The following is a 72,089-nucleotide window of genomic DNA, read 5'->3' as shown; positions in this document are numbered from 1 at the left end:
GCATTGCGGGAGATCAATGCAGATAAGAATGTTATTATAGCTGCCGCTGACAAGGGAAATGTTACTGTTTTAATGAATACTGAGAATTAGCACAACAAGATCAGTGATCTCCTAGAACCCAGCACATACAAGAAGTTGATCCCACAACGAATGTGCTGAATGCCACCAATCGTCTGATAAAACAGTCTTCCATTCCTACAGAAGTTAAAAAGTATCTTTGTAAAACGGAGGCTTATCCTCCGAGATTATATGGATTACCAAAGATACATAAGCCTGATGTTCCTTTGAGACCGATAGTCAGCACAATTGGAGCTCCTACCCAAGAACTAGCCAGACACCTTGCCTCTTTGTTACGACCTCACATAGGCAAAACTGAGAGTCATATTAAAAACTCTCTACACTTCATTGAGAAACTGAGGGAAATTACTGTCGGTCCGAATGACATCCTTGTCAGTTTTGATAAAGTGTCTTTTTTCACTATGGTTCCAGTTGATGAAGCTCTCTCTCATATAGCCGATACGTTCCCTACTGATATAGTGGCCTTGTTCCAACACTATCCTCGACCTATTTTCAGTACAATGGTGAATTTTATGGATTGATGGGATAGCCATGGGAAGCCCCCTAATCCCCGCAATTGCGAATTTATTCATGGAATATTTTGAACATGAAGCACTGCAGTCGGCCACAAAAAGCCCCTCGAAGTAGTATCGGTATGTGGATGATACCTTTGTAATATGGAGTCATGGGGAAGAGGACTTGAATGATTTCCTGACGCACTTAAGTAGCATCAACCCAAAGATCAAATTTACCATGGAAAAAGAGAATAATGGGCAACTTAACGTTTTGGATGTATCAGTTATCAAACGGCCGGATGGGCCCTTAGGCCACAAGGTCTACAGGAAAGGTACCTCCACAAGAACACAAACCACCACCCTACGCAAAAGAGGGGGGTCATAAAAACACTAGAGGATAGGGCCAATAATATTTGTGAACCAGGCTACTTTCAAGAAGAACTAAATCAATTACGAATGGCTTTTGCGAAAAATGGTTATACGAAAAACGAGATTAACCCAGCACTTCACCCAATTAGAAAAATGCCTAAAAATAGGAGACAGCAACAACCATCAGCTGGAAAAGTATTTCTTCCCTTCATCCATAACATCACGGATCGCATTGGGAAAGTACTAGCCAAGTTTCAGGTGGAGAGTATTTTCAGACCTACTAAGAAAATTAGTGAATGCCTAAGATCAACAAAAGATGCTCGTCACCCCCTAGCCACCCCAGGGATATATAAAATTCCGGGTAGCTGTGGCAGGGTTTACATAGGAACTACAAAAAGGAGCATCAATACACGTTTGACGTAGCACAAAAGAAACGGTCGCTTGGGACATATCGACAAATCGGCAGTAGCGGAACATGTTTTTTAGGATGGAAATCACGAAACAAAATTCGGTGAGACAAGCGTGCTAGCGAGGACATCGCAGTATTATACACGTATGTACAGAGAGGCATCGGTTGGTAGGACAAGTTTTGAGGCATCAAGGGATCACAAATTCAGCATTGGAGGGCAGCGTGGAGGGTAAAAATCGTAGAGGGAGTCCAAGAGACGAATACACTAAGCAGATTCAGAAGGATGTAGGTTGCAGTAGGTACTGGGAGATGAAGCAGCTTGCACAGGATAGAGTAGCATGGAGAGCTGCATCAAACCAGTCTCAGGACTGAAGACAACAACAACAACAACATAGAGAGGCAATTGAAATCCACAAACATCAATACAATTTTAATCGTAAAGAAGAAGGATTAAAATTGGACAAAATATGGCGGTCGACGTTGCATCAATCACGTGACAATCGATTGCCTGCGATCGAGAGAACAGACGATAGCCAGAGATAGCTACACATCGATGCCACGTGACGTGCCGTGGCGCCCTCTACGATCTCCATATAAGCGGCGGCCCCAGCTCCTAGCAGCCAGTCGTCGACTCACCTTGGAAGATGTTCTCCGTAGTTGAGAATGAAACGTCAGGGAGAAGAAGTTCTACAGATCGACCACGGCAATTTAGCCCGGAAGTGTTTACTGATGAAGACGCCGGCCGTGAAAGCCTACATGGGATGATCCGTATTCTCTATTTCCGAAACTAGTAAATCTGCCATACAAGATGTGTTATTGTTGTTGTGGTCTTCAGGGCGAAGACTGGTTTGATGCAGGTCCACCCGCTAATCTGACCTGACTGTGGCTGCGTAAGCATTGCAGTTTATTTGCAGAAGAAACGGCTCTCTGCAGTCGAACCTCTGCCTTCCTCTACAGTTTTTTCCCACCCTACCACCTGCTTCCTTTACAGTTCCGACGATTGCTTCATGTCTCGGGATGGGTCCTACCAACCAGCAGAAGATACCATTGTATCCCAATACAAGATGTAAAATTAATGTTTTGGTTGTTACGAGAGCTCGGACGTCAGCAACGCAATTAGGAGCATCACTTTCACATTAAAAATTCGAGTTAATAAGGATATTAGACTCTAATAACGAAAGAGAAGGTGGATTCTTAGAATAAAAATTTGGAATCAAAAATGTTTGGGTTTAGCCTTGTAAGAATCCATTCAATTAGGTTCGTTTTCACTCGCATCACAATGTGAGCATGTGTTCAATGGGTTCAAACAGCTCTGAGCACTATGAGACTTAACTTCTGAGGTCATCAGTCCCCTAGAACTTAGAACTACTTAAACCTAACTAACCTAAGGACATCCCACACATCCATGCCCGAGGCAGGATTCGAACCTGCGACCGTAGCGGTCGCGCGGTTCCAGACTGTAGCGCCTAGAACCAATTGGCCACACCGGCCGGCTGAGCATGTGTAAATGATACACACTGTCTGAGGATCTATTAGAGGACAGTAATATGGAGCGTGCCCATCCTTTGCCTTTTTACTACTTGAACTCTGCTGAGAACACTTTCAGTGATGTACCTTAATGTCTGTGTACGAATGGACGCGCATTCTTCATCAAGAGAAGTAACCAGATAAGGCAGCTGTGTTCGGCAGTGGGGCTGAAGCGAAGTAGACGCTCCAGCTTACACAAAACAAGTGTTCCATTGGGTTCAGGTGGGCAGTCAGACCATTTGAAGAATCTTACTGTACATAAGTCATTGCCCCACGCATGCTGGTTTATGACACATAGCACCGTCATGCGAAGGAAACGGTCACGGACTCCGAGGTGTTCCCCTGTTGTACGCAGTGCACAGTGCTGTAAAATGTGTTCATATCCTTCCCAAATTAGAGTTTTCTTAAGAGCAGGTAGGAGAAATCCCGCTAACCACAGAAAATACTTCATACCATACCACCACCTCATTTGTAATTCACTGTTGGCAGGTTATGTTCTCCAGACAAAAGCCGAACCAAAACCCATCCATCGTACTGCCACAGGGTAAAGGACGATTCATCAATTACTCGTTTCAGCCCTCCACTGCGCAGCGTTGTTCCTATTTACACACACATCAAAAAAGGTTTTTGCATCACCCTGCTTCCCTCCTGAAGGTAGACGTTGACTGTGGATATTGTATCACAGACACAGTCCATTTGACTGTTCAGAGATGTCACTAAACCCGCCCAAAGATGTAAACAACCATGCATGAGCAGCGCCTATAGACGGAGAGAGTAAGCCGATCTTTTCCAGTCATTCCACCAGGAAGGCGGTACACAGCTCGTGTTTTCTGTAGTTCAAACAGGTCTAGACGCTCAATACCGCGCTTCGATAGCATCCGCATTTTTAATTTGTGCCAGAAAGGGCTATCAACAAGGGAAGTGTCCATGTGTCTCGGGGTGAACCAAAGCGATGTTGTTCGGACGTGGCGGGGATACAGAGAGACAGGAACTGTCGGTGACATGCCTCGCTCAAGTCGTCCAATGGCTACTACTGCAGTGGATGACCGCTACCTACGGATTATGGCTCAGAGGAAATCCTGCCAGTAATCCTACCATGTTGAATAGTGCTTTTCTTGCAGCCACAGGACGTCGCGCTACGACTCAAACTGGGCGCAATAGGCTCCATGACGTACAACTTTACTATCGATGATGTCGGCAGCTCGTGGTCGTGCGGTAGCGTTCTCGCTTCCCGCGCCCGGGTTGCCGGGTTCGATTCCCGGCGGGGTCCTGGATTTCTCTGCCTCGTGATGACTGAGTGTTGTGTGATGCCCTTAGGTTAGTTAGGTTTAAGTAGTTCTAAGTTCTAGGGGACTGATGACCATAGATGTTAAGTCCCGTAGTGCTCAGAGCCATTTGAACCATTACTTTCGATGTCCATGGCGAGGTCCATCTTTGAAACCACGACACCATGCAGCGCGGTACAGATGGGCCAAAAACATACTGAGGACCGCTCAGAATTGGCATCACGTTCTCTTCACCAATGAGTGTCGCATTGCTTTCAACCAGACAATCGTCGGAGACGTGTTTGGAGGTAACCCCGTCAGGCTTTAGACACACTGTCCAGCGAGTTCAGCAAGGTGGAGGTTCCCTGTTGTTTTAGGGTGGCATTATGTGGGGCCGACGTACGCCGCTGGTGGTCCTGGAAGGCACCGTAACGGCTATACGATACGGGAATGCCATCCTCCAACCGATAGTGCAACCATATCGGCAGCATATTCGCGAGGCATTCGTCTTCATGGACGGCAATTCGTGCCACCATAATGCACATTTTGTGAATGACTTCCTTCAGAATAACGTCATTGCTCGACTAGAGTGGCAGGCATGTTCTCCAGACATGAATCCTATCGAACCTAGATTGGAAAGGGCTGTTTATGGACGACGCGACCCACCAACCACTCTGACGGACCTACGCCGAATCACCGTTGAGGGTCTGGACCAACAGTGTCTTGATGAACTTGTGGATAGTATGCCACGACGAATGCAGGCATGAATCAATGCACGTTCTACTGGATATTAGAGGTACTGATGTGTGCAGCAACCTTTACGACCACCTCTGAAGGTCTCGCTGTATGGTGGTACAACATGCAATGTGTGGTTTCCATGAGAAATAAAAATGGCGGAAAAATAGTTTATGTTGATCTTTATTCCAATTTCCTGTACAGGTTCTGGAACTCTCGGAACCGAGGCGATGCAAAACTTTTTTTGATGTGTGTACAAACTCAGGCATATCTACAGATATGTGCAGCTTGCGAGTAGCCGCTCGTAGATTGCACCTCAGCCTTTCTAACTCCCTAGGCAGTCATAGTGCTAGCTGCACTGCTGGTAGCATTCTAGAACTCAAAAGCGAGTCCTTTAGCTTATTTCATGCTGTTTTTTACAACCACTCTATGCAATGCTCAATTGTCCGTGCCCGTCAGTTCGTAAGGTCTGTCTGGTCTCCTTTTTGCTGTGGTTGTTTCTTCGCGTTTTCATTTCTCAGTCACGTCACCAACAGTCAGTTTATGCGGCTTTAGTCGCATTGGTATCCTCCAGAATGATTTGTTACTCAGCTAACACACAATGACGTATCCACGTTCCAGCCACAGTGTTTTCGTGATCGACTAGTTCTACCGTCACTGCTTCTCTACCAACTACAGAAAACGTCATCTTTTGTACTGGCACATCCGCTTCTCATGACATCTAGTAGTCAGTTCCACATTTCATAGTGTGCCCTGATACTTTTGATCGGATCGTGTCCCTTACAAATAATGCATCTTCGTCTGATCCTCTCTGATGTCCATTATTGTAGCGTTTAGAGGCACTTGCAAAAAGGGAACTTCATAATGTTAACAGCTAGCTTTATAGAGTTCATTCATTTCTCAGCAACCATCACTGCACACAATGTCAGCTAATGTCAACACTGCTGAAAGGGGTCATTGACTTTCTCTTGTGTATAATTTCGTGGTGGTATCCAGTTCTGTAGAGCGCCTTTTTTGCCCATGTTTTTTCATATTTTTCCACCCCAAAGGAGAAGATCTCGCTGGGAACCGCGTGTTTTATTTTCATTGTGTCTGATACTACATCTACATCTACATCTACATCCATACTCCGCAAGCCACCTGACGGTGTGTGGCGGAGGGTACCCTGAGTACCTCTATCGGTTCTCCCTGCTATTCCAGTCTCGTATTGTTCGTGGAAAGAAGGATTGTCTGTATGCGTCTGTGTGGGCTCTAATCTCTCTGATTTTATCCTCACGGTCTCTTCGCGAGATATACGTAGGAGGGAGCAATATACTGCTTACCTCTTCGGTGAAGGTATGTTCTCGAAACTTTAACAAAAGCCCGTACCGAGCTACTGAGCGTCTCTCGTGGAGAATCCTCCACTGGAGTTTATCTATCATCTCCGTAACGCTTTCGCAATTACTAAATGATCCTGTAACGAAGCGCGCTGCTCTCCGTTGGATCTTCTCTATCTCTTCTATCAACCCTACCTGGTGCGGATCCCACACTGCTGAGCAGTATTCAAGCAGTGGGCGAACAATCATACTGTAACCTACTGCCTTTGTTTTCGGATTGCATTTCCTTAGGATTCTTCCAATGAATCTCAGTCTGGCATCTGCTTTACCGACGATCAACTTTATATGATCATTCCATTTTAAATCACTCCCAATGAGTACTCCCAGATAATTTATGGAATTAACTGCTTCCAGTTGCTGACCTGCTATTTTGTAGCTAAATGATAAAGCATCTATCTTTCTATGTATTCGCAGCACATTACACTTGTCTACATTGAGATTGAATTGCCATTCCCTGCACCATACGTCAATTCGCTGCAGATCCTCATGCATTTCAGTACAATTTTCCATTGTTACAACCTCTCGATACACCAGAGTATCATCTGCAAAAAGCCTCAGTGAACTTCCGATGTCCTCCACCTGGTCATTTATGTATATTGTGAACAGCAACGGTCCTATGACACTCCCCTGCGGCACACCTAAAATCACTCTCCTTTCGGAAGACTTCTCTCCATTGAGAATGACATGCTGCGTTCTGTTATATAGGAACTCTTCAATCCAATCACACAATTGGTCTGATAGTCAATATGCTCTTACTTTGTTCTTTAAACGACTGTGGGGAACTGTATCGAACGCCTTGCGGAAGTCAAGAAACACGGCATCTACCTGTGAACCCGTGTCTATGGCCCTCTGAGTCTCGTGGACGAATAGCGCGAGCTGGGTTTCACACGACCGTCTTTTCCGAAAGCCTTGCTGATTCCTACAGAGTAGATTTCTAGTCTCCAGAAAAGTCGTTATACTCGAACATAATACTATAAAGCTACTTGTTCGTCGAGCAGCTTTATATTTATAAACTTAACTTTTGGGGGTTCATTTTTAGATGAAGAAATCGGAGAATTCTTCACACTTCACATTATTTATTTACAGGCGTCACTTGTACAGCCTCTCCAGCCGAAATCATCACAAACAACTGACTGACTCTGACCTCGCATCATCTCTGCTTATATAGAATTTTAACAATCACTCACAAAATATTGCATTATTAATTCTGAAGAATTTCAAAGTTACAATTAAAATGTACAAAATGTTTGCGAACAGACATTACATCCGAATAAGGAAAAATTAACAATATTAATTGACGTAATTTTTGTAGTGTCATCACTAGGTTTAAATATTAAAAATCGATATGGTTCTAATTACAATAATGTCTTTTGTGAATTTTGAGTTATTTAATTAATTACAGTTCGGTTTCAGATACTAACATTTAATGACATCACAAATTCTGCTTTCTATCAGACTGTATACAAGGAAGTTACAAATACGCCCTGAAATACGAAAAATCTGAACATTGTGTGATGCAAACAATTGGAGAGTTAATCAAAATGTGTTTACAAAGTACATTAATTTCAAAATAGGATGTAAAATGAATAACAAGTACGAATACATTGCTTGGTAATCACTTAAAAAGCTGTTTCTCAAGATAATGAAGCTTTTTCTATACTAATACATTTCTTGTTCCAAATGATCGTAATTAGTGGCTCTGACCACTTATACCAATACTTCTACAGTATCTTATTATCCGTTACTTTACATTTCTTAGCTCACCCTGCTGATGAATCATTTAATTTGGCATTTATTATGTAATTCCGTTAATGACAACAATGACGACAATAAAAGTCTTTTCACAACGAATACAGAATATTACTAGTAAATGCGACAGACTAATATATAAATACACATAGGTACACATACAAATCCTTAGGGCACTGAATTGTCCAATAACTACACAGTTACATATCAAAAAACAGTTGGTATCAGTCATTTCAGTTAACCCACGGGTCGGGCTGTATTGTTATACACCCCCCCAGCCACTCTTACAAGTGTAACTTGTATGAATGGCTGCTAAATACCCTCCAAAATAGAATTTCTTTTTTCTTAGCTGTTACTCCAGTCACTGGTGCATGTTGCATATCTTAATGAATTGGCAGCTCACAATCATCCGTCCCAATGCGCTGTCCATCTTGTGTCTGCAGCCCCTCTGCTTCTGGCAATCTCTACACTGCAATAGCACAGTCCACTATTAGTTTTTCAGTTTCTTAATTTTTTATTTTTTTTTTCAGGTCAGGTAAGGATCTTTGATACAGTTCTCTAGGTAGGAACAGGGATGAACTCATTTCGCAAGGTACTCGTGCAGGTTACAATTAAGGTCACATCAGGTATAAATGTATCAAAATCATTAACATACTATCCTACACTATTAGTATATTTATAGACAAAATCACACAAAATTAAGCATCTCTAAACTGTAAGGATTTAGCTATATACAACTTAAAGTTAATGAACAAAAATGAATTATTTATGTATCCTTTCTTTTTGATTAATATTTCAGCATAATACACTATACAGCATATTAAATGTCCCAGATATCCTTTAGCTCTTTATCATATCAAACACAAACTCACTGATTGTTCATTAGCATACCACCTTGTAATGACAAACTTACTCATTTTTCACAGTACAACTTGTCCATTTAGTAACACGTGTACATCCTTAACATTGTCCATTTGTATATCTCATTGGCAAACTAATAAAATCATGACCAAGCCTATAATCTTCAAAGAACCACCCACAAATCAAATACATACTCTACAGACCATAACCACAATGACCTCCATTATCTTATATCCCCTTGGATTCTATTCTGTAATGAAAATGCTAACAGTAATTTATTTACAATATTACATAACATAGAGTACACACACATATGGATCTGGAAAAGTTTTACACCACATATTAATCAGGAATTATAGTAATAACTATTGCCTGAAATGCTTAAAGAATTATTAGTCATTAGTCAAGGGAGGATTCAAATTTTATACACAGTTAAATTTATTTATTTATTTTCAAACAATGTCACTCAATAATCATATGACATACAAAAAAAACTTATACTAAAAGAATGGCTAGTATTTTCAGTGAGAGATAACTTCGTTATAGGTTTATAGATGAGTAAAAGATGTAGCATCCGAAAACGAAAAGAAGAAAATAGAATGCTACATAGCTCGGAGACCTAGTGCTCGGCACGCACTTGATACAGGATGTATCCTCCTGAGGGCTTTTACATTATCTTATTTTTTCTTGGTATTTGACACTTGTTTATAAGGTTTCAGTTCAGTTATGTTACGTAAACCAAATAGTCTTCCTGACTTTGGGTACACTAATCTATATGCATTTGGGTGTGGCATAGACTGAATTTTGAATGGGCCAATATAGATGTCAAAGAATTTCTTTAATTCATTGCTTATCGCTTTGGATTTTTCATGTGTTTTCACCAGGACCAGATCATCAATTTTAAAATTTGTAGGTTTCAACTTCTTGTCATGTTTGTTTTTTCTTAGTTTCCCCTGTTGTTCCATTACTTTCTTGACTATTTCTTCTCTTTCCTGTGGACTCATAGCTTTACATGCTGGGAATTCAATTAATTCGTTGATCAGATTTGGCGGTTTCTTATGATACAGTATTTCATATGGGCAGAACCCAGTAGACGAATGTTGTAAGCTGTTCAGTATGTCTTCAAAGCTGTCTACGTACTCTATCCAACTCACATGATTTTTGTTGCAATAAGTTCTAAATAATCTCCCTATTTCTCTCATGTAACGTTCAGCCGGATTGCTGGATGGGTGATACGCAGAGATCAGAATATGGTTTATGTTCTCATCCTCCACAAATGTTTTCCAAATTTTAGAAGTAAATTGTGCTCCATTGTCAGAGAGCATGCTCTTTGGTTTTCCCACCTTTGTGAAATAGTCTCTTCTAATTTTCAAAATGATGTTCTTACTTGTTGCTTTCTTCAATGGATATAGTTTAATGAATTTTGAAAAAAGATCCACCATGACAAATATGTAACAAAATCCTCCTTTAGCCTTAGGCAATGATCCATAAAGGTCAACTGCTACAAGTTGTAGTTGTTCCTTTGGCAAGATGTTTTGCATATATCCTCTGCAAGTTTGATTGCTAACTTTTACTCTCTGACACCTGTCACATGTAGATATTTGCTTTCTCACTCTCCTAGCAATGTTGTAGAAGTACACATTTTCTTGAATCTTTTGGATACATTTCAGTGTCCCACAATGCCCGAAACTTTCATGTACATACTTTATCAACACTTCAATATACTGTTCTGGCCAACACAATCTCCAAGTGTCACTGTCTGCACTGTATCTTCTGAATAGTATACCCTTATGCACTTTATAATACTGCTCTACTTTCTCATATCCTCTTTTACCTAGATAACTTTTAACTAACTTCCAGTTGGAATCATGGTTTTGATATCTACGGATGTCATTACAAATTTTCCTGATTTCATTCTCATCTTTCACCCCTTTTAGATACATAATCCGAAACTCCCTTTCACACTCATCACTGTTATTTTCACCTTCTCCTCCCATTGGCAACCTTGATAGAGCATCTGCGATTTGATTTTCTTCACCTTTTATATATTTTACTGTATAGTCGAACTGCTGGAGGAATAGTGCCCACCTGGTTATCCTGCTGTGATGCAAAGTACACTCTTGTATGTAGATCAAAGCCTTATGGTCTGTGTATACTACCACTTGATGTCCTAATAGGTAATTCTTGAACTTGATGAAAGCCCAATAGACTGCTAACAATTCTTTTTCGGTGACAGTGTATGACTTCTCATGTTTCTGTAAAGTTCTACTGGCAAAAGCTATTGACCTGTGCTCCGTCACACCATCTACAATCTTTTCTTGGAACAAATGAGCTCCCAGTCCATAGTCACTGCTGTCGGTCATGATACAAAATGGTTCCGTAAGGTCAGGTCTGTATAACATTTTACTGTTGCATATCTGTTTCTTGATGTTGTCGAATGCTTCCTGGCAATCCTTGTCCCATACCCAAATGGTGTTCTTCTTCTTCAACAAGTTGTTCAAACACGGTACATTTAAAGCTTGATTGCTGACAAACTTCCGGTAGTAGCCACAAATTCCATAGAATGATTTAAGTTGTTTCTTAGTCTTGGGTGCAGGAAATTTTGCAATGGCTTCAAGTTTTTCTTCATCAGGTAAGATTCCTTCTTCTGATATGGTATGGCCTAAAAATTTGAGCTGTTTAACTCCGAATTTGCACTTCTCTAGTTTTAATGACATGCCTCCCTGTCTTAATTTGTAACACACTTCACCCAACAAATGTATATGTTCTTCCCAACTTTTTCCTGTTACAAGTATGTCATCAACATAAAGGATTAGTTTTCTTAACAGTTCTTTTCCTAGAACAAAATCCAATGCTCGAATAAATTCTGCAATTGATACATTAAGGCCAAATGGTACAACACAATAGCAATAACATCTTCCTCTATATAAAAACGCAGTATATTTTCTAGACTGAATCTCTAATGGTATCTGATGGAAACCAGCTGTTAAGTCTAAGCTAGACATGTACTTCATATGTTCAAACTTATGTAATAACTCATCTATATTTTCAGGGTGATCAGTTTCCCTCTCAAGGTATTTGTTTAAATGTCTTGAATCGAGCACAAGTCTTACTCCACCATCACGTTTGGAAACCACCACCAACGGGTTATTGTATGCACTATTACATCTTTCAATTACTCTCCACTCTTCCATCTTTTGTAGTTCTTCCTCCACAGCTTTTCTTTTTGAAATGGGTACTCCATAGGGTTTGATGAAAAATGGTTCGTGAGGTTTTAGTTTAAGTCTACATTCATAGTTCTTCACTTTCCCAGGTTTCTCACTAAACACATCTTTGTATTCCCACAACAAACTGCCTAGTTGATCTGTCTGTTCTTCATTTAAATTACCAGCTTCTTTTAGTTTGGTGGCCACTAATTCAGCATACTTGTCTTCACTGCAGTCTTCTTCATTGTCTTCCTTGTTAATGTCGATCTTCTCATCTGTACAAATCACTCTTCTAATCTGAAAATTATTCTCTAGGCAATTTTGGATAATTAGTTCAGTCACATGTGTTCCATCTGCCTTTGGCTTGGTGAGCTTTAACTTTTTGTTATTCCAGTCAAAATCTGCATTTACTCCTTGTATCCAATTCATTCCAAACAAAATATTCTCATTGAGATCAGGTACTACAAAGCATCCTTGGTTATACTGTACATCATTAATAGTGAAAGATATTAAGGCTTGCCTGTTTACAACTTTGCTGTGCCTACCAGTTGCTCCCTTAATTTTGATTCCAATAACAGGATATTCTTCAAAGTCATCACTATGTCTTATCTGGTCTCTAAATTTTTCAGAAATAGCACAGACAGGACTACCCGTGTCTAAGAGGCAAAGTCCTTCATAATTTGCAACTTTTATACGTATATACGGGCAACCTAAAACTTTTTCCTTCTTACTGTCCTCATTTTCATCCAACAGATCTTCTTCAATATCTCTAAAGTCCAAGTAATTTGTACCATTTTTGCCTGTACAATTTCTCTTACTTGTCTGAATTTTACTTAATGCTATATCAGATGATTGCTTGATGTCACGTCTGTCCTTAACACACTGTCTGTTTTTCCCGGAACTGATCCCACTGTAAGCCTGTTGATTGGTTCTACCTTGCCAGTTGGAATGCAATTCTTCACAAATAATCTTGATGACCCTTTTTATTCTGTCACTGTCACTATAATCCTTGTAAGTATCCCATAACATTTCTAGCATCTCATCTACATTATGATGGCTCTCTGCATATTCCTTATCTGATGATACCTTCCCAGTTTTCATTGGCACAATCTGATCTTCATATTCTTCACAAATACTACTGATATCATCTTCTTCACTACTAATTAAATCTTCTTTAACCTCCAAATACACCATGTCATCTAATTCTTCCTCACATTCATCATTACTTCCAACACTTTCACTATCAATATTACTACATATGTTATCATCTCCAACACTGAACACTTCTACAACATCTTTACTATGACCATCAGAATTGTTGACATGTACACTAGTACAGGTATCATCACTTAAGTGCTTAACAGGGATAGGTTCTTCTTTCATTAATTTACTTAATCCAAACTCATCAAGATTACTATCAGAACCAACATTTTCCTTGCAAACTTCATTACCACACTGATTATATAGACTTGAAATAGTTTCTTCCTCTAACGGAACTTCCTCAACATTCTTACAGATGCTATTACTTCTATCTACAACACTTTCATTCATACATTTCCAGAGTTTACTGTTAAACTGCAATTTGCCAATTTGATGCACTCGTCTTACATTAGTACTGTCACTTCCACTCCAACATCTTCGATTATTCTGTCTTCTGTAATTATTTTCGGTGTCTCTAGACCAGTGGTGTTTAGCCTGATTTCGGTACACATTTCTTGCCCCAAACTGACAGGCTCCCAATGAGGCATCTGTCAGTTTAAATTGCCTCGTCCTGATTGGTGATTATCAAATTGTCTGTTATTATTTTCCCAAGGTCTCTCCCTGCTATTGTGCCCTCTGTTTCCATCCCCATTACTATGGTTGATCCATCTGTTATCACTATTATTACTCCTGCCTTGATTCCTGCTTTGGTTCCACTCCCCCAGTTGGTTGATTGCCAAATCTGCCATTGTTTAACCTCTCATTTCTCTCAAAAGCTCTATCCAACTTATCTACATACCTCAAGAACTGATCTACAGAATCATCTGGTCCATAAATCAACTCCCACTGTACTCTTTTTGGTAGTCTTCTTTTTAATGCATCTATTTGTATTAGTTCATCAAAAGGTTTGTCGAGGTGTACTAATTTCCTCAACTGACTTTCACAAAAACACTTCAAGCTACCATCACTTTCCCTATACATTCGACCATTCAAAAACTCACTTTTAATCCTAGCTTGCTCAGAATCTGACCAGAACTTATTTAAAAACTTTCTTTCAAATTCATTATATGACATGGTAGAATTAACATTCTGATTTGCCCACGAGATTGCTTCTCCGTCCAAAAATCGTTTAACAAATTTAATTTTTACATTATCTGTCATGTCATTACTAAAATTATCCTGACAATGCTGTAAAAAATCAACTGGATGCAATTTCCCATCTCCTGGAAAGCATTTTAAAGGTATGCCACCCCATACACAATTAAAATTGCTAACAAAATTTCTTTGGGCTACACCTTCTTGTAACTCTACAACTTTCTTACTTAAACCTACAACATTATTTTTACACAAATCTATTTTTTCATCACACTTTAGATCTACATTACTTATTTGATTGGAAATTTCTGCAAATTTTAACTCTGAATTCTTTTTATTGGATTCAAGCTTTTCTTCTAAGATTCTCCTAGTCTGAACAACCTCTACTTTCAGTTTTGAATTTTCTACTTCTACATGCTTATCTAGTTTTTTGAACCTTTCCTCATTTTTGGACAACTCTTGTGTGAAATTAGTTTCTAATACATCAACCCGTTCTTCCACTGCTCATACACGAGTATTGAGTTCACCCTGCCCTGTCTCGACAGTCATTTTTAGTGCTGCCAAACCATCCTGGATTTCCCTTATCTTACTAGTATCCTGCCTAATCTGTCCCATCTGTTTCTTCGCTTCTTTCATATGTTGCATTAATAACATTAACAGATCGTCTCCGCCTACTCTTCCCTGTGCAATTGGAGTACTTGTGGCGACATTTTCACTGGAACCCTCTCCACCAAAACCTCGATCTACACTTAGTTCACTGATACTCGATCCTAGGTCCGAAGTGTTTTCAATTGATTCACCGCCTACACACTTTTTATCAGCCATAGTAAAATCTTTTCCTCACAAAAACAAAAAAAACACAAATTAATTAAAAAAAACTGTTACTCATCTGAATTCCAGCGGTGCAGTCCGAGAATTTGGTCCATTATCATCAGATCAGTTGTTATGATTTACGATCTCCCCATGCAGGTGATGATTTTCTTTGTATTTCTTATCCACACCAACTCTTCTCATGCAGCAACATCCACTCGTTCTGTGCGTCCATAAACACAAAAATTTCTTCACAATTTATGTTTAGTATTCGTCTTGCGGTCACCTGAAACAATTACTTTTTAAAAACAGTTCCGATTTCAATCATCAAATCCCAGCTCCTTCACCACTTATAAAGCTACTTGTTCGTCGAGCAGCTTTATATTTATAAACTTAACTTTTGGGGGTTCATTTTTAGATGAAGAAATCGGAGAATTCTTCACACTTCACATTATTTATTTACAGGCGTCACTTGTACAGCCTCTCCAGCCGAAATCATCACAAACAACTGACTGACTCTGACCTCGCATCATCTCTGCTTATATAGAATTTTAACAATCACTCACAAAATATTGCATTATTAATTCTGAAGAATTTCAAAGTTACAATTAAAATGTACAAAATGTTTGCGAACAGACATTACATCCGAATAAGGAAAAATTAACAATATTAATTGACGTAATTTTTGTAGTGTCATCACTAGGTTTAAATATTAAAAATCGATATGGTTCTAATTACAATAATGTCTTTTGTGAATTTTGAGTTATTTAATTAATTACAGTTCGGTTTCAGATACTAACATTTAATGACATCACAAATTCTGCTTTCTATCAGACTGTATACAAGGAAGTTACAAATACGCCCTGAAATACGAAAAATCTGAACATTGTGTGATGCAAACAATTGGAGAGTTAATCAAAATGTGTTTACAAAGTACATTAATTTCAAAATAGGATGTAAAATGAATAACAAGTACGAATACATTGCTTGGTAATCACTTAAAAAGCTGTTTCTCAAGATAATGAAGCTTTTTCTATACTAATACATTTCTTGTTCCAAATGATCGTAATTAGTGGCTCTGACCACTTATACCAATACTTCTACAGTATCTTATTATCCGTTACTTTACATTTCTTAGCTCACCCTGCTGATGAATCATTTAATTTGGCATTTATTATGTAATTCCGTTAATGACAACAATGACGACAATAAAAGTCTTTTCACAACGAATACAGAATATTACTAGTAAATGCGACAGACTAATATATAAATACACATAGGTACACATACAAATCCTTAGGGCACTGAATTGTCCAATAACTACACAGTTACATATCAAAAAACAGTTGGTATCAGTCATTTCAGTTAACCCACGGGTCGGGCTGTATTGTTATAATACGTGTCCCAAAATTCTACAACTGATCGACGTTAGAGATATAGGTCTATAGTTCTGCACATCTGTTCGACGTCCCTTCTTGAAAACGGGGATGACCTGTGCACTTTTCCAGTCCTTTGGAACGCTACGCTCTTCTAGAGACCTACGGTACACCGCTGCAGGAAGGGGGGCAAGTTACTTCTCGTACTCTGTGTAAAATCGAACTGGTACCCCATCAGGTGCCCCCAGAGGCTTAGCATTCATTTGCTGAGTACGGGCTTGGCGACCCCGGGGTCCTGAGCTGGGGACTGGTCAGCGCCGCCAGTCTCCTGTCACCGTAACCCCCGGACATGCTTCAGCGACCACCGTACGGCGCGGCGGTGCAACGTTGTGTGCTGCGGGGAATGGTAATCTTGGCTTGACTGCCTGGATTGCGAGGAGGGCCAACCTCTATAAAAACCCCTCAATCTTTCTGTGTGCTCCGCGCCTAGAAGATGCATGGCTGTTGGTGTGGAACAGTCGCAAGCGGGCAACCTCTGGGGCACCTGCTGCAACCCAGTTGTATGCGGCTTACTCAGGCACGCGGGGCTCTGTCTGAGCGGACCATGTTAAAAGATAAAGCCCTCCAGGAGAACAGTATAAATCTTACGATAACGTTAAAAGAACCACTCCAGCTGCAAGTTTTAGCGTGAGACTTTTTCGCGTCTCTGTTACGTTGCAAACTTTAAAAACATTGCCCCACCACGAAAAGTATAACGTTTCTCATTGGATAGACAGAATTTTTGTAGGCGGAGCTTAAGGTTAACATTGAGACCCTGATTGGTCAGATGAAAACACAGCCAGATAGTTTTTTTCAAACCAACTTCGGTAAATGGTAGTAAGGAGAAGTTAGGAGAAGAGTTAGTTCCGAGTCGCCGAGGTGAGCGGAGCTGTGCTACCCGCGGCCTCCTGACGAACGCCGACAAGGTAATGAACGCGCGCGATGCCGCATAACAGCGCTTAAGGCTTCACTCAGAACTGCAGAAGTCTCACCTGTTACACCCCCTTTTTGCGTAACACTAGTGTCGATCGTCAATTAAAGCTCATGGTGTTCACATTTGCCACTTGAAGTAAAAATCTGAAACGCGATGATTTCTCTGTTATATAGTTATTGAGAAGCCACATCAGCCACTGTAATTTACGACAAGTTAGATAAGTAATTAAAGATAATTGAGGGTCACTGTAGACCATTTTGATAGTTTTTCTCTTTTGTGAAACTTAATTTAAACCTAGATTATAGATGTGATATGGCATAGGTCATCCTTCGATCCATTGTAGAACTTGGAAACCCATTCAGGGAATATTCGTTCACATTTTTGTTGAACGCAGTTGGTTTTTACCATCCTGTATTAAAACACTTCCTTTTATCAATAGTACAATATATAAACAATGTTTTGTGAGTAGAATAAAAGTTCCAATGGTAAACTTAACTGCTTTTTCGACGTTATTTTACCAGCTAACTAAAAATAGGAAAGCCTTTAACCCCTTCCACTAAATTTAGTTAGTATTAAGAATCTTTTATAGGGAATGCAGTGGAGCTGACGCTGAAATCATTACGTATTTGGTTATATCATCGCTAGTCTCACTGAACTCTTTTGAATTCTACATGTCATGTGTGGTCTGGCGTCTCCTCACCAGCAACAGGTCCCAGGTTCAAACTAGTCAATTCCCTAAAAAACACGCACAGAGCGTCGTTGAGCGAAAGGTAGGGAGACACGATATAGAACAAACAGACACCACCATGAATGTTAGAAGCTTCGTTTTTCAACGCCACTGACAACTCTAATGGTGTCTATTGCATCTAGTTTGGCGACTGCTCGGTAGAAAGGAGCACTGCTAAAGACATCAAATAAGTAGTGGCCATTTTTCCCAACGTTATCACTCTATCCCTTCTTCCTCCGACTCGTTTTTCGTACGGTTATCACGGATCACACTTACGTTTGGCTACTGTTTTGCTAAATTAAACCTAGAGGTCAGGGCGTTACACCGGTAAGGTCCGTTCCGAGGAGCACATACGAAAGACTAGTTGAATATCGTTCCTCCTAGCAAAGGAAGTATCGTGTGCTATTGCTGTACGCAAAGTAAAATTCCAGTTGACGTGGTGAAAGAGGATGCTAGCTTTTGGAAGATTACAATTATTATTTGAGGTAATTCTATGATGGCCGTCTTCCTTATCCACACTCCTGAATATCGGCGTTTATGACTAAAAGTTATCGTCAAGGAAGCATAACCTTTCACTGTTGCTTTGTTAAATTACGAATCCTAGTATAATCCTGTTTCACACAACCAGGCGCCTCTTTTATAATCACAAGAAACATTTTTACTGGTACAGATGAACTTGGGGTATTATGGAGTAGTCGAGCAGTACGGCATTCCGTGATTTCTCATCTGTCAAGCGTTTCTTCCAAGTTCAGAAATGCAGAAACTACTCCTAGATGTTCTGTGGTACTCTGTAGCGATTCCAGTTTCGTCTCCAGACATCGTGCGAGGATCAGCGCAGAAAAATTGTTTTCAAATGTTCGAATGAGTGTGAATTCCTCAGGGACCAAACTGCTGACGTCATCGGTCACTAGACCTACACACTACTTAAACTAACTTACGCTAAGAACAAAACACACACACACACACACACACACACACACACACAAATGTCCGGGGGAGGACTCGAAGCTCCGGCGGGAGGGGCCGCGCAATCCGTGTCATGGCGCCTCAAACTACGCGGCTACTCTGCACGGCAAATTGTATTCCTGCTTCAAAATTTTTACTAGTAAGTTTTTAAAAATATGCAACAGACCCTAGACTAAAGATTAGAACTATATAATTTAGTAAGTAAAACAGCAGCAGATCATTAGACTTATTGCTCGATTTCTGGCTATGGATACATTTGATCCTGTCGTTATGTTGTGAAGGCCAGGATGGCGTGTCGGGCAATATGGAATACGCCTTATTGTATTTCTTGATAGTGCAGCAGACTAAGACTATATTTGCGAGTTCTGCAAACAGATGAATGTAAAACGAATAACATGTTTGTTACAGAATGGAACTATTTTTTTATAGTCCTTATAGGATCACTTTCTTGCCTTCTATGGCTTTCTGTCTGTCGGTCTATCTGTCCGACTGTTCAAAACCTTTTTTCTCAAGAACGGATATAAGCATCAAGTTGACATGTACGTCACATGCTGAAGTCTACGGTCCTTTAGTGTAGTAAAAACGTGAAGGTCTAAGTCAGTGGATGGCTATTTGCCCAACTTATTCTGATACTTTCAGATTCACTCATAAAACCGTACGGGGTACTTCCTGTTGACCTAGAATCACGACATTTGCCAAGAAGCAAGGATTCGTAGTACAGGTAAACGAAAAACCCTGAAAAATGTTAACCTGTAATTATATCATACGAAAAAGTTTTTTGTCATTTGTTATCACACTGTCTGTGTCTCCGTTCGTCTCTAAGACCCTTTTTTCTCAGGAACCGGTAGACGTAACAAGTTCAATTTTGCATCAGGTAGTAAGGTCTATGGTCCCTTGGTGGTAAGTTAAACATTAGCTTCTAAATCAATGCAATCAAAAGATGAGCCCATTGACGTAACATATTTTGATACTCAAAAAAGCACTCATTAAAACTTATAGGATAATTCCGCTTGGCGTACAATCATGAAATTAGGCAAGAAGAATGGTTTCACAGCACAAGCGAAGGAAAAAATTTAAAAATTGTTACTTTTGTGAAATTTGGTTAGAAGAATGGTTTCAAAGCACAAGTAAAGGAAAAAATTTAAAAATTGTTACTTTATATCACACGAAAAAATATTCCTTTTTCCATAGCTATCCCACTTCAAGCTTGAAATTAAAACATTTGCAAAAGTCTTGGGATCCGTGGAACCAATATTTGACCAAAACCAGTGTTAGTAGCAGGCAAAAATCGTGGAGATCTTCGATTCCCGGAATGGATGAACAGTCTACATACATAACTAATTTTGTACAAATTCCTCACATAAAAACGGCCTCAAATTGCATTTTGTGCATATTAAATATGCTTTTCTCACATTTATGCGTACACAATTTTTGCCACGCTAATCAATATTTCCGGACCATTCCGCATTCAGCCTCAAGTACAACTTTTTATTTAACGTTCTTTCAGAGGTTAAGTTTTCTAAATACAAATATTTATTACAAAATATCTGAAGTTTATGTAAAGTGTGTTTGAGAGGCAAACATGAATTCAATTTGGAGTACGAAATGGTCGTCCTAATATCCATATTAAGTCCACCAATAGCGTTTGGATTAATTTTTTTATAGAATAGGTTTACAGCGGCAACAAAATTATTGAAGGATTTCACCTTGCTTTCAGCTGTTAGAATTTTATTTTACGGTTGTAATTTTGGCATTAAACCATTTTCAAGCATTTACAAAACATAATACACCCAACTAGAATAACAGTGGGATCAACAGTATATAAAGCAATTTTGAAGTATTCTGACCTTAATACACCTTACGTACGAGAGTTTGACATGTAGGAGGAGATAACAACGTTATGTGCACAACTGCACATCGGAGAACAACTAGTCAACTGTATTAGTCAGTACTGAGCTTTGTGTACTGCTATTTTGAGTGGATTGTATACAACACACAACTACAACACATTAGAGCAAATATCTATACAGTCGAGAAAATTCCTGAAGGTTTTTTCGTTCTGTCGTTGCAGCTACCAGAAAATGTGTTTTTTTCATTAAGTACATAAAGTACCTACCGAAGTTGTTCTCTGAAGGTGCTACAAATTCCAGTTTCTTCTAGCGTGACCAGTAATCTGCTTCTTTCTACCCTGTGTAGTTACTTTAAAGATTCCTTGATGTTGTTGGTATTGCGATTATAGTTTAGTAGATGTGCATGATATGCAGATTCACAATTCTCGCACATGTTTCGTGCTCTCTGAATCTGGTAGAGAAACATCTACCTGTCTGTCCGACACAGAAATTTTCACATTCTCGGCATTTGATTTTATAAATCCCTGAATTTGTAGCCGTCCGGTGTGGCTGAGCGGTTCTAGGCTCTTCAGTCTGGAACCGCGCGACCGCTACGGTCGCAGGTTCAAATCCTGCGTCGGGCATGGATGTGTGTGATGTCCTGAGGTTAGTTAAGTGTTCTAGGGGACTGATGACCTCAGATGTTAAGTCCCATAGTGCACAGAGCTAGAGCCTGAATTTGTGAATGGTTTTGTTTTGTGTGTTCTGTGTCTCATAATGGCCCCTAATTTGTTCTTCGTGTGGAACTCAATTCATACATTAGTTCTACAAACATTTTAAAAAAATAAATAAAACAAAAGCATGTAGACATTCCAGCTTTCAAAGAACAACCTTCAATACGTATTCAATAAACAGACCTGAGAAAGAAAAATTTGGTTAATGTTTTAGACATTTAGCCTAGTATACTATATGTGCACTCTTGTAGTTGTGTGATATACCTACAGTCTACTCAAAATCGCAGGAAGTGAAATGGAATTGCTGACTAGTTGTTCTCTGGTGTGCAGTTGTGCATATTAAGTTCTTATCTCTACCTGTATATCAAAATCCTGTAAGTCCGATATAAGAATGTCAAAAAAAAACTAAAAATTGCTTGTATTTACTGTCGATCCCACTGTAAGATGTTCCCATAGGGTTTTATTATGTTTTGTAAATACCTCAAAGTGGCTTAATGCCGAAATTGCAATCGCAAAATAAAATTCTGACAGCTAAAAGTGTGGTGTCACCGCCAGACACCACACTTGCTTGGTAGTAGCCTTTAAATCGCCTGCGGTCCGTTAGTATACGTTGGACCCGCTTGTCGCCACTATCAGTGATTGCAGACCGAGCGCCGCCACACGGCAGGTCTAGTCTAGAGAGACTCCCTAGCACTCGCCGCAGTTGTACAGCCGACTTTGATTGCGATGGTTCACTGTATACAGTGACGACAGTTTAGCATAGCCTTCAGCTACATCATTTGCTACGACCTAGCAAGGCGCCCTATTCAGTTACTGTAAGTCATAACTTCAAGAATGTCTTCTGAACAGATAATATTGTGACTCATGTACCGTCAAGAGCGACGTTCATCAAACTAATTACGTCCGCTTTCTGAATTCTCATTCCTTGTCATGTTCCAGACCTCACGTCAGTATAGTTCTTCCCTCCTCACGCTGGCCTGCGTGAGCTAAAACGCGTGCATTTCGGCCTCCATTCGTAGCACAGTGTTGGCTCTTCTGCTAACACAAAAAAAGCAAGTGAATTCCTTTAAAAATAATGTTTGATTTTCAGAGGAAGTTGAAAATCTGAGAACAGAAAAGAAATCTCACCGATCAAGAAAATCCTGTTGGACTACAACAAAAGTAATCAGAAAAAATGCCGAATCAGCTTCTAATAGTGAAGGAGCGGAAATAATCTTTAAAGAACAACTTTCTATCGTGACAGTGCCAAATCTGCTATTTAGGAGGATAGCAGACAAACATTCCTAAAATAGTGCGACAATTCTGTAATAAATACCGCCTTTACCCCCAGGCTCCATGAAAGGCGCAGCTTCCTTCCTTGGTGTCTCCCCCCCCCCCCCCTTCACATTGCGCCACGTGTGAGTAGATGTCTACGTCACGTCGAAATGGCACGCAGCCTGGCAGGTAGTTTGTGTGGATAACCCGAGGGTCGGGTCACGCTCCCTACAGAGGTGCTGCCCTGGGGAGAAGCCCTCAGCCCCCACGCCTGCCTCCGCGCAGGTAGCAGCGGTCCACGCGCCGTGATTGCCAGTGGCAGGTGTATCGCTTTTTGCCCGGAGCGCGCGCACGCGCCCGCAGCTGTGCGTCGCGGTTAGGCGCGTGCCGACGCGGGGCAACGCGCAGGCGCACAACGGGGAGCGCCATTGGTGGGCGGCCGGCTCGGCCACGCCCCGCCGCGCCCGCGTTGGCCGGGCCGGCCGCCGGCGCCCGCCCCTCGCGCTCACGCCGCTCGCCGCCGCCTCCGGTCAGTAGCCGCGTGCTGGCCACCGCAGCAGTAGCTGGCTGCAGCGACAGCAACAGCTTCCGACAGCGACAGCACCCACCCGCTGCGTCCGCACCCTCTCGCCTCATCTGCGTCCCACGTCCTGCCTCCGAGGACACAGGTAAGCATCTGCTATCAATACCATTCAGTGTTTGAGATGGAAACCAAAAAACGATGATTGTGTGGATCGTACGGAAGCGAAAATCTGACATAACGACATCGTCAACGGGGTGCAACTATCGCAATACTGTTGTTGTTGCGGTCTTCAGTCTTGAGACTGGTTTGATGCAGCTCTCCATGCTACTCTATCCTGTGCAAGCTTCTTCATCTCCCAGTACCTACTGCAACCTACATCCTTCTGAATCTGCGTAGTGTAGTCATCTCTTGGTCTCCCTCTACTATTTTTACCCTCCACGCTGCCCTCCAATGCTAAATTTTTGATCCCTTGATGCCTCAGAACATGTCTTGCCAATTGGTCCCTTCTTCTTGTCAAGTTGTGTCACAAACTCCTCTTCTCCCCAATGGACAGTGTCTTCAAAGGAGGATGTAAGATGAACATCAACAAAAGCAAAACGAGGATAATGGAATGTAGTCGAATTAAGTCGGGTGATGTTGTGGGAATTAGATTAGGAAATGACACACTTAAAGTAGTAAAGGAGTTTTGCTATTTGGGGAGCAAAATAACTGGTGATGGTCGCAGTAGAGAGGATATAAAATGTAGACTGGCAATAGCAAGGAGAGCGTTTCTGAAGAAGAGAAATTTGTTAACATCGAGTATAGATTTAAATGTCAGGAAGTCGTTTCTGAAAGTATATGTATGGAATGTAGCCATGTGTGGAACTAAAACATGTATGATAAATAGTTTGGACAAGAAGAGAATAGAAGATTTTAAAATGTGGTGCTACAGAAGAATGATGAAGATGAGGTATTGAATAGAACTGGTAGTAACATAAAAATGTTTTCTGTCTCGATACCGACGTATTTTGATCAAATTTATGTGCGGTTCCAAACTGAATTTCAGTCTGCAGCGATGTCTGGACTCATTTGAAACTTTCTGGCAGATTAAAACAATAAAACTGTGTGCTGGAATGAGATTCGATCCTGGAAACTTTGCCAGCAGAGTGAAAATTCATTGTGGAAATAAGCCCCAAGGCTGTAACGCAACCGCGTCTCCGCAGTATGCATTCTTCTAGGAGTGATAACCCCGCAACGTGTGGAGAACTTCCGTGAAGTTTGGGAAGTAGGAGATGAGGTACTTTGTGAGTGGCGCTTAGATAGACCAGTCGGGTGTAACCTAGCCCAAATGTCCTGCAATAAATGTTAAAGATATAAAATCAAATACTTGAAAACGACATAAAAGGCCGAAACTTGAATTGCACTTAAATAATCAATAAAAAAAGTCAATGGTGGTGTGTTCCTTAAAAAACATTGTATGACTCTTGCTCAGCACCATCAAAAAGTCTCTCCGTTACGACCAAACGCGCCTGCTTCCATCTGAATATGATGGCACAAGCTACGTGAATTATATTTCCTCTCCTGATTGGAGCTGCTGATAATGTGACCCAGCTTTCAAATGTTCAAATTTGTGTGAAATCTTATGGGACTTAACTGCTAAGGTCATCAGTCCCTAAGCTTGCACACTACTTAACCTAAATTATCCTAAGGACAAACACACACACACACCCATGCCCGAGGGAGGACTTTAACCTCCGCCGGGGCCAGCCGCACAGTTAATCCCGAGCGGCTGACCCAGCTTTTAATTCACTACTTTTTCTGTAGTTATTTATGCATGGACGTGAACGAAGCCTTCAATTAAAAATCACTCAACGAACTCTCTCACTATTCACAGGTTAGCAGCAAAACAGAGCAAAATGTATTTGCACATTTCAAAAAATTACACCATGAACTATTCTTAAAAAATATTGCACTCTATCGCCGTATTTGTCTTCGTAATAGTACAGTTTGGTTTCAAATTTCGAACATCCTCAGTTTAACTATAGGTGCAGAGTAACTCCTTCAGCTCTGTACCTCACGTAAACCACAAAACAGGACAGAGTGGAAAATTTTTATCACAATACCCATAGCGCACCAAAACAAAAACCGCTGCTTTCGCTATGGTAGATGCAAATGATCTGAAGGAAGTGGAAATTTGAACAGAGCCGGTGATCGTTATTAAAACAAATGTGAAATAGATTCCAAGAAGAAATGTTTGAACAATAACCAGTTGTCGCGGATATATCTCCCCTTGACACCATGTCAAGCTTTCATAAATTTGTCTCTAATGATCATTAGAGGCCTACTACATTCCACAGTGACAATCGTGATGACTGCCCAGCCGTCTGTTGTGGCCGAGCGGTTCTAAGCGCTTCAGTCAGGAACCACTTGGGCATGGATGTTTGTGATGTCCTTAGGTTAGTTAGGTTTAAGTAGTTCTACGTTCTAGGGGACTGATGACCTCATATGTTAAGTCCCATAGTGCTCAGAGCCATTTGAAACATTTTTTTGACTGCCCATTACGATTTCCGCTAAAATACCAACCCCATTCGCTTGAATCTACCAGTCCCATGTGAGCAGTGTTTAACACTGCGAACCCCAGTTCAACACTTTTTCAATTGTTACTTTTATTAATTGTCTTGTCTATCAGAAATGGTGAAGGACCGGAATCGGCTGTCACTGCTCATTAGACATGCAAATAACATTAAAATTCCCATAAAAACTTGACATGTGAGGGTACTGAGGCCTCAGTCTGCTGTTTATGATACCGCAATCCACATTCGAGTTCTGTATTAGTAGCCAAATATTTCATAGCTACAGATGACGCATAAGGCATTGAGATCTGTGATGTGTTTTGTAGTCGAAACAGGAAATTTATACATTACTTAAATGAAAACATTACATATATGGCAAAGATACTGCAGTATTTATTCAAACTTCGGCTGTTAAAGGCTTAGAACCGATACGTCGTTCATGTGGTTGCAATGTGTGACGTCTTCTGAGCTGGAATGGGAATAAGACGTCGGTATTTTAAAGGTGTGGCTAATTTTTCTTCGCTCTGCGGTACCGTAAATTTCCAGAAGGCATTTTACACAGTTCTTCGTAAGCGGCTTCTAACCAAATCGCGTGTCTCAGCCGTGCGAATGGATTAAATATTTCCTGTCAGATATCTCACAGTTCGTAGCAGTTAATTGACGGGTAGTCATCCAGTGAAATCGAAGCTATATCTGATGTACCCCAATTAAGTGTTAGAGGCTCTCTGTTCATATTAATCAGCATCAACGATTTAGAAGACAATTTGACAGTCGTTTATCGTCTAATAAAGTCACCAGAAAATCAAAACGAATTATACAATGAATTACTCAAGTTTCGTAGTGGCATGTCTGCCTTGAAGTGACATGGTGACAATACACTTTTTAATATGTGCTCTTTCACATCCACATCCACATGATTACTCTGCACTCCATACAACGGTCGCAGGTTCGAATACACCCTCGGGAATGGATGTGTGTGATGTCCTTAGGTTACTTAGGTTTAAGTAGTTCGAAGTTCTAGGGGACAGATGACCTCAGATTATAAGCCCCATAATGCTCAGAGTCATTTGAACCATTTTTGCAGTCCATACTTCAATAATGTGTAGAATAAGATTCACTACCATACACATTTGACAATGATTCACGTAAGATACGACCGGTTTTGGGCTTTTGCCGGTCTTCAGATGATGATAAATGCATTTTAATATGTCCACATTCAGTGCTGGAGTTTAGTTCTGTGTTCCAACGTAAACACGTTGGACGTTGCGATTCTGTTTTATCTGCAATTATTTACGTCTAAGGTGCCTTTACTGTGTTACAGGCGTAATACGGCAGATCAGATAATAACAATAGTGACAAACGTGCAGTTAATGTGTGAAAATCTAAATGTGTTTGTAAAAAATGTGACAAATGTGCAATTACAAATTTGGATACTCCAGCTGTATTGAACTCCAACACTGACTGTGGAAACAAGAAAATGAACGTATAATCACTGAAGATAGGCACAAGCTCGAAACCGTTCGTGCCTTAAGTAAATCATCTTTAGTGTTGACAGGCAGCTAATCTTATTCTGCACCCTATAAAGGAACAGTTAAGGAGTTCAGCTGCATACATTATGGATAAAGTCATTCACGCTTCTGTGTGTGGCCTAGGGTCGATAGAACCACTTTTAGAACGTGCGCTCTATCGACTTCACGTTCTCTAGTCACGTGATTGTAATACTGTATGACATTACAGATTAAATGGCACAAGTTGAGTAAAATTACGTTTGAGCATTAGAACTAACAGAAATTGTCCCTACATTCCTCCGGAAATAAAACGGATCTTCGAAGTCGGGTCCATATTTTGCAAACGGAACTTACTAAACTAAAGGTCTGATAAGTTTCATAACTACCTTGTTTGTTATTTGAATTGCTACAATCTTCTTGAGGTCTGTGGGTATTTCACCTGTCTTATGTAGGTATCGTGCACACCATGGAGTATAGTTTCGTCATGTCTTGCTGTCACAAGGAACTCAATAACTATGAAGGAAGATGAACGCTAGCCACTCGTGCTGGCAAAATGTCAGCAAAACCACTAAACGACCGTTATGCTGTACGGTTTGACAGACTGTTTTTAAATAGTACAGTACCCAAGAGTGACAAACAGGTAGTTATTATCGTCGTTTTATTGTGGTCTTCAGCTGTCTACACTTGTCTGTACCGTGTAAACCTCTTTATTTCCGTATAGCTACTACAACCTACATCCACTTGAACCTGCTTCAGGAGGTTCTTTCTCTACAATTTTTATCCCCCCCCCCCCCATCTCCTCGGATTTCCTCAGTTCGTCTCATATCAACCGATCCCTTCTTTTAGCCAGATTGTGCCTTAAATTTCTTATCTCCCCAATTCTACTCAGCACCTCCTCATTTGTTATTCGGTCTATCCATCCAACCTTCAAAATTTTCCTGTAGCACCACACTTCAAATGTCTCTACTCTTCTTTGGTTTGAACTTTTATCGTCCATGGTCATACTCCGTACAAATACATTCTGAAAAGACTTCCTAAAAATTGAAATTTATTTTTTCTAGGCGGTGCTGAACAGCTTTGATGAAAGTTAAAAAATTCATTTTTTGAAGCACTGCTGTACATCTTTATTGTTATTGAAGACAATTGATTTATGTGGGAATAGTGTTGGCAAGGGCATGTTTGTTGCTTACAGGGAATGACTCTTACTATAGGCAGCTGTTTCAAGAATGGAAGACTTTGAAACTTTCATTGGACATTGCAGTTGTGGAATGCACAGCCAAATTCGTTTTTGCAACCCGAAGATGATAAGAATCATGACCAAAATCGATCGTCTGTAATAAAAATAAAGTAGTACAGATGTGTTTTATACTATGCATTTTTAACATTTTCATTTATGATAGAATTTAACAAATTTTTCTTTTCCAGAAATGCCTTTCTTATTTTAGCCAGTCTGCATTATCTCTACTTCGCCCACGTCAGCTACGTCGCTGTCCAAACAGCTGGATTTGTCTACTACTTTTAGTTTTTCGTTCTTAATCTAATCGCCTAAGTATGACCTGATTTAATTCGTCTGCATTCCATTACCCTTGTTGATTATAATATAACCACTTTTCAAGACGGTATTCATTCCGTTCAACTGTTGTTCCAAGCCCTTAGCCGTCTCTGACAGTTTTACAATGTCATCAGCAAAACGCAACATTTTCATTTCTTCTCCCTCAACCTTAATTCTCTTCCCACATCCTCCCTTTATGCCTTTACAGGCTATTCAATCATGCACGCTACAACCCTATTTCATCCTATCGTAATGAGCCTCACTTTCATGTCTTTCGATACTTGTAACTTTCTTTCTACGTAATTCAGCCATGCTACCTAAACATTGTGACAAGCTTCCTGTAAATCTAAAAGTAATATAAACGTAGGTTTTGCTTCCTTAAGCCTATCTTCTAAGATACTCAGTAGGATCAATATCGTCTCACTGTTTGTACATTTGTCTCAAAACCATACTGACCTACCCCGAGATCGGCCTCTGTAGGCTTATTGCGATAATTTGTTTTGGCGCTTTAAGGTGAAAAGGTCACACATGCCAGTTTGCACGTATAAAGCTCGCTTCCTCTCGTGGACAGAGTTACGAAATTCCATAAACTACGTACTGGAAACGTTTAGCTAAGACGTTAGGCTGAACATGACATATTGTAAGAATGCTGCATAAATCACTTGCCAAGGCCAGTGAAGGATAGACGGAGTAATTTTCGTAGCGCAAAACTTCACGGGGATAAGTGTGAGACGTTCTTACGCCAAAACGTTAGCAACCGTGTCAGTAAGAAAACGATAACTGCCCTATGTTGATTAATTAACGGAAAAGAAAGATCGGGTTCAAAGTTCCGTCGATGACGAGCTTACTACAAATGGAACACAAGCTCGTATCGAACAAGGACCAGGAATGCATTAAGTTGCCTCCTTTTTCAAAGAGAGTATCCTGACATTCACCTTAATCGATTTAGAAAACCCCTCAAAAAAATAAGGTGGCTCGAGTGCTACTTGAACTCCGACCCCGAACACAAGTCAAATGTTCCAATCACTGTGTTATGTCGTTTGGCAACTAGAGAAGTTTTTTTCGTGAACGTACGCTTCCGCTGCCGTTGCCACAGTCAATAAAATTCTTCTGCGTTTGAGGCCACATTGTCAACTATAAGATTCCGAAGTTTCGGCGAGTATTGCAAGACTCCTTCGTCAGGGTGTATTGCTAACTGCTGAACGAGCAAGTTTTTTTCCTTTATTCTATTTCAGTTCCCCATCGGGGCGGGCTGGCAGCAGCATATGCGCTGCTCTTCAGCCGAAAGACATAGAACAAACAATAGAAGACATTGAAAAAAATGTACAAAGGAGAAAACATGGTGAACATAGATATAAAGAAGGGGGAACATCATGGAAGAGAACAGACAAAAAAAAGGGCGACTGTAAAATGGAGATAAAACCGTAAAAAAGTAGCGCACACAGAAAACCACACACTGGGACGATTAAAAGAACACAAGGCACAGTATGACCGGAGCATAAAAGTATCGACTGATGGCGTAGCACGTAACAAACACTGACAGTGACAGTAAGTACAAGGCCAGCACACAATTAAAATCACACCTTTCAACGCGCCGGAGAAACAGCACTAAACACAACACTGACGTGGCACAGTGACGATGATCAAAACGGAGGATCTGCCAGGCGCAAGGAGATCAGGGAGACATGAATGAGCACTAGTTTGGTTACTTACATGCTATGGCGGAGAGCTGCCATTGGATATAAGGTTGGGGAGGAAGGGTATTGGGTGTTCTTAGTTCAAATGGCTCTGAGCACTATGGGACTTAAAATTTGTGGTCATCAGTCCCCTAGAACATAGAAGTACTTAAACCTAGCTAACCTAAGGACATCACACAAAGCCCAGCCATCACGAGGCAGAGAAAATCCCTGACCCCGCCGGGAATCGAACCCGGGAACCCGGGCGTGGGTGGGTGTTCTTTTATTGGTCTTTGCATTGCGTGTTGTCATTGGCGGAAATAGGCGTTTTTCATTGGAGCTTCCTTTATCGCTTGCCACAGGTGGAAGTCGGCGGATAGGATACTGAGCGGCCACTGTAGCGTAGCGCTGTTTACTAACTGCCCAGTATCGACTAGGCCGCATCAACACTGTGTGTGCCCTCCGCCGCTGTGGCCTACCGCTCGCCTGGTGCTTTGCTAGAGCTGTCCTTCCGCAAAGCTGCCACTTCTGGCAGCCACGACGCTGGGAGTCGGTACCTGCCTTCTCTATACCTGTTGTCGGGTCGCTTGGCTGTTTCTATAGCCTCTCTAATCGTCCTCCTCAAACTAAACGGCTGTTTAGCCAGTACGCGGGTCTCTCGAAATTCCATCTTCATCCTGCACTGTTCCTGGTGTTCTGCCACCGCTGATATTTTTTTATTGTTTGAGACGGGTATATCTCTCGTATTCGTATAACCTTGTACTTATTGGACGCCCAGTCTCACCTACGTACACCAGCTCACATTCGCACCCCATTTCATAAAATCCGTATCTTCCGTCGAGCCCAGAACGTCATTTTGTCGTTGCGACGAACCGTCGGAATTTTATAGTTGCCAAGGCGGCCTCAAACCCAGAAGAATTTGATTGTTCTTTGAGTTTACAATATTAAGTGATTTTGTGGATCATGGAATACTTGTGGATAATGCATGAAATGTTTTTGCATTTACAAATATGGAGAACCATCGGTATATAATGGGATGACAATGAAAATTTGTGCCGGACCGGGACCCGAACCCGTATTTTCTGATTAATGCGAGCGGTCGCCTTGCCATTAGGCTATCCGAGCACGATTCACGGCCATACCCAAACGCCCACATGTCGCCGACCATGTGCGCACAACCTACACCCATACATATTCATTCCCGTACAGGGGTGAAATTTTAAATGAAAGACTCTTTCTGAGTGTCGGCAGATAAGTGCTACACTGCAGTGGCTCTGTTATTTAACATTACGATGCAGTGTTTCTTCGGACATGCATACATGTTTGAAGGAGCCTCGCAGTGTACTTCGTAACAACACGGGCGCTGCAATATCGTACTTTTGGATAAGCTGGAACAAGCTCAACACTGTCGTTCACTTTACGTCTGGAAAGAAGAGAGCAGAGGTTTATCCTCCAGGGTCAACAAACACGGAAGAGGTTTGAATCTGCTGGGGTCATGGTAAGTGGAATGGGGGCTTCGATAGGGCTCCGATCTCGGTCCGTTGCTTTTCTTGGTACATGTGAGTGAAACCCCGCTGAACATGACAGACGACTCAAAAACTCTCTCTTTGCAGATGACGAGTGTTATTGTTAATGACGGGGAACGTAATGCAAAACGTGTAGATAGCATGGTATTCAGTAACTTTAGCATGTGGCTTTCAAAGATTGACGCTAAAACTGTTGCTGAAACCGGAACCGTGCGACTGCTACGGTCGCAGGTTCGAATCCTGCCTCGGACATGGATGTGTGTGATGTCCTTAGGTTAGTTACGTTGAAGTAGTTCTAAGTTCTAGGGGACTAATGACCACAGCAGTTGAGTCCCATAGTGGTCAGAGCCATTTTTATTTTTTTTATTGTTGCTGAAACGGAACTCTTAAAAAAATTCTTGTCTCAAAACGTGATGAAATATTAACCATTTTAAATTCTTACTGCTGATGGTAAATGGAAGCCATCTTTGGAAGTATCGAGTTCATGATCTTGTGCAGAAACTGAATGCGGCCATCTTCACTATACGAACGATCTGCGTTGGCTCTGGCACTGAACACGAAGCCTTATTTCCTTTGCTCTCTAATTTCACTCTATTATCTCGTGTGGCGCCATGTTTTGGGGCAAGTCTGTGCACTCACCGACGTTATCCTTGGCCCAGGAAAGGGCCGTCAGACTAATTACTGTGTCAGTTTCCGCAATTCGCGTGGGCCATTGTTTAGGCTTTTCGGAATTCTCCAAGGCTGTACATTTTGTTTTTGACAGTACTGACTCGTTAAGAAGAAACTTCGGTATCCAAGTAACGGAGACTAGACGGAAAAACGGTTTGCACTTGACCAACACTCATTTAAGCACTGCACAGGATTGATTGCACCGTTCATCAGGTTTCATTTCCAATAGGCTTCCATAAGAACTAAACAAAATTGAGTGATAATCACCAAGTATCCAAATCGAAATTCTGCGCAATCTCTCAGAAATTTTTTCGTCCTTTATTAGAACTTTTTCTTCTCTTCATAAAATTTATGATCGGTATTATAAAAACCACATACTGACTCGTCCCATGACCAATTAACTTTGGCTACTGTGGTCCCACGGAATATGCTACATAAGTAAAATAAAAATAAATAATGTCTGGTATCTGTTCGTACTCCCAATAGGAAACCACCTACATTTTCTTCATTAGCTTTCCCGTGATCTCTGTTTTGGACAAAACACGAAAATATTTGAAACTCGTGGCGCGTATTGTGTTTACCCGTTGAAAGTAAATATATAGACCATGGAAAATTCCAACAGTTTCACAGAGGATGGTTTTCAGTATCGTTTCAATTAATTTGTGTTACGATGTCACTGAAAGCTAGAAAGTAAGAAATCATCGCGACAGAGCAAGCCATCTGCATTTGCAACAGTTGTTGGAGAATTTAACTTCGATAACAAGGACCGGAGTAGGAGAGAGATTCTGATGAATTTTCACTGTACAGGACCACAGTGACAACTCGTATATCGCAAGCGTTGAATTGGTCACAGGGACGTTGCATGTGTACCAAGCTCGCCCCCCAACTCCCACATCGGCTGCAGCCTCAAAGATTAAATGACATCTGAACTGTTATGCTTTCGATACTCTTGTTTCAACCGTTTTTTTATTTAGTCATCCAGGTTTCTGTTTTTGTTATGCAAATTTTGTCTTTGAGCAGTGTCTCGGACTTTCTAGCTCTATACGTTCACATCTCATCTGTACCGTCCACGTGTTCCTCTATCTTTCTATTTCTTCATTTGTATTATGTATCAGGCATTATGTATCAGTAATTCCATTGCGCTGTCTTTTTCAGTCATCTGCGTCAAACGACTGTTCTTACATTTTTCTCTGCTCTCCTAGTTTTGTTTTCTTCCATTCAGTTTCCAAAGCTACTTTTTTGTCTCATAGATAACAATATTGTTCAAAAAATCTTTCAAATGGCTCTGAGCACTATGGGACTTAACATCTATGGTCATCAGTCCCCTAGAACTTAGAACTACTTAAACCTAACTAACCTAAGGACATCACACAACACCCAGTCAACACGAGGCAGAGAAAATACAATATTGTTTACTACAAACTTTTCTGCACTTTTTACTGTTAGCTGCACTGGCTAAAGACTCTACACCTATAGGTAAAACGGTGCAAAGAAGCGAATATAGGTCTGAGTTTTAAATTCATGTGAGTAGTGTTAATTAAATGTTTCGTAGATCACCTGAAAGATGCTTTTATCGCAGTGATGTGGATCGAGTGAGTTTACGGAATATCTGTTAAGTAAGGCTGCTACATATTGAACTCCCTTCTGACTCAGTAACAGCTTTGATAACGGGTAATAAAGGTCATTTTTCCCTCTAATGCATGGGTTCCCAAAATTTTCCTCTGGTTCTCGGAGGCAACAGTTGGTTTATTTTGGAGGTTTATAAACTTTTAAAAAATCGGTCTTCTTCTGTTCAATGATTACTTCTATTTTAAATCAAACCAAATAACAAATGAATCATAATAAAAATTTGAAAATACACTTAGTAACGTCAACATTTGGAAAAAAGAAACGCCGTATTATTAACAGTTTCTTGCGTAACCCTTATTCACTTCCAGTGAAACACTAGTGTTTACGAAACACAGTCTGTGAAACTCTGCTCTAGTATTGTAAATGTGGACATCATTCTTCTTCTCAAATTGTGATGGATTATATTTGCTGAATATGTGTATTGTGATGGCAGAGTTAAAATGCCTAGCTCCTTCATGAGGTATCTACACGACGTAGGTTGAAGAACACCACGTATTGTTCTTTATGCTCGCTTTTGTGCAGTCAAAGGATGGTGAAGATGAAGGCACATTCCGCCCCCGAATGAACAGCACAGCACTTGCGTGTTCTGCAAACCGCCACAATGTTGATGGTGCCAGTTTTGAACATGGGCTGTTAACGGCAATTGACATTAAATATATGTAACGATTTGTTAATTTATTATTACCTGTTACGATCCCATTGCTCGCACTAAAGAGCTCTATCTATCAAACTACAGAGAAAAGAATTGTAATTATCAAATTTTTTCAACCCAACTGTGCCAACTGTGTGTATTCCGTTTTCTTCCTGGAGTTCATTGCATATTCGTTGAATTAGTTAGTATGGCCTATAAAGTTTGACTGAACAATTATTCATTTGTTGTCTCAGTTCCACCTTGTTGGTTTGTGTCACTTGCCAACGAGTAACGGGGTTTTGGGCAAGTTTCTGCCTTTAGGGCTAAATTACTTATCATTATTTCACTCGTACCTACAAGAGAGCTTATAAGACCTAGACCACGTTTGACCACAGCTTTCCCCAACAGTTTTTTTACTGTATTAATTTGGCCTCTAGCACGGAAGCTATTTAGAGCTGACCAAAAGACGTCGTGGTGACGGATTGTCGGATCCCAGAAACTGAAGACGTATCTATCGACGACAGGTGGAAAACGTTTGTATACCGCGAAAAAACGAGTAAAAATGACGAGAAACGTGTGTTTCAATGACCCCCTCGGCTACGACACTCAGTTCAGAAGACATGACACTATAAAAATTGAGATGTGTAAAACACTAGGATTTTGGGAGTTGAGCAAACATTATACGCATCTCATCTGTAAAGTTATTACACGCGTGCAGCTGTTTTATACACGGAAGTTAGAGTCTTTACGCTAGTGGGGGTTGGGGGGATGGGAGGGGGGGTTGTTGCTGATAGCTACGGCTTAAACTTCTTATAATTAGACATAAGAAACAGTGATCCGTAATTGCCCTGGAGAAAATTTAATAGCCAAGATCGGATTCAGTGCTGTTCATTAGTGATTACCAGTTTCAGTAGTTAAGACTGTCATCCTCTGATCTTCAAAAACTTGTTGTTCCACGTCCTGTTACATTCTGACTGAGTATCACAGACCATCTAGACATTCTAGTGGATATTATGTAGCATATTTCACATAGGTTTGTTAAAAATAAAAATGAAAAACTGTTTGTCACAAATAAAATCAATACATTTCCAAAGCACCTTGGGTGTGGGTGTGACACCTCAACTTACACAAGGTGCATTTTAAATATTTTTTTATAGTGAAAAATCGACTTTTATTTCTATTTTTAATAAACCTGCATGGAATGTGCTAATACCCACTAGAAGTCAACATCGTCTCTGAGATAGTCATAATGGGACAGGGCGTAGAACAACAAGATTTTTAAAGATTAATAAATAGTACTGAATGCGGCCTTTTGCTATTAAACTTTCCGTAAATGCTACTAAGCGTACGCGTTCAGAGCGACGGCCACATAAAACTAGTTAAAGGGAAAACTTATGCCAGACTGGGATTCGCTGGCAGGATCCTAAAGAAATATCATTTTTCCCTCTAACAAGTAACATACATATCGTGTGATTCTTCAATTTCTCCCGGCGTGTTTCTTGCTCGAACAGTCCACGGGTGTACTGCCGGTTCATAGTGTCCAACGTGCACAATGTTTCGGCGATCAGACATGTCGCCATCGTCAGGTGCGCTGACGAACTGAGTTCCTGAGGGCGGGCGGTCGTCCTAAATCTCCTTCCCCCCCCCCCCCCCCCCCCCCTCGTGGCTTGGTCCAGTAAGCACAAAAACATCACGAAGATGCTCTTACAACCCTAGTGACAGGCGCCTCAACAAAGGTGTTAAGCATTATTGAGAGGTTTAGTGAAAAATTATTAGAACAAGAAGTGTTGGACGAGGTATTACTTCCCTCCACACACACATCCCGCGAGATCAGCGTCACGGAGAAACAAAAGAAACTTTAGCTCATGCCGAGGCTTACCGATAACAGCTCTTCCCGCGCACAATTCGCTAACTGAACAGAAAACAGAAAAAAATACAGTTCTACGTAAATTACCCTCCACCACATGCTGTACGGCGGCTGGTAGATTATAGTTAACACCGTTTATCAGAATGTTGTAACTATAGAATTTTAAGGAAGTTGGATTGTTTAATGATAATTACTTATTACAAAGAGGAAGTCGTTGGACAATTGGCTTGATACGTCACGATCTTGTAACCAACGACGAAATTCGCAGAATGTGCGGAGTCGTATCTAACGCTGAAAAGATGAAGGAAAAGCAACGTCGTATGGATACATGTTTGGAGGAGATCAAGAAACAATAGCAAAACAGGGGGTTTCTGTGACAGTCCACGGTAAACGACCTATCGGAAGGTCGACACAGCCGTTGGCTGGATAAGCCAAACCTGTGTGGACCTCAAGGTAGAGGGCTCCATCTTGGGCAAGCAAATGTGGAGGTAGAGAGCCGATTGGCGGACCGTGCTGCATTACGGGACAGAGGAACAAGACGGAGTATGAGTCATTCTGCGCGTACAGTAAACATGTATGCAATTACAGTGAAGAACATCTGATGACAAGAGTGCGCTGAACTTTGTTAGGACGATTTTACTACATAGGCTGTCAATCGCAAAACACAACAGTAAAGACGGAACGGACTAAGAGTAAGGTACCCTTCATGTTTCTTGCTCATAACCAATTTTGAATTCCAGAATTCAGGGAGAGAGCAAAGAGGTCCCATCTAAGGACCTACTCGGCGCTAGACAGCCCTCATAAAAGACACGTAGCTAGACCGTGGCAGCACGATTAGCTGAAGTGTCATTCACTCTCTTTTACAGACAATGGAAGAACGCTTGAAGCGAAATGCTACCACGACGTGCAGAACAGACGTCCTAGGGACTCGTTACGAGCCGTTTTCATAATGGGTCCTGTTGTCTTCCTTTTAGTCCATAATTCGTTCACTGTAACTTTCTCAGCTGTTTTCTTAATCGCCGACGCATGTAACTATTTTGGCGTCGGACCAAATACAGTTTTTGAACTGCGTCCCTCTTATTCAAAATAAGGTTTTTTCTGTTCACCATCTCAAGATTCGTCAAGGTTTTAACTTTGAATCAGTATAAAATTTCAGATTTCTGTTTCTGTTGGTGTCTCTGTCTGAGAAACACATGCTGGGCTCTTTTTTTCAGTTTGACGTGGTAAGCTGACCATAGCATTTTTGTTCAAAACGTTCTCGCGGTCGTATGTGCTTCGTCTCTGCAGTATCACAGACAATAGGTCTTTACATTTTATTTTGAACTTAACATGAATGTTTGTTAGAAGTAATAAACTATCTGTCTTTACCTTTACCCCTTACTCTCATTGTTCCCGGAGCTTAAACGAGGACATTTTTTAACCAGTATATTTCCCATCCTAAAATAGGCCGGGTTGTTTAAGAAGTCTCTTCTCTTCAGCCAACTATTAGTGAACTCAGAGTGCGTTATGAAACATACATGGAAGGTAATTCCCATTGCTGACATTTGTCTTAAGACCAAGGGAAATCAACCAAAACGATTTATTCCTAACCAGGGCTAGACTTTATTTTTAGGACAGTAGCGGCCAGATTAAAATATGAAAAATATTTTGCGGCTGACTTGGCGTAGCTTCTGCCCAAACGACATTGCAATATTGCGACGTTCGTTATCATGAAGCCGTAGCACCCTTGCGTAATATTCCACAACCGTGGCTATCGGCAGATATGCTGCCCCAAGCACATTCTTAGTTCTCCGATGGATGTCACCGGTGTTTGTTCTTCGGCAGCCAAGAAAAGAATTACACCATTTTGGTCCTATTTGGATGACTTAGGCAATAAAGTCGCCATAGTTCACGTTTCCCCATTTACCGCACGCACGTCAGAAATACACAAATGCCACATTAAATCCTTACTTATATGTCGGTGCTTATACACCCGCATCAAAGTGCGCTACGTTGGATGTACGCCACAGCAGCGCCCTCAAACGGAAAGGTTTTGATCGGCCCTTATACCATCGAATGGGGCAGCGTTTAACGGTACTAAAAAGTGCGCCCATCAGGGAACTTAATTTCTTAATGTTGTTATTGTTGCTGATGAAGGTACAAACAATGGGTTGCGCCATGTTTTAGGAAAATAAGGTCAAAGTAGTGACTGGCTGCGAGTTCCTCGAGACTGTCGTTGAGCTGCCTGGAGTTTTTCAAAAAATACTCCTGCATGCTAACCTAAGATGTTGCAGAGAAGTGTGCCTAACTATGAACCTTACTATTGAGCATATCCCTTAGCAGTGGTTCAAAAGCGCAGGTCGCATACAGAGTCCGCCAGAAAAATGTATACACACTTTAAGGAACCAAAAATATTACTTACGTGTTTACTTTACATTTAATAATTGATCACGCATGTTGTACAACCTTCAGTTTATCACATGGTTACTTTAAATGTTCACCGTTGGCGGCTACACACATAACAGAACGAAGAGCGGTCGGCACAACTACGTCGGTCATTGTTACAGTGGAGATCGCTGCACATGTTGCTGTAATCTGCTGGCGAAGTTCCTCCAGCGTGCTTGGCTTACGTCGATAGACGTTGAGCCGCGGCGCCATTAAGCTAGTAGACTGTTCAGTCTGGCACAACTAGCACAAGAGTAGTATCGACTATCCCTCTTACGACCCCGTTGCCAATATCTATGTGGAAGAGTTGGTATCTGTGGGTTGTGTCCTCAGAAGCTCTTTGCTTGCCGATATATCTACATACTGGTTCGCTAGCCAGAGGGGGGAGGCACCAAGTTTGGTGATTGGCGGTAGCGTCGCGACAAGAGGCGGTCACGAAGTCCGAGCGGCCGAAGCCATGAGATGTGCAAGGAGGGCCTGCTCAGATTAAAGATACCGGAGTACTTCACCGAGGTCAGCGTCGAATACAAGCAGCAGGCCCACATCCCGTCAGTTGGTTGGCAACATTCGTGTCGGAGGACCGCTCGTGGCCTGGCTGCCCTTTCTACCTGGCTGTCATCGGCACCACGCCGCGACGCCGTGGATCCTTGGAGCTGTTTGCTGATAAAGGGGAGTAACATTCTGTAACCCTCGTGGTGATTGGTGTCATTGTCTGCCCGATCTCATAATTATTTTCTGGTTTGTGCCCGGCCCTCAGTGTTGTACTCGGTCGGCTCTTTGATCGTAAATATAGGCCGTAGTATTGCACTTGGCAGTGGTTGTTTGAAAATTTGTTCTGATATTATACTGCCCTTCCTTTCTAGTTTATACCCGATCATTAATGTTTAAATGAATCAGCTCCTGTTCGGAAATACAGTCGGAAAAATTGTACCAAGGCACAGGTTGTCGTTAAACTAACAGGGGTGTTGTGGTTAGATTTAGATGTTGACTGGTTCAATTCCTTGATTGCAGTTGCATTTGAGATAATCTGAACTACCTCTTGTACGAAGCTGTGCGTTACTGTCTTTGAAAGACCGGGTCATTATTGGTGTATTTTAAACTGGATCTTGTGGTTCCCCCGAGTGAGTTCTCTTGCAATAAGTGCGCATACGTAATGTTTTAAAACGTTCCTTCAGAGCGGCCTTCATAACTGAGAAGCAATTTAACTTTTGACATTTTAGCAACCAACTGTCACCAGGACATTAGTCAGAATAAGAGTGTCAAAAGGGACGGGTTGAGATCCAGTCGCACCTTTGTTGCCGATTGAAATGAAAACGTTTCTAGCTTTGAAGCAAGCCTTATCATTGTTATAATTGTTTCCTAATTTGTTTAACCTTGAAGCATAGGTGCGCATCTTAATCCCGAACCTTTCGACATACGGAGTCCAAATTAAAAAAAAAAAAAAAGAGTCATCTGTTTGAGTAATTCTAGCACACTTGTCATCAATATTACTTAAATGTTTTCACGAGTTGCAGAAGGGCATTGAATAAGAGAACCTGTATCCAGCGCGGTAGTAAACACCGCGGTTACACCCGAAAACGGGCGCGCTGCCGGTCCGGGCTCTTGTAATTATTGTCATGTCATTGTTTTGATTTCTCTTGCAAAAGCTTATTCATTTCACAAGTTTGTTAATTTGTAAAGAAAAAAATCATGATTAAGTATTGTTAAATAAACAGGATGTGTGAAAAGAAAGTTACATTGGTGGGACCTCTCTTCCACGTTTTTCTTAATACCAGTGAATACCACATCTCACACGTTATCTTCCACAGTTCCCCACAAAGTCCATTGGTGTTATATCTAGTGACGGTGGAGGGAACTCAATGGGCCCTCTTCGTCTAATCCAATTCCCCGGAAAATTGTCATGGAGGAAAGCTCGTGCGGCTAGGTGGTAGTGTCGTGGAGTCTCGTCCTGTTGGTAGAAGCCCCCATCATCAGCTCCATAAAGCGCACGTATACCTGGCAAAATTGATGTGCGAAACTTTTCCAGGTACACTTCTCCAGTGACAGTAGCATCGAAGAAAAGTGTCCTACTAACCCCTAGATGATAGTCCACGCCACACATGAATCCCTGGTTGATTGACCGCTTTATCCACGTAAACATGCGGATTTTCCGCTGCCCAGTAGACACTGTTATAACGATTCAAGGTACCATTAATTGTAAATTGTGCCTCGTCACTCCACACTATCTTCGTCATAAATTGTTCGTCATCAGTTACCATTTTCTGATACCATTCGCACAATTGCATTCGGCGATTAGGATCGTCATCATTAATCATATCAGGTGGATTTTGAAACCACATGTCCGAAAACGAGGAGCTGGCAACACAATCACATCGTGCAGCGCATCGGAATGCACAGAGTAAAGTGTATTACCACCACTACCAGCTGTCATAGCTCAGTGAGTGCAGGCACGCTAGCTCAGCGTGTTCGGTCAGAGGGTGAGCTGCCCCTCTGTAATAAAAAAAACTGAGTTAATGGACCAACCTTGAACTTGAACAAGCGTCATAGGACGTCCGCCCCGAACAAATAGAACAAACAACAACGAACAGACTGAGATAAAAAAGCGTGTTCCGTAAGAGTGTAGGTGCCCTCTGCAATTAAAAAAAAAAATGAGTGAACGGATCAACGACGAACTTGAACGGGTGTTGGGACGTCCACTCAGAACAAATGCAACGAACAATATGAGATCAATAACAACAACAAATCCACAAAGGAGATATGGTTCGAATCCTCGTCAGGTTCCTTTCTTATTTTTTAGACGTCCGCTCCCTAGTTGTCGTCGTATATAAGCAAGTCATCATTTTGTCACGTACCAGTGGCCTCTCATATGACAGTGGGACCCATTAGAAGACTTAAGTGATTATCCTACTAACCGCGCAGTGCACAACCATAACTGGTCCTGTCACGTTCATGTAGAGCGGCTTCCCTAGGAGTACCCAAACGATGAATAATTCAATATGCTTTCCGTACTGGGTGCATCCGATAGCATAACTGCTGCTGCTGCTCCTGCTTCTCGTTTCCTTGAGCAATTCCTTCGAGAAACATGTAATCTTCAAATGGTTCAAATGGCATGAGCACTATGGGACTTAACATCTGAGGTCATCAGTCCCCTAGAACTTAGAACTACTTAAACCTAACTAACCTAAGGACAGCACACAACACCCAGTCATCACGAGGCAGAGAAAATCCCTGACCCCGCCGGGAATCGAACCCGGGAACCCGCGCGTGGGAAACGAGAACGCTACCGTATGACCACGAGCTGCGGACTGGGGGCTATTATTGGTCGGAAAACAAACCACATGTCACCCGTGAAGGTACCTTTCAGGCACGCTTTGGAATAAACATGGAATCCTTCACCTATTGCCAAACACGTTAAATACGCCGCAGTACGTTTCTTAGCAATACTTTACCTTACCTAGTAGAAAACGTCCCTCTTGGTATTCTGCGACAGAGTGTGGTACAGCGCCACACGTTGGAATGAACGTGCGGAACTATTTGAATGAAGCTTTCCCAAGGAAATGGATTCGTCATGGAGGTTCAATACTCTGGCCTCCACGTTCCCCGGACATTAACCCAGTAGATTTTTATTTGTAGGGATACTTAGACCAACAGGTTTATAGTACTCCACTCATGGTTGTACACGACGTAAGGACTCGCATGCTTGCCGCTTCGGCAATGGTGGATGCAGGTGTGTTGCTTATGGTCCAACAAAGCATGATCCAGCGAGTGGCGAAGAGTTTGCAAATGCTAGGTTATCGCTTTGAACACCTCTTCTGAAGTGAATGTTGCTGGTACGGCTCTTTGAAGATAAACCTGGACCTTAAACGTGTACAGTGGAATAGTGCGTAGCATAAAGTGCGTAGTATAATGTGCAATCTAGTGTAACCTACTTATTGTGTTTTTTATACCTCACTAGCTTCAGACGATGTAACTGTATCCCCCATTATTTTCTATTGGCTTTATTTACGTCATGAACGAAACGAAGTGGCCATTTACGGCTCGAAAAAGTTCATGCTATGTCTTAATAGTTAAATAAAGGTAACAGTAACAGCAAGAAATACACAGGGTACCGCATTGTGGAGGTGTAAATTGGATACAGTTTCGTGCTTTAACTGGAAAAAAAGAAAAAAAAAGTTTGACTGGAACACCGTCTAGTCTGCATATCCGTTCCCCACTTAATTGCCTGTTACCACTCACCTAAACAGACAGCTCCAGCACAGCGCAGACTTCATGAATGCTACCTGTTCTCGGCCACGCTACAGGCGGTTACAGCGTTGCCAGAGCCTCGTCTTTTGAATCGCACCTCTACTAAACCTACCGGCGGGACTATGTTTTTCTAAATGCACTTTTGTCTTAAAATCTGATGAGGAATCGCATGCGACCGCCAAATGCTGCATTTTTTCTTCACCCTACAGACCTGTTTTTCTCTCTTTGCCAGCTGTGCGGACGATTTCCTGATTTCTTACCAACTCAGTCCAGCTAATTTTTAGTATCCTTCTGTAACATCACATGTTAACCAGCTGTCCCGCAGTCCACACTCACTTCCATACATAATTGTTCCAGAAGAATATTCTCAGAAATTTCTTCCTCAAATTAAGCCGTATGTTTAATACCAGTAGCCTTCGTTTGACGAGGAATGCTACAGAGGGATCCAAAAAAATGAATCCACTGATTAAAAGTCCATAACTGGCAAACTAATTAACGGAGTTGTCTCATCTTTGGTAATGTAATACATTTTTAGTTCCGGAAATCGCCACACAAGCGTTGTATTGCGTTGTTTTGTTTTGTCAGATGACAGTCGCCAGATAGTCAGTGTTATGTTGCACCTAGTTACTCGAGTAAACATGGCTGGCGCAAGGCTTACATTCGAAGAAAGGAAGTCAGTTTTGAAGTGGTATTTTAAGTACGAAAACATTAATGAGATTCAACGGCAATGGCGAAATGAATATCAAACAGAGCCACCGACACGTTTAACGATTCGTCGCATTCGAGACAAATTTGAAGCCGAAGGCTGTTTTAAAGATGTATCCAAACAACGATCTCAACGACCTGTAACCGTAAAAAGTTCAGCTAACTCCCATCACGTGTTACAACAATTCACTCGCTCACCACAGAAATCTGTGAGACAGTGTGGCCGTGAAACTGGAGTGAGTCGCTCAAGTGTTCGGCGAATTTTGAAGACAGGAAAGTGGAAGTGCTACATCCCACGATTGCTACACGCAATGAACCAGGACGACCCAGATCATAGAATGGAGTACTGCGAGTGGTTTCCTAACATGGTGCGCAACGATGAAGAGTTTGCAGAGGTGATTGTGTGGTCTGATGAGGCACAGTTCAAACTCAATGGTACAGTAAATCGCCACAATTGCACCTACTGGTCCGCCGAAAATCCGAATGTCCATGCAGACAAAGTCGTGAATTTTCCACGAGTAAATGTGTGGTGTGGGTTGTCTTATCGTGGTTTGATTGGGCCATTCTTCTTTGACGGCACAGTTACCGGTGAGGTGTACCTTCAGAAGCTTCAGACATCCATTTTACCTGTCATCCGAAACTTTATGGAGACGGAAGAGTTTACTTTCAACAAGATGGTGCCCCAGCCCACTACCAAAATCGTGTTAGGGCGTATCACGACGAAACTCTACCAGGAAGATAGATAGGCCGTAGAGGTGCTTTGGAGTATCCACCACGTTCCCTAGACCTAACTCCTCTGGACTTTTACCTGTGGAGAACACTAAAGGACGTCGTTTATCGACAAAAACCACGCACATTGGATGAATTTCGAGAATCCATCGTACATTCATGTGCAAATATCCAACTGAACACGTTGCAGTCAGTAGTTCGTGCTGCAGTTCGGCGGCATCGTTTGTGTGTGTATGTTAATGGTGACCATTTCGAACACCTACAGTGATATCCTTAAGTTGGATTTTAAGCTACACTTTCACCAAAAATGAGACAAATTGACTCTGAGCACTATGGGACTCAACTGCTGTGGTCATCAGTCCCCTGGAACTTAGAACTACTTAAACCTAACTAACCTAAGGACGTAACACACATCCATGCCCGAGGCAGGATTCGAACCTGCGACCGTAGCAGTCGCACTGTTCCGTACTGCGCGCCTAGAAATTCTTCCTCGGCTTCCCAAAGGATATCAAGTATCCGCCACGATTATAGCAGCATCTGCGATTCACGCTTCGGTTCTCTGCTTTCCCAGTCTCTCCACAGTGGAACCCCCGTTGCTGGGGAGGTGATTTATGAGTATGAGCTGGTGGCAGACTTGGTTAGCCCCCTGGGACGCCCGTTGCCACGGGCTGGGTGCTCGTGCTCGCTTTCCACAGCGGCGTTCCGGTGGCTGCGCGGAAGCACCGCATGTGTGTCTCCGTGAATAGCCCCGCGGGGGACTCCATGTGAGCCAAGCAGACCGTGTCATGGCCGCGACGCCATCCGCTCGGGCCGTCGTCGCCTCTATTGACTCAGCGCGACCGTCACATAATTCAAGCTCGCCGGCCTAACAGGTTGCGTCGACCTCCACGCCCAGCTGGGGTTCAGTCTGCCATCTGAACGCGCCCTTTTCACTTGCCCGTCTGGTGCTTCGTAACAGCAGATCGTTCAGCGGGCAGCTATGGGGAGCGTGGTGGCACTGGACAGTTGCGAACGATATCCATAAAGGTTTAATTATTGAGATCCGTGTGCCTCTGTATCGTAGCGTTGCCGTAGAGGAACCTAACGAAGTGGTGCAGCCCATAGAATATCGCGCCGTAGTTCAGCGCTACAGCAATCTGCGTTCAGTTGGTGGATGTGTGTGGCAACAATGCATGACAGTGGTTCGATGGAGCGCAGACACTTCCAGTTTGATCATACGAGTCTGAATGAAGAAGAACCATATGTCACACCACCTCTCTGTGAGGAACCGCGAATGGCACGAGAAGTGGAGGCTCTGGTGTTCGAAGACCGTCCTATTACAATCGAAGCGATATTGAGAAAAGTGAGAGTCCGTCACTGGTCAGTGTGTATTTTGCACGCTCGCTCTCTGCTAAAAGCGACTGATAACATCCACTGAGAAAGCGTGCCGGACCGATGCAACAGCTGAAATGCAGCCGCTGCGTCAGGCCACTCCGGAGGACTTCCTTGGCCACCTAATCACCACGGACGAGTTTTGGGCGAACGGACATGACAAAGGCGCAAAGCAATATTTTTAGACGCCACCATGCTGTGGTCATCTTTGTTCTTCTGGCGTCGCAGTCTCGTTGTGATGTGTTGCGGTGCTTCCATTTCCATGGCTCTCTTGGTCCACGGAAATGGAAACACCGAAACACATCACAACGAGACTGCCACGCCGGAAGAACAAAGATGACCACAGCATTTACGAAAAGACTATGTAACGTCAGTATGGCCTTATTGTAAAGTTGTTTTTGTAATGCCATTTAGCCTGAAGATGAGGTTTAACGCTCGAAACGTGTCGCTAAATAAATAATACAATAGTTGACCAAGTTTGTGACTGGTAGCGGTAAATAAAAAAAAAAAGAACATAGGTTGTAAGTACTACTCTGAGATGAAGAGGTTGGCACGGGAGAGAAATTCGTGGCAGGCCGCATCAAAACAGTCAGAAGACTGATGATTCAAGAAAAAAAAATGGCCACAAAGTATGGAGGTTGGATCTGTAGGGACAGTATGAACAGGCCAGAAGGTGTTCCATTCCTTCTACAGGACCACAGTCACACTTCAAATATTTTCGCTGTCGTGAAATATCGACTACCAATCAGGTGTACAACGGAAGGACGAAAATGATAATTTGTACCTGAGTGGGGCTCTAACTCTGATTTCCCGCCTTAATCTCTTTGTCCATCTGTGCATAACTGACGGCCCGACCCAAACCTCCGTACGTCGCCAACCACGTGTGCACCTGCACTCGTACTTTCATTACTTATATTGCCTTACAGCGGAGACATTATGACAGAAATTAATGGCTATGTTTAACTGGCGTAGATTAAAATGTTTCCCCTGTATGCGAAAATACACAATGAATATACTAGTGCTGGTTTCAGACACGTGGTTGACAAAGTATGGAAGTTTCGATCTACCGTGAGTCGTGCCCAGATCGCATAATGGTAAGACGACCGCTCGAGATAAGCAGGAAACACTTTAGCGATTCTCGGTAAGGGACAAATTCTCACTGCAGCCATTCCATCAGGCAGCTGATAGTTGTCCACATTCGCAACTAGGAATAAATTTCATATATTTCATAACCGCTGTAGTCGCCGCAGTGACTGTTCCGTCGGATGTGCACACATATCAGAGAGAGCAAAAAAATGGCTCTGAGCACTATGGGACTTAACATCTCTGGTCATCAGTCCCCTAGAACTTAGAACTACTTAAACCTAACTAACCTAAGGACATCACACAACACCCAGCCACCACGAGGCAGAGAAAATCCCTGACCCCGCAGGGAATCGAAACTGGGAACCCGGACGTGGGAAGCGAGAACGCTACCACACGACCACGAGATGCGGGCATGAGAGAGCATTGCATCGGACTTCCAAACAACACTGGCAGTACAATATTGTAAAAATCCCTCTTGTTTTACTCCGTCCTGAAAAACAGTGCAGATCGTCAATTTCATTTCCTCGCAGTTGCTGAACAAGAAAAACTATACAGTAAGTTAATCAGTAACAGACGTGAAAAAATGTGATATGATGGAGTTAGTACCTTTTATTTGACAAAATTAATATGATTTCGTCGGAAACTTATCTGTGATCGAACGCATGAGATCAGGGGAAAAAACTCCGTACCGGCAACTATGAAAAGATGATGAAGATGAGGAACTACTGTGTGACATTTAATTTGTTGAACAATGTGTTGTCATTTCTAGTCCAAGTAGCGTGTCAAACTTAAAGGAATTTTATGTTCACTGCAGAACCATTGTAACGCTTTGCAATGACTGCATAATCATATAATCTAGAATTCATTATCTACAGCATTAAGGGGGGTAGGACGTCAAACGGACCGACTTGAAGCAGGAGAGGCACCACAGGACATTTTAATTTCCACTGTCTATACTTTTACAAGTAAATTCATAAAACTTTGTCAGCATGACCAGGAAGATTTCAGGATTCACAGTCGTAGCAGCGGAAGTTCAAAAACATAAGAAAATATTTTTTTTTTTTACATGTGAAATTTCATCACCTTTTCACTTACTATTGGCTGCATTTGTTCCTATAGGTACACTTTTCTTCATAAGTAAGAGAGACTGTTCGATAAATTTTGCACAGCATACAAACCATACTTACAGGTGACTGAAACTCTAGAATCTATTTAATTTACAAAAAATGAATCAGCTGTTACGTTTTAAATTTTATGTTTAGAAAAAAGCTCAAATTTTATATTAATTATCCCAATTTTACCACAGTTTTTAATAGCTTTGGAAAATTCTAGAGTTTCATACACCTGTAAGTATGGTTTGTATGCTGTGCAAAATTCATCGAAGAATCTCTCTAACGTGTGAAGAAAAATGTACCTATAGAAACAAATGCAGCCATTAGTAAGCGAAAAGATTATGAAATTTCACATCTAAAAAATTTTCTTTTGTTATGTTTTTGAACTTCCACTGCCATGAGTGTGAATCCCGAATTCTTCCTGGTCATGCTGGTAAAGTTTTATGAATTTATTTGTAAAAGTATAGACAGTAGAAAATAACACGTCCTGTGGTGCCTCTCCTGCTCCAAGTCGGCCCGTTTCACGTTCTACCCCCCTTAATATACAGAGAGTGGAACTGCAAAATACGACAGTACATAACAATAATTAAACCTGAAGCTCTCTACGCATCTGAGACGCTAAACCTTCAACGCAGAACACTAAAAGTGTAATTGGAAGAACGTAAAATAATAAGGAAAATCCTAGGACCAAGAACTACAGATGGTGTGCATTTCCAGAACCCAATGCAGAAATATACAAAAAATTTCCAAAATAACAAACACAATGTGCATGAGGAGAATCAAATTCATGGGGCATTTAGAAAGAATGGTCTCAAACAGGTTAACGCACAAAATCCATACATTTTTAAAGAATAAAACTGCAAGACCGAACTGGTACAGCCGGCCGCGGTGGCCGTGCGGTTCTAGGCGCTGCAGTCAGGATCCGCGGGACTGCTACGGTCGCAGGTTCGAATCCGGCCTCGGGCATGGATGTGTGTGATGTCCTTAGGCTAGTTAGGTTTAATTTGCTCTAAGTTCTAGGAGACTGATGACCTAACATGTTAAGTCCCATAGTGCTCAGAGCCATTTGAACCATTTTTCTGAACTGGTACAAACAAACGGAAAAAGACCTGAGAGAATGACGGTCTCCTAATCTACATGACAGAAATGAAATCAGAAAAATCACAAACACACGGGGTTTTGAGAAAGAACAGAGAAAAACTAACCGACATACGTGGTCTACGCAACGAAAGCTAGCCCATTTGTTGCTTATGAAGGAATACTGGGCGAAAAGGAAGGCCAACAAATGTCAATTACGCGTGGTCCTAAGTGATTCATTCGCAAAGAAAAATACAGAGAGTTTAAAAATAATATTTCAAATTTTGTGAGGTGTTACTGTGGAGTAAAACAAGAAAAAAATTCCAGTAAACTTGGGATATAAAAGGTGTACCGTAAGAGCTGTGAGAAATTGTTCATCATTGCTACTGTAAAAAACAACTCTTCCACGCCAAGATCTTCACTACTAGGAACGACATACAAGATGCAGTGAAAGAATGAGGAAATCGTCCTCTGTTATTGTTTTCGGGTTAGGCATGCAGTAAACACCTGATAGTGTTGTTACTGGAGTCCGTTGCTTCCATTTGACAGACTATAACGGAAGAACATGTCTGCCATTTCTCGTGTGGAATAATAGGCTGCCTTTGTGGTACTAAGTGGGAACTTAGATGGTTCAAATGGCTCTGAGCACTATGGGACTTACCATCTGAGGTCAGCAGTCCCCTACAACTTAGAACTACTTAAACCTAACTAACCTAAGGACATTACACATATCCACGCCCGAGGCAGGATTCGAACCTGCGACCATAGTGGTCCCGCGGTTCCAGACTGCAGCGCCTAGAACCGCTCGGCTACATTGGCCGGCGGGAACTTAGAACTGTAGTGTAAAATCATTTCACAAACCTATCACAACACGAACTGGTTGCCTTAGAACTGATGTAGGCGCTGCACTTATCCAGAATTGTGAATACTGTTTACTGTAAGAACACTAACAGGTGTTTACTGTACCCTGTTTCAAAGAGCAATAAGAGAGTAATGTGCCCTCCATTGATTACTGCCTTCTTTTGTAACTAGTTCCTAATGGCAAAGAGCGTAGGGTAGCAGAGATGTGTTCCACAGTAGCGAAGATGAACACTTGTTCATACCTCTTACGGTATGTATATCAGAGCCGGGATTAGCCGAGCGGTGTAAGGCGCTGCAGTCATGGACTGTGCGGCGGTTCCCGGCTGAGGTTCGAGTCCTCCCGCGGGCATAGGTGTGTGTGTTTGTCCTTAGGATAATTTAGGCTAAATACTGTGTAAACTTAGGGACTGATGACCTTAGTAGTTAAGTCCCATAAGATTTCACACACTTTTGAACATTTTTAACATTTCAGAGCCCATGTTTACCGGACATTTTTGTCTTGTTTTTGTCCATACTACCACCTCTAAAAACTATGGAGTACTTTTCTTTTAACATCCTGTATATCTTTGTTAATTTTTGAAACTTCTGCACCAAAGAAAACTGAGCAAAAAGTAAGTAGTATTTATTTTTTATTTTTCAAATTCTTGTTTTTCTCCAAACCAAGTTTTTGGATTTTGCCTATGTCATTTCTGCTCTGCGTGCTTCATTTAATATACTGCTCTCGTGCCCTTCAGTGGGATCCGCAAGAGACGAGGATTAAGTTGCTGTTGTATTTGTTTTGGACTTTGGTAAGTATCGCGCAAGATTAAACGCAATTCCTCGCGCGCATTCTTCCGGAAATGAAGCGTAACATGTGTCACGGAAAGCAAACCTTTCTTTTTTTTCCTGTCTGTCTGGGGTTTCCACCAGTGGCGCGGAACGAAACGAGCTAGGGATTTCGCGTGCCGCATTCCTAGCGGTTCTCCCAATTCAATTACAAAACGCGCGCCGCCGGGAGTACGCGGAGGTATGTTTAAAGTTGTGGCCCGTAGAAATAAAGGAGCGCAAACATGGTAGCGGCTGTTAGTGAGATTACACCCCATAAATTAGCGGCAGGGCCGCTTGTGTGTTTCTGCTGGCGCAACGGCCAGCCCCCTGCTGTAAGCAGCCGCTGGCGGCTACACTGGTGGCGCGGCGTGTCGTGTGGAAGGCCCCGCTCAGACCACACGGCCATTAGTTCCGCCTCCGCTACCGCTGGCAGCCGCGATTGCGTTTATGCTAATGCGAGGTGAGGCGAGGCGGCAGCAAATAGAAGAGCGCTGGCGGCTGCTCGCTCGTTACGTGGTCGCGCCGCGGGCTGCGAAAGCCGGGCTGTTGACGTCACGGCGAGGAGGCGACGCCGGCCGAAGCCGCGGGCACAGTGAAAGGCGCCGTGCTCCTCGGGCGAGGTGGCCGCGGGGTACACGTCCGAGGCGGCGAGTTTCACCGTATGCTGGCGTGGGCTCGCCTTCTTCCGAATAGCAAAACTGCGCAATATTACCAGCGTGAGAATAAAAATTTCTCGCGAACTAGGGTATATTTGAATTGCCTTGAGACAGAGAAGTTGCTGTACATGCATCAGCACGGCTTTAGAAAGCGTCGCTCCTGCGAAACGTAACTCGCCCTTTTTTCACATGATATCTTGCGAACCATGGATGAAGGGTATCAGACGGATGCCACATTACTTGACTTCCGGAAAGCGTTTGACTCGTTGCCCCACTGCATAATCCTAACTGACAAGGGAACCTCCCCATAGCACCCCCCTCAGATTTAGTTATAAGTTGGCACAGTGGATAAGCATTGAAAAACTGCACACAGATCAATCGAGAAAACAGGAAGAAGTTGTGTGGAAGCATAAAAAAATAAGCAAAATATACAAACTGATTAGTCCATGTGAAAGATAAGGAACATCAAGGTCAATATCAGTTCACGTGCGCTGCGGTCCCGTGGCTAGCGTGAGCAGCTGCAAAACGAGAGGTCCGTGGTTCCAGTCTTCCCTCGAGTAAAAATTTAAATTTCTTATTTTCGCAAAGTTATGATCTGTCCGTTCGTTCATTGACGTCTCTGTTCACTGTAATAAGTTTAGTGTCTGTGTTTTGCGACCACACCGCAAAACCGTGCGATTAGTAGACTCAAGTACGTGCCTCTCCAATGGGAGCCGAAAACATTTGATCGCAAAGTCAGAGATCAACCCATTCCTCCACAGGAAAACACGTCTGATATATTCTATACGACACTGGTGACGACATGTACGTCACATGACAGGTATATGTTGTCGACCCACCCAACTTGTACACTTGGCGAATGGGTAAAAAGATTCTTCTACCTTGCCCGATTTAGGTTTTCTTGTGGATGTGATAATCGCTCCCAAAAAAGTGGTCACATCGGACGGACGGACGGACAGATAATAATTATCTGAAAATAAAAAAAATTAAACTTTTCTCTCGAGGGAAGACTTGAACCAAGGACTTCTCATTCCGCAGCTGCTCACGCTAACCACCTGACCACGACTCTCCTGAGCTCATATTGTTGCTTATCTTGTGCATTGACTACTCAGTTTGTATATTTTGCTTATTTTTTTCTTACTTCCACACAACTTCTTCCTGTTTTCTCGATTGATCTGTGTTCAGTTTTTCAAGGCCTATCCACTGTGCCAACTTATAACTAAATCTGAGGGGGTTGCGATGGGAAGGTTCCCTTGTAAGGTACGAGCATATGGGATTAGTTCCCAGATATGTGAGTGACTCGAAGACTTCTTAAGTAATAGAACCCAGTACGTTGTCCTCGATGGTGAGTGTTCATCGGAGGTGAGGGTATCATCTAGAGTGCCCCAGGGAAGTGTGGTAGGTCCGCTGTTGTTTGCTATCTACACAAATGATCTTTTGGATAGGGTGGATAGCAATGTGCGGCTGTTTGCTGATGATGTTGTGGTTTACGGGAAGGTGTCGTCGTTGAGTGACTGTAGGAGGAAACAAGATGACTTGGACAGGATTTGAGACTGGTGTAAAGAATGACAAAAATGGTTGAAATGGCTCTAAGCACTATAGGACTTAGCTTCTGAGGTCATCAGTCCCGGACATCACAGACATCCTTGCCCGAGGCAGGATTCGAACCTGCGACCGTTGCGGTCGCGCGGTTCCAGACTGAAGCGCCTAGAACCGCTCGGCCACCACGGCCGGCAGTGAATTGCAGCTAACTCTAAATATAGATAAATGTAAATTAATGCAGATGAATAGGAAAAAGAATCCCTTAATGTTTGAATACTCCATTAGTAGTGTAGCGCTTGACACAGTCACGTCGAGTAAATATTTGGGCGTAACATTGCACAGCGATATGAAATGGGACAAGCATGTACTGGCAGTTGTGGGGAAGGCGGATAGTCGTCTTCGGTTCATTGGGAGCATTTTGGGAAGATGTGGTTCATCTGCAAAGGAGACCGCTTATAAAACACTAATACGACCTATTCTTGAGTACTGCTCGAGCGTTTGGGATCCCTATCAGGTCGGATTGAGGGAGGACATAGAAGCAATTCAGAGGCGGGCTGCTAGGCTTGTTACTGGTAGGTTTGATCATCACGCGAGTGTTACAGAAATGCTTCAGGAACTCGGGTGAGAGTCTCTAGAAAAAAGGAGGCGTTCTTTTTGTAAATCGCTACTGAGGAAATTTAGAGAACCAGCATTTGAGGCCGACTGCAGTACAATTTTACTGCCGACAACTTATATTTCGCGGAAAGACCACAAAGATAAGAGAGATTAGGGCTCGTACAGAGGCGTATAGGCAGTCATTTTTCCCTCGTTCTGTTTGGGAGTGGAACAGGGAGAGAGATGCTATTTCTGGTACGAGGTACCCTCCGCCACGCACCGTATGGTGGATTGCGAAGTATGTACGTAGATGTAGACGTAGATGTAGACGTACACGTAGACGTAGACGTAGATGTTATTGTCGTTGTTTCTTTCGGAAAACGCTAATATAGCCTGCCTCTTCATCCCTCCACAACTGTAGCAACATGCAGAGTAGCCGCGTGGTTTGAGGCGCCTTGTCACAGTTCGCGCGGCTCCTCCCGTCGGAAGTTCGAGTCCTCCCTCGGGCATGGGGGTGTGTGTTGTCCTTAGCGTAAGTTAGTTTACGTTAGATTAAGTAGTGTGTAAGGTTACGGACCGATGACCTCAGCAATTTGGTCGCATAGACCTCACCACCAATATCCAAATTTTATGCAGAGCGTTTCACAATTCCTGTTACCGAGCGAGGTGGCGCAGTGGTTAGCACATTCGACTCGTATTCGGGAGGACGACGGTTGAAACCCGCGTCCGGCCATCCCGATTTACGTTTACCGTGATTTCCCTAAATCGCTTCAGGCAAATGCTGGAATGGTTCCTTTCAAAGGGCACGGCATACTTCCTTCCCTATGCTTCCCTAATCCGATGAGACTGATAATCTCGCTGTTTGGTCCCCTCCCCCAAATTAACCAACAATTTCTATTACAGGATTCTAGTCGTTGTAGAGGGGACGTAATAGATAAAGTGTTGTTAAGGAACCTATATCTAGAAAAGTACCACTTCGATATAAAAGAGTTTCAAGATTATATCACTTCTAAGTCTCCCACTTCACACCTCGCACATAGTCTTAGAGGAAGGTGCCGTCGTCAGTCCCCGTTATAACTATGACATCAAAAACCACGACAGCAACAATGGCTGCGCGAAACTGGTACGTCGCAAATAGTAGTAACCCGAAGACGATTTGAGCTCTTCTAGAGCGCACAGCGAATACTCATTGTTTCCACTGTGCGCCTGTAGCCTGAAGTGGGAGATCCGAAATTGAATTGATCTTCAAACGTATTCTACATCCAAACGATAAATTCCCGGACACGGGTTCCTCACTAAAACATTATCTATAGAATCCCTTTTACATCCCCTGGAAGCCAGTAATAGGAAGTATGAAGTACTCTTTATATCCTGATAAAACTAGAAATGAAAACGTTATGACCGCACACTGGGCGTAAAAAATGTAATAAAAATGGTTCAAAGGCTCTGAGCAGAATGAGACTTAACTGCTTATGTCATCAGAGAACTACTCAAACCTAACTTAGAACTACTTAAACCTAACTAACCTAAGGACATCACACATATCCATGCCGGAAACAGGATTCGAACGTGCGACCGTAGCGGTCGCGCAGTTCCAGACTGGAGCGCACCGCTCGTCCTCACCGGCTGGCTGTGATAAAAGTTGAAATGGAAATGATAGAGCCCATACTGAGCACTAAAAATGCAGAAAAATTCAAATTAATAAAGGAAGAAAATGTGCGAGGAAGCATTCTGATACCGTCTCTGGCTGTTGGACAGGAGTGGTCTAAGTGGGCGCCTTACTTTCAATGTCCTGTGGCCACAGACGTTAAAATACTCAGAACCGACGCAGACAGTGCAGCCATCCGACGTCTTCTGGTAGGTGAGTGGCAGGCTCCAGTGCACTAAAACGGTCTGCGAGGTACTGGCCCCGACAAAAAATGGTCAAATGGTTCTGAGCACTATGCCTTCGGGAAACATGTAATCTTCAAATGGGTCAAATGGCTCTGAGCACTATGGGACTTAACATCTGAGGTCATCAGTCCCCTAGAACTTAGAACTACATAAACCTAACTAACCTAAGGACACCACACACATCCATGCCCGAGGCAGGATTCGAACCTGCGACCGTAGAAGCAGCGCGCTTCCGGACTGAAGCGCCTAGAACCGCTCGGTCACAATGGCCGGCTCCGACGTCCGACGCTGTCCACTTTCCAGACACACTGTTCGCCTCGCTACAAAGGCGAAACCGCCGGGCAGCCACTGTGGTTCGACGTGTTGACCTCTGCTCTTGTCGCTCAAGTAGTCGTTACACCACACACAGTCCCCGCATAATAAAGTGCGCCAGACCCGTCACCCAGTTACCAACTAAGGAAAATCAAAGCTCTGGTTCCAGATTTCTTTACTCCAGTGACCTTAATTGGCCGTAATGAAAAAAAGTTGTATCAAGGCAAAAAAGGGGGGGGGGGGCAAGCCACGAGAGCATGGCGTCTTGCAGTGTGTGGTACAATACACAGGACACTTGGCATCAAAGCATGGTAAGAAAAAAAATTATATAATAAATGCTACAACTTTTTTGACATAAGCTTCAGAGTCGCTGACAATACAAAAGCAAGACGAAACATGTAAACAGGACATAAACATGAAATTTATTAGACAGATAAGAGATGAAGTCCGAGGGATCAGTTAACAAATAAAGATGTGAACTTACTCGTTCAAGCAATAAAAAAAATGAGCAAAAGAAGAAAATAGAATGCAATGTCCAGAAAAAAACATAAGGAAACCAGGAGGAAGACTAGCAAAAGTGTTGAACTGTAGACCACAACTAAAATGAGACCCTGGAGGAGCTTTGTGATGTATGGCGCTGTAATAGTCACAAACGTATAAGTACGTGGTATCACGTAACATTCCGCCAGTGCGGACGGTATTTGCTTCGTGATACATTACCCGTGTTAAAATGGACCGTTTACCAACTGCGGAAAAGGACCATAGCGTGTTGATGTATGGCTATCGTGATCAAAATGCCCAACAGGCGTGTGCTATGTATGCTGCTCGGTATCCTGGACGACATCATCCAAGTGTCCGGACCGTTCGCCGATAGTTACGTTATTTAAGGAAACAGGAAGTGTTCAACCACATGTGAAACGTCAACCACGACCTGCAACGCAATGATGATGACCACGCCGGCCGTTGTGGTCTAGCGGTTCTAGGCGCGCAGTCTGGAACCGCGCGACTGTTACGGTCGCAGGTTCGAATCCTGCCTCGGGCATGGATGTGTGTGATGTCCTTAGGTTAGTTAGGTTTAAGTAGTTCTAAGTTCTAGGGGACTGATGACCAGAGTAGTTAAGTCCCATAGTGCTCAGAGCCATTTTGATGATGCCCAAGTAGGTGTTTTAGTTGCTGTCGCGGCTAATTCGCACATCAGTAGCAGAAAAATTGAGCAAGAATCGGGAATCTCAAAAACTTCGGTGTTGAGAATGCTACATCAACATCGATTGCACCTGTACCATATTCCTATGCACCAGGAATTGCATGGTGACGACTTTGAACATCGTGTACAGTTATGCCACTGGGAACCAGAGAAATGACGGGACGATGACAGATTTTTTGCACGCGTTCTATTTAGCGATGAAGCGTCATTCAGCAACAGCGGTAACGTAAACCGGCATAATATGCACTACCGGGCAATGGAAAATCCACGATGGCTGCGACAAGTGGAACATCAGCGAACTTGGCGGATTAATGTATGGTGCGGCATTATCAGAGGAAGGATAATTGGCCCCATTTTATCGATGGCAATCTAAATGGTGCCATGTATGCTGATTTCCTACGTAATGTTCTACCAATGTTACTACAGGATGTTTTACTGCATGACAGAATGGCGATGTCCGGTACATAGCTCGCGTGCCGTTGAAGCGGTACTGAATAGCATATTTCATGACAGGTGGACTGGTTCACCGGATCTGATGTCCCCAGATTCCTTTCTGTGGGGAAAGCTGAAGAATATTTTCTGTCGTGATCCACCGAAAACGCCTGACAACATGCGCCAAATGCGTTGAGGTTGACGGACATAATTTTGAGCATTTATTGCACTAATGTGGTATTTACAGGTAATCACGCTGTAACAGCATGCCTGTGAGGGTGGTCCTGGCGGAGATTCGAATCCTCCCTCGGGCATGGGTGTGTGTGTTTGTCCTTAGGACAATTCAGGTTAAGTAGTGTATAACCTTAGGGACTGATGACCTTAGCAGTTAAGTTCCATAAGATTTCACACACATTTGAACATTTTTGTAACAACATGCGTTCTCAGAAACGGTAAGTTCACAAAGGTACATGTATCACAATTGAACAACCGAAATAAAATGTTCAAACGTACCTACATTCTGTATTTTAATTTAAAAACCTACCTGTTACCAACAGTTCGTTTAAAATTGTGAGCCATACGTTTGTGACTATTACAGAGCGAAAAAAGTGTTCCAACTAAAACATTCATATTTCTTTACGTACTACACGAATATGTCATTAAAAATAGGGGTTCCTATTTAAAAAAAAACGTTGTTGGTATCCGTTTGACCTATGGCAGCGCCATCTAGGAAACCAACCAAAGCGCCATCTGGTTTCCCCTAGATAAGTTTCGTTCTTTGTAGTTTTTTCGTTTGACGCTTATTTCGTGAGATATTTGGCCCGGTCACGATCAATGGACCATTGCGTATTTGTTCTTCTCGAAGCTTCTGTAACTAGCTGGTAGCTAAATCATACATTTAAATAAAAAAAAAAGCAGCTTCCCTCAAGCCTTCCGTCTTCGGTGATGGAAGTCTTCCTATCTTCAACTATTTTGGACATGAGCACCATATTCTGAATGCAGAATTGCTAGCTACAAACCAGGTACATTATACATAGGCACAGCCTCAAGCAGTAATGCCGACGTCGGCACAAGGCCGATCGGGATACGAGCAGAAATATCTCATTATGCAGTGTTCGCTGGGATACCACTCTGGAATGAGTAACGTCTGCCGTCGCATCTCGCGACCGCTGCAGGCGGCTTCCTTACCTGCGGCATTACGTGGGAGAACGCAGGGTGTTGCGTGCGGTAGGGACCGGACTTGTCCGGTCACTCATTAGACGCCACACTCGCCACGCACATGGGCCGTGCCCACACACGTAACTGGCGGAAGCGTAACAGCGAGCCAGGCAAAAACGAACGCCGCCGCTCTAGAACAGCCGTTAATCACCACTGCTCCAGCTAATACCCCAACTCAGACGGTTGTGAGTGTTGGCGGAACTCAGAGGAAACAGCGGTACTTCTGAGAAAGTATCCGGGCGAGGTGGCACATCTCAAGCACTGAGACTAAGAGAAACCAGTCACATCAGCCGCATCTGGGCTTTGAAATAAACCAAAGATGACAGCTGGAAATTTATGCCGGACCGAAATTCGAGCACAGATTCCCTGTCCCAGAGTCCGCCTTGACCGCCTCGGCTCACCGGGCACGCTTCCCATCCGACCCAATTTCCCATGTTGTCCCACGCAAGTAGCGCCCCTGTCATTCTCCACCACCTGGCAGCTCACCCTGATACCCACAGGTTCGGAAATATTTGTGAGAGCCGTCGCCCTCATAGACGAGCACTCCGTCTTCAGGCCACAAGTTGGCCCATCGGGACCGTCCGACCGCCGTGTCATCCTCAGTTGAGGATGCGGATAGGAGGGGCGTGTGGTCAGCACACGGCTCTCCCGGTTGTTATGATGGTTTTCTATGACCGGAGCCGCTGCTATTCAGTCGAGTAGCTCCTCAATTGGCATCACGAGGCGGAGTGCACCCCGAAAAATGGCAACAGCGCATGGTTGCCTGGATGGTAACCCATCCAAGTGCTAGCCACGCCCGACAGAGCTTAACTTCGGTGATCGCACGGGGACCGGGCCCTCATAGACAGAAAAATAGAACTATCTTCAGTGATGTGTCGCGCTTCGAACTGAGCCCCGCTGACCAGCGAGGCACCCCACACCGCGAGGAGTGCCAATCTGACTGCTGACCGCCATACAGCTCGACAAACAGGAGTGAAGGACTCGGATGCCATTTCTTTGCATAGCAGAACCCCTCTGGTTATCACCTGCGACATCTTACAGCACAGCTCTTCGTCGACGATATTGTACGCACCGTTTCGTTACGTTTCATGGCAACTCATCCTGGGCATACAATTCAGCAGAATAATACACGCCCACACAGAGCCAGATTTTCTACCGCTTGTCTGCGTGCATCCGTAGCCCAATAACTGCTTACAGAGGTGGACCAACGTGTTATTTATTGACTGGCTCAATTTGTGAAGCTCTTTCCCTGGAATAAATGACCGAATTTTTCAGAATTTTAATGATTTGTTGCTTTTACGTATACATCACAGCTACCTAATTTCGTCCGATTCGGATGTGTTTTATAGGGTACATGTGTATATCATGAGAACTAAGGACTCACATTCGGTAGGATGGTGATTCAGATCTCGCCCGGCCATCTAGATTACACTGCTTCCCATAAAACCATTACGGTAATTGGAACCTTGTTTATCTGTTCACCACTAATATGGATCTCCGGTTCGTCCAGACTTTATCTTTTTAGTACAATAGCTGTACGGACTTTCATAATTCGGATGTAACTGCGTCAGTAATCTGCAACGAGAATAACTGAATTTAGAAGCAGTCAACTGCCATTCGTAAATCCGTGGAAGTCGACACTAAATAAGTTGACACTGAGATGTACATTATTGTAATACCTCTTTCGTTGGCAGTGTAAAATGACATCAAAGATGTTGCGACCAGGTGAAACTACTTTCGTGGCTCACCAGCCATCTAACCATCTTCTTACGTGCGGATGCACAAACACTGCAACTCTTACGGGAATCGGCAACGCGCCGCGAGTAATGAGTATAATGAGCGGGGGCACTACGAATGTAGTGCGGAAAAATACGTTGAGAATGTGAGTTTCGCGGGAGGGTGCCAGAGATAAGTCCCTGCAGTCACGCTGTCCTCTGTGTCCTCGGTGACTCGGATGGAGCTGGCACGGTAGCTCAGCGCGTTCGGTCAGAGAGCCGGTTGGCCTCTTTAACGAAAAACTGAGTGGAAAGATCAACCAGCGAACTTCAACGGATGTCTTGTGACTTCCGCAACGACCAATCTCAACGATTTAAAAAAAAAAAAAAAATGGATCGAACGTCTGCCATGTAAGCAAGAGATCCCAGGTTCGAGTCCCAGTCGGGGCACACATTTTCATCTGTCCCCGTTGACGTATGTCAACGCCTGTAAGCAGCTAAGGATTTTCATTTCATTGTACTTCCGTCCTGCCACAGCTGTGGGTTCTTTGATTGCTCTGAGAGAAGCTTAATCAAATTAGAACACTTGAAGGGTTTGGACTAGGCGAATGCCTTTCATTATGTTTCCTGTGATCTGTTAACAATCCTGAAAAGGACTGCTTTGCCCAGAGTTCAATTTATTATATAAATAAATAAAATATTTACTTAACGTTGACACACTTCTTTGTGACAGGAGTACTGGGTAATTTACAACTATCATGTACTAGTAAAGCATCACTTGATGCATTGATTAACAAAAGTGTTCTCTTGCAGTAAAATGTTGCACAGTTAAATGAACAAATCATCAGAAACTTTGTCTCAATGGATCTGTACTAAGAGGTTCACGGTCCCTCCCGCAGGGGGTTCGAGTCCACCATCGGGCATGGCTGTGTGTGTTGTTCTTAGCATAAGTTAGTTTAAGTAGTGTGGAAGTCTAGGGACTGATGACCTCAACAGTTTGGTCCCTTAGGAAACCACACACATTTTTTACGAGGCTGACTTCTTCAGCTGTTCCTAGCTTGGCTCTATATTGACGTCTGCTGCTGTCCTGGGAGAGGAGTGGTCTTCAGGAGCGCTTCCCATTGGTCGTTGAGGATTGCAGCGGTCCCTCGCTAATGTCAATTGTATCGATTCAAGTTGCCGACTTCGCTGTGGCACTGTGATCTCTGCGTGATTGCACAAAAGAGAAAAGGATGGTAATGTCTTCGGACAAAAGATTAGATGCACTGCGTAGGATAGATAAAGGAGAATAGTAGAAGAACTTTGCTACTGAGTACGGTGTTCATGCATGCGCAAAGATTCCAGGATGCTCAGACGTACAGTGTCTGATCAGAAGTACCTGGAGGCCAATATTAATGCGGAATTGATCAGCAGATGTCACGAGAGATTGGTGTACCAGTATAAAAGAAGGTGAGGAGGATTGTGTTGTCAGTAGAGGACTGAGTAGAGAAGCAGTAACAGCGGAGTGGATTGGTCAGGACAGCTCACCGACTCCGAATATGGACTTCTCATTGGACAACAAATCTCTCAGGGCCATTTCAGCCCTTCTGCAGCTACCCAAGTCGACTGTTTGCTGATATGATTGTAAAGTAGAAGCGTGAAGGAACAACCACAGCTAAGCCAAAATCAGGCTGACGTCATGTTGTTCAAATGTGTGTGAAATCTTATGAGACTTAACTGCTAAGGTCATCAGTCCCTAAGCTTACACACTACTTAACCTAAATTATACTAAGGACAAACGCACACACCCATGCCCGAGGAAGGACTCGAACCTCCTCGGGGACCAGCCGGGAAGTTATGTGCTGACGGTCAGATGCCAGCAAGAATCGTGTAGGGGGTTGTAAAAAACCGCGTGAAAGGGCAGAAGGAATCATTGGCGAATTGCAAAGAGCTACCAGCAGTCCAGGTATGATAAAAAATAATGGGCTACAGTGGTCGAGCAGTTCCTCATAAGCCACATGTATATGTAGTTAGTGCTACGCGGCACTTGAAGTGGTGTAATACGAGTAAGCGCCACCGCTCGACAAAATGGTTCAAATGGCTCTGAGCACTATGGGACTTAACAGCTGTGGTCATCAGTCCCCTAGAACTTAGAACTAATTAAACCTAACTAACCTAAGGACATCACATACATCCATGCCCGAGGCAGGATTCGAACCTGCGACCGTAGCAGTCGCACGGCTCCGGACTGCGCGCCTAGAACCGCGAGACCACCGCGGCCGGCACCGCTCGACAGTGGATGATTGTAAACTACTGATCTGGAGTGATGAATCACTGTATAACCTATAGCATTCGGAAGTAGGGGGTTTGAGTTTGCCGACTGCCTGCCATCATGTGTAATGTGGTCCGTAACATTCCAGAAGTGGACTGCCCTGCCCAGAGCCCCGACCTGAACGCTGCAGAAGAACTTCCGCATGATAATGACTGAAATTGAAGAAATGAATTACTATCTGTGCCACAGCCATGACTTCAGTCCGGGTCTCCTTGCTTACTAGGTAGTTGTGCTAGCCATTACATCACCGTGCTAGTATAGGTAACACTGCTGCACTGATTACCCTACCATAATGCCCTCCTCAATACAAACTTCCATACCCCAGCGTCGAACATCATTAGTTTCTCTACTTTTGGTTATTGAGAAATAACGGCCTGAAATTCGTCCACAAATACTCAGACACCTCACTGCAATTGTCCGCACCTGACTTAAAGGCGTCGTAAAGACGATGGATAGACATAAGTCATCTTGCCATATTAGTGTTCACCAGTAGGTGTCCAGATACTTTTCATTGGGTAGTATGGGCGTTATAGACATAAATCACTGGCTGCGAAATAACAGCGTTTTCTGATCGAGAAATTATTTCCATTAGTTCATCGGCAGACAGTTAAGACACTGGCAATGGATTAGCCGACGAAACTGGCACTCAAGACAGCTGGCCATAATACTGGGCTATTTGGAACATTACAGGGAAACTGCTTGGAAAATAATTTATTACCTGAGACAGTATATTTCTAACGAAATTACTAGTTTCGAATGGCATTGACCAATCGTAGGTCGTAAAATAAAGGCCGTGGTTCAGTCCAAATATGCGGAAACTACGCAGTCAGTTAATCAAACAACTTCGGCCGAAGTATTAGTGGTGAAACGCCTGCACATAAACGACATACGAATGTGGTTGAAAAGCGACTTAATAATTATTTATGGATATAAAACTCTTCTTTTTTAATTCCTAGTCAACGTTCGTGTGAAAGTAAGTACAATTTGTGTGTCTACACGAAAATAAATACATGTATGTTTGTAGCATTTAAAACGTGTTATTCTGTTTTTTTTTCTGATGTTCTGGATTATCCAGGTTTTCGATTATTCAGGTAACCTAGGATGACTCTCAGTGCAGCTAAACAGGTTTCTGATGTACAACCATCGCGCACGGTGGTCTAGCGGATGCCGCATAACTGAATCCCGTCCGGGCGTTGTATTTTTCAGTCTGCGTTTTAACTTAGCCTTCACCCTTCATCGATATGATACGTCGCCGGAAACGACACGTGTTCGAATTCCGCGTTACACTGTAGGTTTTTGTCCCCGCTGGATAAATGCGATGAGCTAGAGGCACGCAGGTGCCCGAAGCGTAGTCCAATAGAATGGCTTGCACCTGGCCACTGAGCCACTTGGAATTAATACACTGTACTTCCAAAAGAACACTGTCAATTCCTTCATCATGCTTGCTCGTACAGAGTGATCCAAATTCCTATTGCAGGTATCTACGGTTTGTTGTGAGGGCCAGGGGGGGGGGGGGGGGGGGGGGAGGTAAGGAGGGGGCTTAGTAGATGACGTTTTGTTGAGAGCCTCATTTCCGAAAAAAAATTGTAAAAGTTTTGGATGACTGACGAGCACTCAGTGGAAGTAGTCACATACATTAAATATCTAGGAGTATGTTACCGAGCGTTTTGAAGGGGAACGATCACATAAAACTAATCTCTGTGGTTCACTGGAAGAGACCGCCCCGGTAGCTGAGTGGTCAGCGCGACAGACCATCAATCCCAAGGGCCCGGGTTCGATTCCCGGCTGGTTCGGAGATTTTCTCCACTCAGGGACTGGGTGTAGTGTTGTCCCAATCATCATCATTTCATCCACATCGACGCGCAAGTCGCCGAAGTGGCGTCAAATCGAAAGACTTGCACCAGGCGAACGGTATACCCGACGGGAGGCCCTCGTCACACGACATTTCATTTTCTTTACTGGAAGAAACCTCAGAAACTGTAGTTCGACTATGAAGGAAGTAGCCAAAAAAACCTTGTTCGCCCAATACTTGAATAATGCTCGTCTGACTTGGACAGGACTGATGGAGAACATTGAGATACAGTGAACAGCAGCGCGTTTCGTCGTAAATTCATGTAGTAGGAGCCAAAGCGTATGGTGATACTCTGCCACTTGCAGGGGTGTACGCTACAAGAGAGGCATTCTGTTTCACTGTGTGATTTATTTATATAATCCCAAGAGCGTACGTGCCTGGAAAAGTCAGCCAATATATTGCTCTGTCCTACGTATACGTCGAGAAAAGCTCTTGAAGGTAGAACTGAGGAGATTGGAGCTCACACTGAGATTTGTTGACCGCCTTTATTCCCGCTCTCCATTAGCGAGTGGAACAGGGAATGAGGGAACTATCAGTGGTACACAAAATACGTTTCGTCACACACTATAAGGTGCTCTTTATTTGTAGATGTTGTACAGGTACGTTCCTACGATGTAAATCATGTGTAAATCATTCGTTCATTCTGGAACAAGGGTTCTGTGCACAACAAGAAAGAGTGGTTTCAAAGAGAGTATGGTAGAAGATCAGCTGCAGTGTTCAGTAAACCAAGCTACAACCGAACACGACTGCACAGCCAAAAAATTCTGGAGACCTGCAGCACTCTTCAGTCCTTATTTAGTACGCTGGGTTGTTTTGCAAAGACGAACAAAAGGAGTCCCAAATTTATTTGGCGGACGCGTGAGGACCTCAAGGAAAAAGTGACGCACCGGAGGAATGAGTCGTCCCTGGCGTTATTACAAAGGCTGAGACCGGAGCTGATCCGCTTTTTGGGTGTTGGTGGCTGTTAGCAGGTGTCCGCTTTTTGTGGGAGGGCGGGCGCTGGGTTGTCATTAGTCATTACGTGGTCCCTGCCGCGTCTCCACCGCACGCAAAGCGGCGCACGAGCCTCCTAACACGGAGAATTGTCCGACAACCCGGCGCAGGTGTCCCTTTGCCGTCGCCGGCGAGTGCACCAAGTTCGAGATACAGTGAACAGCTCAATACCTGAAGGAGCAAGAAAACAACCAATTTCTAACAAAATATTGTTCACCCCCTTCTAAGGGTACCCTGTCACTTTGGTGCGCTATGGATAGTGCCATGCGCTCATTCGACTCTCTGATACCGGCGTAAGTAACGGCAGTGATTTGGTTTTTTTTTCCTTTATTGTTATTTTAACACCTTACAAAAGGTATGCCGGCAGCGGCCTATCTACGCCGCTCTTCTGCCACAGAATATCAGATAAAAAAACAATGGATACAAAAAAAACAGACATACACGAATGGCAAAAACAGGAGAAATACATATGAAACAAAAAGAAGCCGTTCACAGGAGTCACTGGTGGTACAAAGTTCAGCACTTCACACAAACGTACACAAAACAGTTTCACTCGCGAACGAAGGAGCACTGAAGAAGAAACACTGACGCACTTAGACGAAGATAACACTGTAGCACATGGGTGACGATGTTTGCCACACTAGACACACTAATGCACAAAAGAGGGGGGGACGCTGCCACAGGGAATAGGGGAGGGGAGGAGGGAGGTAGGGAGAATGCCAGTGGGAGAGAAGAAAGCAGGGAGAGGGGAGAGGGTATGTTGGGGTGTGGAAGCCCGGGGAGAGGAGAGGGGAGGGGAAGGGCTAGGAGAGAAAATTCAGGAGCAGGAAGGGGAGGAGCAAATCTGGTAGGAGGGGTAGTTTGAGGGGACGACGGCATCATCTGGGAGGGGGAGTTGGAGGAAGCCACCTTGGGCAAGGGTGTGGAATGTGGTAAGATGGAGAGCGGGTGGGATGCAGGAGTACAGGTACGGCAGCGGATTGGGATGAGAAAGGATGGGAGAGACAAGGGGGTGAGGGGGATCGAGTTTACGGGAGGTGTAAAGGATCTGTATCCGTTCAAGGAAGAGGAGGAGATGTGGGAAGGGAATTAAATCATAGAGGATCCGTGTAGGGGATGGGAGGCGGATACGATAGGCGATGCTGAGCGCATGGCGTTCCAGGATTTGAAAGGACTTGTAGTAAGAAGGAGGGGCGGAGATCCAGGCAGGATGGGCATAACAGATAGTGTTGGTGTGGAGGACCGTGGAGGGGTCCAGGACCCATGTGTGACCAGAGAGGAGTTTGAGGAGGTGGAGTCTGGAGAATGCCTTGGCTTGGATTGTCTGGAGATGGGGGTCCAGGAGAAGCGACGGTCAAGGGTAACGCCAAGGTACTTGAGGGTGAGGGTGGGGGTGAGGTTGATAGGACGGCGGTAGATAGTGATATAAAAATCAAGGAGATGGAAGGAAGGGATAGTTTTGCCTACAATGATCTCCTAAGTTTTAGAAGGATTGACCTTGAGCGACCACTGGTTACACCAAGTGGTGAATCGGTCAAGATGGGATTGGAGAAGGTGCTGGGAGCGTTTGCAGGGTGAGGGCGAGGGCAAGGAAGGCATTGTCATTGGCGTATTGGAGAAGGTGGACGGGGGATGAAGGCGGTGGCATGTCCGCCGTATAAAGCATGTAGAGAAGAGAGAAGAGAACTGAATCTTGGGGCATACCTGCGGAGGAGTAGAAGGTGTAGGAATCTGTGTTATGGATGGTGACAGTGAATTGGTGTGTATCTACCGGTCTTGTATCAGTTCAGCGCAGTAAGGTGCATCGAGATGGGCAGCAAGATGAACATGGCTGAGACGTAACTTATCACTGGAGCGGATAGTGTGTCGGCTGTTTTTGTGCCCGCGCCTTTCATCGGTGTGACTGGTCGCGATCTCTTATTTAGGCCCGCGCGGAATTAGTCGAACGGGAGTCGGCGCAGCAGTGAGACGCGGTGGCAGTTACTCTGGTTCCCCAGAGGGGGCAGTGTCCGTGGTAGGCGTCGTCGTTGCCGTTCTGGTCGTTCCGCGGTCGATGGTGGGGGTAGGCGACGCTAAGGTTGTCTCGTGTGGGACTGAAAAGGGTGGCCATGTGAAGGTTTGAAATTTTAAGGTGTATTAAAACCGTGTGCTACATCGGAATTCAAAGTCAGCTGCTCTATCTTTCACGGGAATGTGCTCTGTCGAATGATATGTCCTTGCACGGCTCTTGATCCATACTCAAGGTGTACTTCCGCCAGTTTCTGGCTCTTACTTTCCATATTAAGTAGAGCAGCACAAATACTTTTAAGATAGGCATTAACTGGGGTGCACTTTCCTCTGGAGCAGCTCATGATTCGCATAGACGGCCTTTATACATGGTGCTACAGCTGTCTGTACTGCTGGGTTTTATGCAACCCACAACGCCTTGGAAAACTACGCGCAAGATTTTCACATTCTCTTGTTCGCTGAATGCAAATTGTTAGTCCTCCAGAAAAAAAGTGAATGGAACCTTCTTGCAGGACATTTAATGTAGTTAATTTTTTCAGTGTGGCCATGGTTCAGGAAAAACGCGTTTGAAGGCCGTATTGTACGTTTTTTTCTCGAATAATTCGAAAACTACATAAATTTTCTGTAGGACTAATACTTAATGTGTAGGGAGCGAGAGAATATGAAAATATTGTGCGTGGTATTTGAAGGCGTTGCAGGTTACATAAAACCTAGTGGTAGAGGCAGCTGAATCACGCAGTATAAGTACAGTTTCCGTTATAGGTTGTACAGTTCAGAACAGATATGAGACTCGGGCAAAATCGCCATGAGCATTGAAGCAGTCACACCACCGATGTATCAAGTTGAAATTGGAAATTGGCGGTAAGATCATATGGGACCAAAGTGCTTAGGTCATCGGTCCATAGGCTCACACACTACTTAATGTAACTTAAACTAACTTATGCTAAGGACGACACACACACTCATGGCCGAGGAAGGACTCGAACCGCCGACAGGGGGGAGCCGCGCGGGCCGTGACAAGGCGCCTCAGAGCGCTCGGCTACACCGCACGGCCTACCAGCTTGAAGATACCTATTTGGTAAAACAAAGCGTCGTGCTGTGTGAAGACGTCCGTAACTGTCTCCTGTACATCCCCGCACGACAAGGAATCGTTGACCCTTCAAGCCCTGTTGCAAGGGACCAAAAGCGTTATAATCTAACAGGGGGAGACCAGGACCATATGGCGGACACTCGAGCGTTTCCCACTTCAGTTGGCATAACATGTGCGTTGCGACATTTGCGATATGAGGACATGGGTTTGAAACATCCCCTTAGAAAAATTAATGAATTACTGTGCTGATAACCTTTTACGTTGTTTGATTTTCAAACAGCTGAGCAGAACTGAATGTACTCAGGCGTTTCTCTCTTTACTTATTCTGATCAACAGTAAATTGAGACACAATATTTTAGGCTTTCAATAATCCTTACAAAACAATGGCCCTGACTAACAATAAGAATAACCTATACCTTTCACAAAGCACGTATCTCACAAAAATCTTCGTTCCTCGCACTACTGCAATACAGCGAGCGCCGCTACTGCTAGCTAAATAAAAGATTCAAACTACTGAAGGCACTAACTACTGATAGGCACAGTTAGCGAATGAAAGATTTTAATAGAGAACAAACAATGTATTTACCTTAATAATATTCAACAGTTCATGATATACAGTCTTACAAATTTACTCTTTCTGATTGACACACGTCCAGATCACCGCTCTCAAAACTCCGCCATCTCTCTCCCCACATCCACCACTGCTGGCGGCTCACCTCCAACTGCGCAACGCTACGCGCTGCTCACATCCAACTGCCCAACATTACAATAGCGAATACTCCAACAATGCAAACCAGCCAAAGGCTGCACACAGCACAGTCAGTGATTTTCATACAGAGCGCTACGTGGCGTTACCAAAAACCTGAACAGCCTACTCGCAGGTTAAGGTGAAGCAGCAGCGCTCCTTGTCGCGCGATACTCCATAACGATTGTTTTCGACAGACATGGAGCCCCGTACACATTCTTCATCCTCCGATGGAAGACTACCGGTGTTTCTCTTTCGGCAATCAAGAAAAGAACAACAGAATGTTGGTTCTGTTTGAACGCGCATTCAGTAATAACGTTGCCTTAGTTCACGTTTCCGCATTTACCAAACGCAAGCCATGAAGACACGAGTGCCGCACTAATCCCTTGCCTACATGTTGCTGATTATATAATCACGTCGGCACTGCGCTAAATTCCATATACGTTGCAGCAATGCCTTAAACGGAAATTTTTTGATATCCCCGTACACGAGGGGAATTTAGTAATCATGTAACACTTTTTTCTTCTCGTTGAATTTCAGTTGAAAAATGCGGAATTTGTTGTGGAACGTCGTGGTATATCCCCGCTTCAGCTCCTGTAGTTACATGAAGTTTCGATAATCGGCGACGCTATACATAGTCTTCAAAGTGGCATCTGCAACTGAAGTGTGTTCCGAGCAGACAGCTGTCACTAATTTTCAATTTGGCGGGAAACCAGAGCATCGCAGATATTCACCGGCGCTTGGAGAATATCCACGGACATCTGGAAGTGAATACAAGCAATTTCTAAGTCATTAGGTGAGGCGTCAATAATCATCGCATCGAGGTCGCGGAAACATTTCAGGTCTCCCGCGTGCCTGGCGGCAACCCATGATGGAGCGGCGCCACACCACGTAGCCACCGAAGAAAAAGTTCGAAGTTGCCCTCTCAGCCGGCGACGGTCGTCTGCCACTCTGAAGGTTTTGTGCTACCCTCAGGAAATTGAAGAAATACTTCAGGATGTTGATCACCACAAAAGTACAAACGAACTTCTCTATGACAACGCAGGGCCTCACGTATCTCTGCGCACCCTAGAGGAGCTCACAAACCTTCATTGGACTGTTCTTCATACTTACTATAGCCCCGATCTCACACCTTCCGACATCCCATCTGTTCGGCCCAATGAACGATGCACTCTGCGGAAAGCAGAAAGTGGATAACGCAAAGCTTATTGATGCACTAAGACGTTGGCTCCGACGTCGACCAATAGAGCTGATCCTCCGTACACAAAACGGGCCAGAACACTGCTGCAGAAACAACGAAACAAACATGCCAAATTTAAACAGACGCAAAATCCCCAAGATTGGCGTACTTTTACAGAAGCTCAAAACTTAGCGCAGACTTCAATGCGAGATGCTTATAACAGTTTCCAAAACGAAACTATGTCTCGAAACCTGGCATAAACTCCAAAGCGATTCTGGTCATACGTGAAGTATGTTAGCGGCAAGAAACAATCAATGCCTTCTCTGCACGACAGCGATGGAGATACCATCGAAGACAGTGCTGCCAAAGCAGAGTTACTAAACACAGCCTTCCGAAATGCTTTCACGAGAGAAGACGAAGTAAATATTCCAGAATTCGATCCAGAACAGCTGCCAACATGAGTAACGTAGAAGTAAATATCCTCGGAGTAGTGAAGGAACTTAAATCACTTAATAAAAGTAAGTCTTCTTGTTCATACTGTATACCATAGGTTCCTTTCGGAGTTTACTGATGCATTAGCTCCATACTTAACAATCATATACACTCCTGGAAATTGAAATAAGAACACCGTGAATTCATTGTCCCAGGAAGGGGAAACTTTATTGACACATTCCTGGGGTCAGATACATCACATGATCACACTGACAGAACCACAGGCACATAGACACAGGCAACAGAGCATGCACAATTTCGGCACTAGTA

Source organism: Schistocerca gregaria, chromosome 5, assembly GCF_023897955.1.
Source record: "Schistocerca gregaria isolate iqSchGreg1 chromosome 5, iqSchGreg1.2, whole genome shotgun sequence".
Taxonomy (NCBI): Eukaryota; Metazoa; Arthropoda; class Insecta; order Orthoptera; family Acrididae; genus Schistocerca; species Schistocerca gregaria.
Note: the sequence above shows the minus strand (reverse complement) of the source record.